Below are 72,089 nucleotides of genomic sequence, written 5' to 3' on the forward strand. Positions count from 1 at the left end.
AGCCACCGCCACCGTATGGCTACTGACAGACAAAATATATAAAGAATATATTCTGGTTCTACGTGGTTCTACACCTGGGAACTGAACCAGGCCACCGAAGCAAAGCACGCCAAACTTTAACCAGTAGGCCATCAGGGCCATCTCTGTAGAATTCTCAACAAAGTGAAACTTACATTTTCCTACCAATAACTAAAGTGAATTAGTATCTCTATTGTCTGCTTTTTAAAAGCCTGATGTATCACTTCAACGAGAACAGATTCATCGGCATCACAGAACACTCTTCTTGCTCCCATCTCTCATGTTAATATTTTTGGTAATTTAATTTCTAGTTTGTTATCACAAGTGTAAAAATTATAATTACTGTTACCTTTTTTGAGAGCTAATGTTTATTTATGTATACCAGCATTCTATGCCATTTTCTTTGCTCACTTTTGATCCTTGCATCCCACTACTTCCTTTATATTTCTGTCAGCTGGAGTACATCCTTGGGACATTTTTCACCTAGGGTCTGTAGGCATTGATCATTGACTCCTTAGTTGTCTGAACATAACTATATTCTGTCCTCACTCTTGACGGTTAACTGGGCAGTGACATAGATCTAAGTTTAAAGCTATTTTTAGTGCTACTACTCTAATCAGTCATAGAACAAGTATTGATTATCTACTATGTGCCAGGCACTGTTCCAGGACTTCCTACATCAGAGGAATAACAATGAGCACACAGCGCTTATCTTCACCCTCCAATAGAAAGAGAATTGAGATATCACTTTGATCCTTATTCTTATGAAGTTAATCTGTTATTTTTTTTCTCTTACCTTTTTGGGATTTTCTTTTGATTCTTGCACTTTTGAAGTTTCACTGCCATCTGTGAAGCTTGGAGAAAGCGTCATGCTAAGTGAACTAGAAATGTCGGGACTACCAGAGCAGATGGTGGAAGAAGGCTGAAAGACGTGGGCATGCCGGAGTGGGTACATGATGTGAAGACAGAAAAACCCACTGGATGATTTGTCCCCTGGGAGGACCCGGGGGATCCTCCATTTACCAAAGTGATAAAGGATGCTCTGGTGAGGGGGCCCCAGCATCACTAAGAGAATGGGTGCAGGCGCTCCTCTGTCAGCCATTGACAATGGGAGCCAGTTAGGGAAAGAGGGGGTGGGGAATGGTGGGGTGGGGATAGGGGAAGTGGGGTGGACAAGCAGAGCCTTGGGATCAGCCTGGGCTAGTCCACCCCAACATGAACGTCCATAAGGGGTTCAAGATCAGTAAAAATATCTACTCTTTTCCTTTCTGAAAACTAAAACTTTTATCACAAAATTTCAACAGACAATAAACGGAAGTAACTGGAAAAATATATGGAAATGAAAGCCAAAGGGTTAATATCTTTAATATATAAAGAGTTCCGGGCTGGCCCCGTGGCTTAGTGGTTAAGTGCATGCGCTCTGCTGCTGGCGGCCTGGGTTTGGATCCCGGGCACGCACCAACGCACTGCTTCTCCGGGCATGCTGAGGCCGCGTCCCACATACAGCAACTAGAAGGATGTGCAGCTATGACATACAACTATCTACTGGGGCTTTGGGGGAGAAAAATAAATAAATAAATAAAATAAAAAAAAAAAAAGAATTCCTACCCATACACAAAAAAAGACACTCAATTTTTTTAAATGGGCAAAGGATGACAAATTATGATTATTTTTGTTATATATGAAATACATATGTCATAATATTTTGGTTAATTTGGTAATATTTCACAAAATTCAAAAGGCACAAAAAAGTAAGTCTCCCTCCCCCTGCTATCTTTGGTCTTCCAGCACTGCACCCTGTGACGCTGTTCACTTTCTTATTTATATTTCCAGAGATAGTCTATACATATCAAATATTTACATTTTCTAGAATCACAGGCTTTGTATGCTATACTCACTGTTCTGCACTTGGCTTTTACACATAATAAATATTAATTAAGATCACTTAATTTAAGTACCTAGCTGCTCATTCTTTTTAGTTTTTTTTACTTTTTTCTTTTAATTAATTAGTTTATTTTTTCAATTGATGTAATAACAGTTTATAACATTGTGAACTTTTAGCTGTACATTATTGTTTGTCAGTCACCATATATACGCATTCCTTCACCCCTCGTGCCCACCTCCCAACCACCTTCTCCCTGGTAATCACCAAACTGTTCTCTCTGTCCGTGTGTTCGTTTATCTTCCACATATGAGTGAAATCATGCAGTGTTTGTCTTTCTCTGTCTGGCTTATTTTGCTTAACATAATACCCTCCAGGTCCATCCATGTTGTTGCAAATGGGACGAGTTTGTCTTTTTTTTAATGGCTGAGTAGTATTCGATTGTATATATGTAACACATTCATCCATTGTTGGGAACTTGGGTTGCTTCCATGTCTTGGCTATTGTGAATAATGCTGTGATGAACATAGGGGTGCATATATCTTTTTGAATTATTGATTTCATGTTCTTCGGATAAATACCCAGCAGTGGAATAGCTCGATCATATGGTACTTCTATTTTTAATTTTTTGAGAAATCTCCATACTGTTTTCCATAGTGGCTGCACCAGTTTGCATTCCCACCAGCAGGGTATGAGAGTTCCCTTTTCTCCACATCCTCTCCAACACTTGTTATTTCTTGTCTTGTTAATTAGAGACATTCTGATGGATATGAGGTGATATCTCATTGTAGTTTTGATTTGCATTTCCCTAATAATTAGTGATGTTGAACATCTTTTCATGTGTCTCTTGCCCATCTGTATATCTTCTTTGGAAAAATGTCTGTTCATATCTTCTGCCCATTTTTTGATTGGGTTGTTTGTTTTTTTGTTGTTGAGTTGTGTGAATTCTTTATATATTTTGGAAATTAACCCTTTGTCAGATATACGATTTGCAAATATTTTCTCCCAGTTGGTGGGTTGTCTTTTCGTTTTGTTCATGGTTTCCTTTGCCTTGCAGAAGCTTTTTAATCGGATGTAGTCCCATTTGTTTATTTTTCTTTTTTTCCCTTGCCTGAGTAGACATGGTATTCAAAAAGATACTGCTAAGACTGATGTCAAAGAGTGTATGCCTATATTTCCTTCTAGGAGTCAAAAGACAAGTGGTGTGTCGGTCCACGCCTGGGATCCGAACCTGCAAACCCCAGGCCGCAGTGGAGCACGAGCACTTAACCGCTGTGCCACCGGGCCAGCCTCACAGGTTGTGTCTTTTATTTTATTGTTTTAATTGTCATACCAAATTGGACGTTTTTCCTTTTACTGTACAGTTCTGTGAATTCTACCACATATAGATATTCGTGTGAGCACCACCACAATCAAGATACAGAACATTTCCATCACCCCAAAAAAATTCCTTGGTACTATCCCTTTTTTTTCCTTCATTTTTAAATTTATCCCCCCCACCCCAAGCCCCAGTAGATAGTTGTATGTCATAGTTGCACATCCTTCTAGTTGCTGTATGTGGGACACGGCCTCAGCATGGCCGGAGAAGCGGTGCATCGGTGTGCGCCCGGGATCCGAACCGGGGCCGCCAGCACTGGAGGCGCAAGCTTAACCGCTAAGCCACAGGGCCGGCCCCGTTGATCCATTTATATATTCATAGATATTTGGATTGTTTCCAGATTTGGGAAATTTTGATTAGAGCTGCTGTAAATACAGGTTTTTGTATGAACATAAGTGTTCATTTCTCTAGGATAAATACCCAGGAGTGAAATTACTGGGTCACGAGGTAAGTATATGTTTAACTTTACAAGAAACTGTAAACCACTTTCCAGGGTGCCTGTGCCATTTTGCTTTCCCACCACCAATGTACGAGTGATCCAGTTTTGGGCCAGCCCCGTGGTTTAGCAGTTAAGTGCGCGTGCTTTGCTGCTGGCGGCCCGGGTTCGGATCCTGGGCATGCACTAACGCACCACTTCTCTGGCCATGCTGAGGCCGCGTCCCACATACAGCAACTAGAAGGATGTGCAGCTATGACATACAACTATCTACTGGGGCTTTGGGGGAAAAAAAATGAGTGATCCAGTTTCTCTGTATCCTTGCCAGTATTTGATGTTGTCAGTATTATTTATTTTAGTCATTCTAGTATGTGTGTATCTCATCATGGTGATAATCTGCATTTCCCTAATGGTTAATGATGTTGAACATCTTTTTATGTGCTTATTTGCCGTGCTTATTTGCCATGCTTATATCCTCTTTGGTGAAATGTCTGTTCAAATCTTCTCCCCATTTTAAAAATTGGGCTTGATTTCTTATTGTTGAGTTTCGAGAGTCCTTTACATATTCTGGATACAAGTTCTTCATCTGATATGTGATTTGCAAATATTTTCTTCCTAGTCTGTAGCTTGTCTTTTCATTCTTTTACCAGTATCTTTCACAGGGCAAAAGTTTTTAGTTATGATGAAGTCAAATTTAATCATTTTTTTCTGTTATGGATTGTGTGTTCAGTGTCGTGTCTAAGAACTCTTCACCTGATTCCTGGTTATGAAGATTTTCTCCCGTTTTCTTTTAAAAGTTTGATAGTTTTATGTTTGATATATAGATCTATGATCTGCTTTAGTTAATTTTTGTATAAAGTATGAGGTTTATGTTGAGGTTCATTTTTTGCATATGGATGACCAATTGTTCCAACACCATTTGTTGAAAAGACTATCCTGCCTCCATTGAATTTCTTTGGCAACTTTGTCAAAAATCAAACGTTGATGGGCCAGCTCGGTGGCATAGTGGTTAAGTTCGAGTGCTCCACTTCGGCGGCCCCAGGTTCGCAGGCTCGGATCCTGGGGGCAGACCGACATACTGCTTGTCAAGCCATGCTGTGGCAGTGTCCCATATAAAGTAGAAGAAGATGGGCATGGTTGTTAGCCCAGGGCCAATCTTCCTCAGCAAAAAAGAGGAGGATTGGCAACAGATGTTAGCTCAGGGCTAATCTTCCTCAAAAAAAAAATGGAAAAAATCTCAAATGTTGGTATTTGTGTAAGTCTATTTCTGAATGCTCTATTCTGCTCCATTGATCTGTGTGTCTGTACGTTTGCCAATACCACATTGTCTTGAGTACTATAGCTTTACTGTAATTCTTTTTTTCCCCTTTTTCTCCCCAAAGCCCCAGTAGATAGTTGTATGTCATAGTTGCACATCCTTCCAGCTGCTGCATGTGGGACACTGCCCCAACATGGCCGGACAAGCGGTGCGTCGGTGTGCGCCCGGGATCCAAACCCAGGCCGCCAGCAGCAGAGCGCACGCACCCAATCCCTATGCCACAGGGCTGGCCCCTTTACTGTAATTCTTAAAATTGAGTAGTGTGATTCCTCCAACTTTATTCTTCCTTTTCAAAATTATTTTAGCTACTTTAGTTCCTTTGTCTTTTCTTATAAATTTTCCAATCAGCTTGTCTCTATCTACACAAACTCCTGCTGGGATTTTGATTCATATTGCATTAAATATTTAGATCAATGTGGGGAGACCTGACATCTTTCCTGTGCTGAGTCTTCCAGTCGCTGAAAGAACACAGCTTGCCTATCCATTTATTGACCTCTTGTTGATTCCTCTCATCCACATTTTGTAGTTTACAGCATACAGTTCTTGTACATGTTTTGTTAGGTTTATAACTATTTCATTTTTTTTGGAGCTGTTCCTTTTTTTGGTTTCCAGTTGTACACTGCTAGTATATAGAAGTGTGGACAGATTTTTGGGACCTCTCTCCCTGGTCTAACAGGCGAATCTAGCAAGCAAACTGCATAGGCTTTAAGTCAGTGTAATAAAATCCACGCTGTACTGCGAAGCAGCCGTGCAGGCCATCTTAAGCCTGTGTCCAAATGACCTTACAATCCCACACTTTATGATAGAAGACGCCAGCTGGAGACATCAGCAACAGGGAGAGATAAAGGGTGCCTAGCTCCCACATCCCCAGCTGCGTTTCTTGGAGATTAAGGGAATAAACAATGACTCGGTCCTTGCCTCCCTCCACACATAGATAACATCAGCATCTCTGAACTTGTTTGATATATAACCAATGAATTCTTGTTTATGTTACTTTTAATGTATAATCCAGAGAAAAACCAGATGTGCCCTATCCCTTTTTTGACATGTATGAAATATAGTTGTAAGGTTTTTCCCCTCTTCTCTGCACGGACACTGCTGGTGAAAGAGATATAAGCTGCACCTAAACCCACACGCCTTGGAGCAGTTCCATCAGAGCGCTCTGTGGAACTGTTTCCCGGGGTTCCAACTCCTCACGCTGATTATTGAATAAACTCCTTCACTAATAGCACCTAGACCCTTTATTTCAGTCGACAGAAGTTTGATTGATTTTGTTTGTTGATCTTACATACTGTGACCATGCTAAGCTTACTTATTAGTTCTAGGATATTTTTTGTTTTGTTTTGTTTTTTAGATTCCTTGAGATTTTCTACATAGACAATCTTGTTTTCTGTGAATAGGAACCAGTTTAATTTCTTCCTTTTCAATCTGTATGCCTTTTACCTTTTTCTTGCCTAATTGCACTGATTAAGACTTCCAGTACTGGGCCGGCCCGTGGCTTAGCGGTTAAGTGCGCGTGCTCTGCTACTGGCGGCCGGGGCCGATCCCGGGCGCACACCAAGGCACCGCTTCTCCGGCCATGCTGAGGCCCCGCGTCCCACATACAGCAACTAGAAGGATGTGCAACTATGACATACAACTATCTACTGGGGCTTTGGGGAAGAAAAAAAGGAGGAGGATTGGCAATAGATGTTAGCTCAGAGCCGGTCTTCCTCAGCAAAAAGAGGAGGATTAGCATGGATGTTAGCTCAGGGCTGATCTTCCTCACAAAAAAAAAAAAAAAGACTTCCAGTACTACGTCCAATAGAAGTGGTGAGAGTAGACATCCTTGCCTTCTTCCCCATCTTAGGGTGAAAGCATCCAGTCTTTCACCATCATGATGTTAGCTGTAGATGTTTTGTAAATGCCCTTACCAGGCTGGGGAAGTTCACTTCTATTCCTAGTTTGTTGATTGTTTTTTATCATGAAAGTGTGTTGCATTTTGTCAAATGCCTTTTCTGCATCTATTGAGATGCTCGTGTGGTTTTCTTGTCCTTTATTCTCTCAGTATATGTTGTTACATGCTGGATGAAGCTCAGCCATTTCAATCATTTTGCTTGTGCAAAGAGGGTTCGTTCACACATGCCCAGATCAGGATGGAGGTGCTCATGGGAGGGCAAAACAGATGGGCTGGGTGGATCAGGCTACAGTTAGCTTCTTTGTTCTTTCCAACCCAACTTTCTTCCATCAAATCCAGCTCCCAAAAACCTATTGAAAAGCTAATACACAATTCTTAACATGATTTATATAATATCCCGCTGGGCCACAAAGGTAATTTCTTAACTTCATTGCTCCTGGCAAAATAGGAATATATCCTATTAACAGTGGAACCGAATGCAGTGTCCTATGAGAGTCCAGGCCAACACCCATGTGAGCCTTGGGGTGAAGTTACAGGAAGGTTCAGCTCCATCTGGATGCCCCAATCAGCCTAAGGGTTTGCCCCTGAAGTGAAGGTCTTTGTTTTCCTAAGAAGTTCCTGAATGGTCCATGGTTTCCTCTGCAATGAATGTGACTTTAGAAGGAGGTGAGGCAGCACCAAGCAATTTCTTTTCTATGTTCCAATTCAGCTGAAGACCAGATCATTTGAAGAAAAATAAATTTGTGCCAAGCATAATCAAGGAAGTTTTAGTTAAATTATAGGCTTTATTTCTACACTTTGTTGACAAACATAAAATTCATAATCCACATAAGTAACACCCAGAGGCCTCTAAGTATTTAATGGTTAGAAATCAAATCTATTTGTGGTAGGTTGTGGAAATGGCCCTAACTCTCAACTCTTCCCTGTATCCATTCCGCTGTGCAATGTGACTTTATAGCTCCTCCCATCTATAGGTGGAGTCTATTTCTTCACCCCTTGACTCTAAGCTGGTCTTAGGACTTGCTTTGGCCCAAAGGACAGTAGCAAGTGTGATGCAAGCAGAGGCTTGAGATGTGCTTACATATGCTGCTCTTGGGAAACCCCAAGCTTAGGCTAGCCTGCTGGAGCAGAGGTAAGCTATGCCAGTGGAGACCCATCTTAGATCTACCAGCCTGCCAACTGCCAGATACGTGAGAGAGGCCACCCTGTACCCTCCAGCCCCAAATTGGCTGGCCCACACCAGAAGAACCACTCAGTTGACCCACAGAATCATGAGAAATAATTTAATGTTTACTGTTTTAAGTCATTAACTTTGGGGTTTTTTTGTTATACAGCAAAAGACAGCTAATACACAATTCTTAAAATGATTTATATAATACCAACATAAAAACAGAAAAAGACATTTTTAAGTAACCCCTTGCTATTGTTTAAGCATCATCAAAAAATATCTTTGCATAGAGCTTCTTATTTGAAGTGAAGGAAAAGTTCATTAGTTTGGGGAACAAGGCAAGGATGTCTGCTCTTGCCATTCTATTCAACACTGTAGTGGAGGTTCTAGCTAGTGCAATCGGCCAAAAAAACGGGAGGGACTAAAGACATGCACATTGGAAAGGAAGAAGTAAAACTCTCTTTATTCATAAACAACAGATCCTATATGTAGAAAAATCCTATCCTAATGAATCCATTAAAAAGTAACTACAAGGGCCGGCCCGTAGCTTAGCGGTTAAGTGCGCGCGCTCCGCTGCTGGCGGCCCGGGTTTGGATCCCGGGCGTGCACCAACGCACCACTTCTCCGGCCATGCTGAGGCCGCATCCCACATACAGCAACTAGAAGGATGTGCAGCTATGACGTACAACTATTTACTGGGGCTTTGGGGAAAAAAATAAATAAAATTAAAAAAAAATAACTACAAGAACTAATAAGTGAGTTTAGCAAGGTTTCAGGATACAAGATCAATAAACAAAATCAATTACAGTTCTATATACTAGCAATGAACAATCCAAAAGTAAAATTAAGAAAACAAGTGCATTGACAATTGTATCCAAAAGAATAGAATACTTAGGAGGAAATTTAACAAAAGAAACTCAAGATATGTGCACTAAAACCTTAAAACATTGCTGAGAGAAATTAAAGAAGATCTACATAAATGGAGAAACAATTCATGGCCATGGGAAAGACTCAATATTGTTAGGATGACAATTCTCCCAAAATTGATCTATAGATCCAATGAAATCCCTAGGAAAATCCAAGGAGGCTTTGTTGTAGAAATTGACAAGCTAAACATAAAATTTATATGGAAGTGCAAAGGGAACTAGACTAGCCAAAACAATTTAGAAAAAGAACAAAGCTGGAGGACATCTACTATCCGATTTCAAAACTTACTATAAACCTACGGTAACCAAGACACTGTGGTATTTGCATAAAGATAGGCATATAGGGCTGGCCCCGTGGCTTAGCGGTTAAGTGCGTGCACTCTGCTGCTGGTGGCCTGGGTTCGGATCCCCGGCATGCACCAACGCACTGCTTCTCCGGCCATGCTGAGGCCGTGTCCCACATACAGCAACTAGAAGGATGTGCAGCTATGACATACAACTATCTACTGGGGCTTTGTGGGAAAAAATAAATAAATAAATAAAATTTAAAGATAGGCACATAGATTGATGGAATAGAATTGAGTATCTAGGAAAAAAACCCTACATTTATGGTCATTTGATTTTGTGTGTGTGTGTGTGAGGAAGATCAGCCCTGTGTTAACATCTGCCAATCCTCCTCTTTTTTTTTTTCCTGCTGAGGAAGACTGGTCCTGGGCTAACATCCGTGCCCATCTTCCTCCATTTTATATGAGAGGCCGCCACAGCATGGCTTGCCAAGCGGTGCATCTGTGCGCGCCTAGGATCCAAACCGGCGAACCCTGGGCTGCCGCAGAGGAGCACGTGCACTTAACTGCTTGTGCCACCGGGCCAGCCCCGGTCATTTGATTTTGACAAAGGTACTATGATAATTCAATGGGGGAAAGACAGTTTTTTCAACAAATGGTGCTGGGAAAATTAAATATTCATATGCAAAAAGTAAACAGACTATTATCTCACATCATACACAAAAATTAAATCAAAATGGATCATAGACCTATATATAAAACTATAAAATGTTTAGAAGAAGGCATAGGTGAAAATCTTTGCAACCATGGATTAGGCAAAGAATTCTTCAAAAAGGCACCAAAGTGGGGCCAGCCCAGTGGTGTAGTGGTTAAGTTCACACGCTCTGCTTTGGCAGCCCAGGGTTCACAGGTTCGAATCCTGGGTGTGAACGACTCACAGCTCTTCAAGCATGCTGTGGTGGTGTCCCACATACAAAAGAGAGGAGGATGGGCATAGATGTTAGCTCAGGGCCAATCTTCCTCATGAAAAAAAAAAAAGGTACCAAAGAACCCATAAAAGAAAAAAGTTGATAAACTGGACTCCATTAAAGTTAAAAATGTTTGCACTTCAAAAGACACCACCAAGAAAATGAAAAGACAAACCATAGACTGGGAGAAAATATTTTCAAATCACATATCTGATAAAGGACTTGTATCCAGAAAATACAAAGAACTCTTAAAACTCAATAAGAAGGCAAACAACCCAATTAAAAAATGGGCAAGGGGGCCAGCCCAGTGGCGGTGTAGTGGTTAAGTTCACACGGTCCGCTTTGGCCTGGGGTTCTCGCATTCGGATCCCAGGCACAGACCTACACACCATGCATCAAGCTGTGTTGTGGAGGCATCCCACATACAAAACAGAGGAAGATGGGCGCAGATGTTAGCTCAGGGCTAATCTTCCTCAGCAAAAAGAGGAAGATTGGCAATGGATGTTAGCTCAGGGCCGATCTTCCTCACCAAAAGCAAAACAAAAACAAAACAAAAAAATGGGCAAAAGATTTGAATAGACATTTCACCAAAGAAGATATAAGAATGGCTAACAAGCACATGAAAAGATATTCAGCATCATTAGTCATTAGAGAAATGCTAATTAAAACCACAATAAGATGCTACTACATACCATTTAGAATGGCTATAACCAAAAAGACAGATAATACCAAGTGTTGGTGAGGGTGTGGAGAAATTGGAACCCTCATACATTGCTGGTGGAACTTTAAAATGATACAGACATTTTGGAAAGGAGTTTGACAGGTTTCTTGAAAATTTATTCAGGGGCTGGCCAGGTGGTGCAAGCGGTTAACTGCGCGCACTCCACTGCGGTGGCCCGGCATTCGCCGGTTGGGATCCTGGGCGGGCACCCATGCACTGCTTGGCAAGCCATGCTGTGGCGGCGTCCCATATAAAGTGCAGGAAGATGGGCACGGATGTTAGCCCAGGGCCAGTCTTCCTCAGCAAAAAAAGAGGAGGATTGGAAGATGTTAGCACAGGGCTGATCTCCTCACACACACACCAAAAATTTATTCATAAACTAACCATATAACCCATCAGTTTCACTCCTAGGAATCTAGTCAAGAGAATAAAAACATGTCCACACAAAGATTTGTATGCAATATTCCCAGCAGCATTATTCGTAATAACCCAAATCTAGAAACTATCCATACGTCCATTACTGGTGAATGGATAAACAAAATGTGGTATACCCATACAATGGATTACTATCAACAATAAAAAGGAACAAAATACCGATACATGCTACAACATGGATGAACCTCAAAAACATTATACTAAGTGAAAGAAGCCAAACACAAAGACCCACATAGTGTATAATTCTGCTTATATGAAATGTACAGAAAAGGCAAATCCATAGAGACAGAAAAGTCAGCGATTGCCTGAGGCTGGGGGGTTGGGAGTGGGGAGTGACTACAAATGGACTTGAGGGAAATTTTGGAGGTGATGGGAAATTTCTGAAACTAAATTGTGATGATGGTTGCATGAATCTATAACTCTACTAAAAAATCATTGAATTGTACACTTACAGTGGGTGAATTTTATGATATGTAAATTATACCTTGATAAAGCCGTAAAAAATGTGCCCAGAGCCAGGAGAGATGGAAAGGCTTTATCTTGCCCCAGCAGCCACAGCAACACCAGCCACAGTGTGTGCCTGGAGTATAAGCCCAGGGTTCCCCCTCACACCACAGATGAGAAAGGAGGGCTGGGGAATGCTGCCACCGCCATGGTTCTCCTGACCAAAGACTGTGGACTTCCTCAAAGACCTGCTATTAGAATTGTGAGGGCTGGCCCGTGGCTTAGTGGTTAAGAGCGCGCGCTCCACTACTGGCGGCCCCGGTTGGGATCACAGTAGGGATCTCTGACGCGCACCGACGCACCGCTTGTCCAGCCATGCTGAGGCCACGTCCCACATACAGCAACTAGAAGGATGTGTAACTATGACACACAACTATCTACTGGGGCTTTGGGGAAGAAAAAAAAAAAGGAGGAGGATTGGCAATAGATGTTAGCTCAGAGCCAGTCTTCCTCAGCAAAAAAAGAGGAGGATTAGCATGGATGTTAGCTCAGGACTGATCTTCCTCACAAAAAAACACAAAAATAATAATAATAATAGATAGAATTTTGAGAAGATTTTCTAGGGGTCTTCACAACAAAATATTTTATTTCCTTGACTTGAAACCAGACTTTTCCAGGCTTCCACACACAGACCATGGTTTCTGTGCTATCTCCTTGTTTCCCCTCTAATCATCACCAATAACAAGTGAAGTACAGCCACACCAATTTCTTTTTTTTTTTTTGAAGATTTTATTTATTTTATTTTTTCCCCCCAAAGCCCCAGTGGATAGTTGTGTGTCGTAGCTGCACATCCTTCTAGTTGCTGTATGTGGGACCCGGCCCCAGGATGAACGGAGAAGTGGTGCCTCGATGCGCACCCGGGATCCGAACCCGGGCCACCAGCATCGCAGCGCGCGCACTCAACCACCAAGCCACAGGGCCGGCCCAAGCCACACCAATTTCTTAAACCAGGAAGGAATCACAGGTGCTGCTGGGCCTCAACACCATCAACAAGTCCTTTTGTTTGCCTCTGGGAAGAAATTCCCATTTCCCTCAAACAGTCTTCCAAAGTTTTACCAGTATCCCCAAGCTCATTTTCTTATCCCTTCAGCAGATGTCCCATCCTACACCATCTGATAGAGTGGAAGTCTCCTCCCTACCTTTCTCCTCTCCTTCCTGCCCAGTCTTTGACATCTTCACACCCATCCTTGCTTCCTTCTCTGGAGCTCCAGTAGACGATGTGGCTATATTCCGAGATTATGTTCTTCCTACTTTTTTTTTAAATTTTATTTATTTATGTTTTTTCCCCAAAGCCCCAGTAGATAGTTGTATGTCACAGCTGCACATCCTTCTAGTTGCTGTATGTGGGATGCGCCCTCAGCATGGCCAGAGAAGCAGTGCGTCGGTGCACGCTCGGGATCCGAACCCGGGCCACCAGCAGCGGAGCGCGTACACTTAGCCGCTAAGCCACGGGGCCGGCCCGCTACTTTTTCTTTTTATGTGAAAAAATGTTCTTTCTTTCGTAAAATAATAGCAAGAATAGTTAGAGGTTGAGGCTATGTCAGTTTGTTAATGTCCTACCTTGGCAAAATTGAAAGTTGGCTACCTCTGCCCTCTCCCACACATAACCATACATGGCTACATCTGTTTTTTTGGGGGGGGAGATTCATTAGTTCATCAAAAATTTGACTAGTGTCTATATTGTTACCGGACACATACCCAGGTTCTTTACCCGCCACACAAGAGGGGTCAAATAAAACTGGAATGCCAGGCTTATGGCAAGGAAAAAGTTTTTATTTCGGGTGACGTCAGCCAGGAGACAAGAGCTCTCAAATTTGTCCCATCTCCCTAAAAGATGGGAGGCAAGGGGTTTTAAAGGTTGTGAGGAATGCAGCTGCTTGTAGGAGGAGGGGAGCCTGTGGCCTTGCTGGTCAGCGCTTTCCCACCAGCCTGCGTTTGGCCTTGTGAGGCCACTGGCAAGGAGGAGGATGGCGAGAGATAAGAGAATCGCAGGTGGGTGTTCTTCAACCCGCTCCGCCTCCCTGGTGGATGGTGGATTTCGGCGCCAGGAAGCCAAGGAGTTGAGGCCTGATAAGCTTTAGCTTCTTGATATCAGTTTCTCTGTAACAAACCTCAAGAACTGGTAATTAGCCAAAACTTTAGTGTGAGCCCAGCTTGAGGCCACCTGGGCTCTTAACAATTTGTAACTTCTATTTGCCTTGTGAAGTTCAGGGATACAAAGGTTTAAAAAAACCAATAGTTACATATGAATGTAACTTAGAAGCAGAGAAAGAGGATGAGTGCTTTTGGTTTTAACCCCATATATTCTGGGTTTAATGTAGGGGAACTGATATCAGGGCCGGTATCAATATTATGTATTTAAATTTTCTTACACTTTAAAAATTTATGTAATATATATCATAAATTAATAATTTATAATAAAGTCACCAATAATCTCCATAATGTCTCTAAAAAATGGCAACCTTTGCAGAAGGGTGGATCTTCTAAAGGAACAGTAGGAAAAAAGACAATAATAGCTAAAAATTGGGTCCTGTACCAGGCATTGCCTCAAGGAAATGACCAGAGGCAATCTTAGAGGAATGAAGTGAAGAAGAAATGAAAGCCGGGAGGTACCCAACACACCGGAGTGTTCTGGGGGCACCAGGAATCTCCAGGGCTGGGAGCTGAGGGGACTTCTAAGAGAGTGGATGTCCTGTGTTTGATTTTACGTTTTCTGCTGTGTGGCCCGGGGTTATCATCCTTCTCCCCTGGCCCCACAAACACATAGAAACAGAAAAGAACAAGAATTCTGGAGAGTGGAATTAGAACCAGAGGTGACCACAAGGACATATTATCTAGGTGGTAGCTGCCAAGAAGTAAATAATATTTAATGTAACAGTAAAAGAAAAAAATGATAATGATAGAAAGAATACAATGTAGGAAAATAGACTCTTGGCTAAGGGGGCCTTGCTTAATTAACTACAGGGGATTTAATCGCAACTGTTTCCATCAAAATTTTGCTTTCCAGAGGCCTGCTTCTTTGCTCTGTATCCTTTCTTAACTCTGTTTCCAAAATGTATGTGTCTCTGGTTGGAATATTAAAGGGAAATAGCTTTCCACGCCTGTATTGGTTCACCCGATTCTGCTCTTTATCTTGCATCGCTGTGCCCTTCCTCAATGATAAATTTCTGGAGAGGAGAGACCAGGCCTGTTTCATTATCCTTACACATTGCCTGGCAAACTGCCATGTGCAACAAAGTATTCAATAAATATTTTTTGAAAAACAATTTCTAATCTCTTTGGAACCACTGCAGCCAAGCAAAGGCAGTACAATTTGGCGGCTGATTAAGGCCTAAAACGGATGCTATTTCTGCTGTGAAGATTTCAACCATATGTCACCTTGTTAGTAAAAGAATTAATTAAAAGGATGAAACTTCAGCAAGATCCCAATCTGTTTGCTCCTTTGATTCCAATCAAACATTGACTTTAGTTATTCATTTTCCCAGAAGGTGGCAGCAGGAATCTCTTCTGAGCCCACGTGTTGCCAAGAGGAGCCCGTTAGGAGGTCACTCTGAGAGGAGGTAGCACACGTGGTTTCTGGTTAGAGAGCTTCAGCCTCGGCTCAGAGGCGCTCATGTCTTCTCTCTTACAGGAGTATGAAGGGCAGTGTCAGGCCTTGGGGAGCAGCAGGGAGCAGGGGGAGCAGCAGGGCTCCTCCCCAGCTGTGCCCAATTAGAAAGCCAGCGATTTAACAGAAGGCCCAGAAGACTCACAGGGCCAGGCCTGGGGTTCTCTTTGTTCCACCTCTTTTCCCATGCATAGAACTGAAAGAGAAAAAAACATTGCATGACAAGAATTAATGGTGTCAAATACCATCAGAGACAATTTAAAAATTGCTCTTCTCTGTTGGAAATGAATGTAGAAGACAAGAGTAGTGGCTTCCTTTTAACCCATTAACTACCCTACATTTTGAAAAATGGCAGACCACGTTTTTACTGTATAGTCATTCAGCTTGACTAATGCTCACAAGTTTACAGTTCAGTGATTGTCTGAGGGAACAGTTTGCTACAAAGCATATAGTTTTGACTGATCATAACCATAACCTCATTTATAATCATAACCTTTTTTATAATCTCAGAATGCCAATATGCCTAAAATGACTATAGAATTGTTGTTTCGAAATTAATCTTTTTTTTTAAACAGACATTGTTTTTTAGAGCAGTTTTAGGTTAAAAGCAAAATTGAGCAGAAAGTTCCCATATACTTCCTGTCCCCATACATGCACAGCCTCACCCACTATCAACACCCCCCACCAGAGTGGCACATTTATTACAATCGATGAACCTACATTGACACGTCATTATCACCCAGAGTCCACAGTTTACATTAGGGGTCACTCTTGGTGTTGTACATTCTATGCATTTGCACTAATGCATAATGACATGTATCCACCATTATAGTATCATACAGAGTAGCTTCGCTGCCCTAGAAATCCTCTGCGCTCTGCCTATTCATCCCTCCCTCCCACCTAACCCCTGGCAACCACTGATCTTTTACTGTCTCCATGGTTTTGCTTTTTCCAGAATGTCATATAGGTGGAATCATACAGTATGTAGCCTTTTCAGATTGGTTTCTTTCACTTAGTAACATGCAGTTAAGATTCCTCCGTGTCATTCCATTGCTTGATAGCTCATTTCCTTTTAGCACCGAACAATATTCCACTGTCTGGATGAACCACAGTTTATTCATCCATTCACCTACTGAAGGACATCTTGGTTGCTTCCAAGTTTTGGCAATTATGAACAAAGCTGCTGTAAATATCCACGTGCAGGTTTTTGTGTAGACATAGTTCTCAACTCCTTTGGGTAAACACCAAGGAGTGTGATTGCTGGATTGTATGGTAAGAGTATGTTTAGTTTTGTAAGAAACTGCCAAAATGTCTTCCACAGTGACTGTACCATTTTGCATCCCCACCAGCAATGAATGAGAGCTCCTATTGTTCCTATTGCATTCACCGCTGTCAGAGTTCTAGATTTTGGACATTCTAATAGGTGTATAGTGGTGTCTCCTTGTTGTTTTAATTTGCATTTCCCTGACAACATAGGATGTTGTCACCAGTACCAGTCAGATTGGTGCGGTGAGGTCCCAGGTTCTTGTTCCACAGACACAAAGGAATTTGAGAGCTGACACACAGCGGAAGTTTTAACAGAGGAGGATTTATTAGCAAAGCAAAAGTACACCCCCAAGGGGAGGGGCAGGCAGGCTGGAGGTGAACAGCTGCCCCAAAGTTGTGGTGGTCTGTGGCTATGGACAATGGGGTCCCAGGGGCGGGTGAGGGTCTTGGAACGTGGACCAGTCGGGTCATTGTCTCCACCCCCAAGTCAGGAAGGGGAGTTTTTTTCCTTACATAGGCATCTCCGGAACTGACATGGTGGTGATCCCCGCGCAAGTTGGGTCAAAACGGCAATGCAAGAGAGTATAATGATGCTTGGGGCTACTCCTGGTCGGGGCCGGGGTGGGGGTGGGGGTGGGGCGGGTGGGGGAGTGTTTCACGCCCGAAGAGCCGCTGCCTGGTAATTAGGCCATTGCACCTGGTGGAGTGACCTTGCTCCCAGCTCATATCTAGTTTCCTGCCTATCTCAGTGTGGAGCTTCTTTTCATGTGCTTATTTGCCATCTGTATATCGTCTTTGGTGAGGTGTCTGTTCAGGTCTTTGGCCCATTTTTTTTATCAGGTTGTTTCTTTTCTTAAAAAAAGTTTTTTTATTATAATTTTTTAAACTGAGATATAATTAACATATAACGCAGTTTTAGGTGTACAACATAATGATTTGATATATGTATACACTGCAAAATGATCACCACAGTAAGTCTAATTAACTCATTTTCTTCTTGTTGAGTTTTAAGAGTTCTTTGTAATTTTGGATAATAGCCCTTTATCAGATATGTCTTTTGCAAATATTTTCTCCCAGTCTGTGGTTTGTCTTCTCATTATTTTGATGATATTTTTTTAAAAGAAAACTAGCAACTTCTAAACTTTTCCTTGCAATCAGAAGACAATTCCTGCAGAGACAATGTGTGGTGGTGAAGAGAGGGCCTCTCTCTAGGGTCAGTCAGCTTGCGTTTGAATTCCGCTTTTGCCACTTACTAGCTGTGCAAGTTACTTAATGTCTCCGTGCCACAGTTTCCTCATCTTTAAAATGGGAATAATAATAGTGCTTACCTCATAGGGTTGCTGTAAAGATTAAATCAATTAATATCACAAATATAAGGGATTTAAAGCAGGTGCTGAAACATTTGTTTATTATTAAATTATTTAATAATTTAAATATTTAAATTATTTGATTAGAACAGAAGATATAGTTTGTAGAGTTTCAGAAACATGAATGAAAAGCAATGGTGGAAATTTCTAACTTGAAGGGCATGTTTGAGATCATTCTCCACCGAGCAGCATCAGTTCTGTTCTAGAAGATGCATCAAAGCTACTTTGGTTTTCGCAAAGCAACATCTGTCCATTTTGCACAGAATGCTGTAACACTTACGGAAAATTGGATCTATTAGCAATTAGTGAGATAGAGAGATATGGGCCATGCTAACTTGCTGTGGGAAAAGTGACAATGAAGTAAACTGAGTTAAGACATCTAGAGGTGTCTGCCACTAACTGGCTACTTCACTCCGCACAAATCATTTTCCCCTTCCCTGCTTCAGGTTTCCACTTCTGTCATTGAGGGGTTATGGTTATCAGGGCTTGTAGGGAATTATGTTTTAATCATGTTTTTTCTTTTATGTATTTTATGGTTTATGTATTTTATGGTTTATGTATTTTATGCGTTGACGTCTTGGGGCCTTGCTCATCCTGGAAATACTGCCCCTCTCAAGGCTAGCTAATTCCTCGAGATAGCAAACAACTTGACCTTGAGCATGCCTTTGATATGCAAACTAACCAACCCTAAATTCAGACCCTCAACCACCGCCTTCATCTAACTTTCCTGCATTTTAGAACAACTATGGACAGTAAATATATAGCAATCATTACCTCTATGTATCTTAAGAATTTTATAATAACCAATGAAAATGAGATTTCTCCCTTTCTCTTATAATCTGGTTCTCAAGTTGCATTGTTGAAGCAATGTGCCAAAGTTGCTTTTATTTTCCCTAACTAAAGACATGTTATTATCTATTCTTATTAGCAAAGAAAAAAAAACATACATTACAGAAGAGAAAGTAAAATTAAAAAATAGAATAGTCCTTTTCCTTTCAAGATTACAAAAAGAACATAAAAAATTAAGCTCCATACTTTTCCAAAATCCTGAAACAGAAACCTCTCATCAAAGTTCTAAATCTACTCCCTCTAAATGTTCCTCCGACTCATCTGCCCGCCCTCCGGCTGCCCAGTAAGTGATGAGAACCGTGTTGTTTGTCCTCAGGCTGAGGTTACCCTGTCCCTCGGGCAGGGGCAAGCTGTGGGTGCCTACAGGAATGAAATCCAAAACCATGAGTCCAGGAAACCCTGAATTAGGGTCTGAGAGACAGATTGCTGTACACATTTATAAAGAAGCAATAAATGATCTCCCACACATGTATTTTATACCTGTCGACTGAAATAAAGAGTCTAGGTGCTATTAGTGAAGGAGTTTATTCAATAATCAGCGTGAGGAGTTGGAACCCCGGGAAACAGTTCCACAGAGCGCTCTGATGGAACTGCTCCGAGGCGTGTGGGTTTAGGTGCAGCTTGTATCTCTTTCACCAACAGTGTCCGTGCAGGGAAGAGGGGAAAAAGCTTACAACTAGATTTCATGTATATCAAAAGGGATAGGGCACATCTATTTTTTCTCTAGATTATACATTGAAAGTAACATAAACAAGAATTCCTTGGTTATACGTCAAACAAGTTCTGGGATGCTGATGTTATCTATGTGTGGAGGAAGGCAAGGACCAGGGTTGTTAATTAGTCCCTCAATCTCTAAGAAATGCAGCTGGGGATATGGGAGCTAAGTCCCCTTTATCTTTTCCCATAGCTGACTTCTCCAGCTGGCGTCTTCAGTCCTGAGGTGTGGGGTTGCAAGGTCATTTGGACACAGGCTTAAGATGGCCTGCACGGCTGCTTCGCAGTACAGCGTGGATTTTATTACACTGACTTAAAGCCTATGCAGTTTGCTTGCTAGATTGTCTTGTTACACCAGGGAAAGGGGTCCCCAAAATCTGTCCACACATCTTTCTCCATCTTTTGGTCTTATCTGACCCAAGCACTGTGGAGGGAGCACAGAAATATGAGTCACTCACTATTGTCCTCAAACTGCTTCCAGCCTTCTCGAGGAGCTCAGCCCTGTCCTGTCCAAAGAGGGAACCAGCTGAGCAAGGACCAGAGCTAGGAGTCCAGAGGGAAGGAAATGTGTGACTGAGGAGGGCAGGCTCTGTGGAGGACCTGGGCTTGAGAAGGTGAGAGCAGGGAGAAGGGGACGAGTGGCGTACAAAATGGCCTGGAATTACTGGCAAATAATAAGTCACCTGTGATAATACCCAGTTGTAAGTAACAAATCACTCACAGGTAAAAGTATAAGTATTTAGCCTATTCATCAGCATCTGACTATAAAGGTATCAGGCTCGATTCTCCAGTTTATAATCTACACTCATGTGATTTTTCTTATACTTGAATTTGTAACTGCGGGCCCTCCAAGACCAGTTCACCTGAACCCACCTTATCAACAGAGTAATTGAGTTGTCTTTCAGGAATTGAGACCCCTTGTCCAGTTCGGGCCAGTTGAAACCACCAACCCATCAACTGTGCCTGCACGAATGCTCCATAAGTGACCTTTTTGATGTCACGGAGCTAAAAACTCCATACTCAGATCATGGTAATTCTGTCATTTAGTGAACATGCGTCCCATGAGGAGGCGTGAAGCTGGACTACCTTCCGCAGATCATCAATTACCTCACTGATCCTCTCCTCCAATCATCTATCTCCACACTTCAGACTGCCCTACCCTTTGATGGGGGAAGAGGGAGAATCCCCCTCTGCCCTTTTCCTTAAGGTTCTTATGGCTGGCCAAATAATTAACAAGACAGGTTAGCAGGAGAAAATAATACCAAGTTTAATAACATGTATACATGGGAGAAACTCAGAAATGAGCAACTCGTCCCTCTGTCTAAGCTGCTTGCTTAAGTATTGCCGCTAAAGGCGAGGAACGTGTTGGGGGTGGGTAGTGGTCTGCGACTTCAGAAGGCAGGAAGACAATTCTTTTCAGGGTCATCTATAGATAATGTGGTCAGGGAGAGACAGAGTTTTTGATAAAAGGGGCTTGGTGCCTTTCCTATTGTAACCTCTATCCTACATTATCTTTACAGCCATCATGATAGAAGATCTGTTCCAGGAAGGAGCCACCATGTCAAATTCTTTAGGCAGTTAGTGGGGGAGGTCAAATGTCCCTCAGAGAAAACAATCAAGGTAAAGAGATATATTTCAGGGTGGCCAAATCTTGATCTCCCACACCTTCATCCCATACATTGTGTGCCCCAAGCCCTGGATCAGGGAGACAGATCTGAGGGCACATACTCCCTGCCTCCTTGCAGATTGATCTTGCAAAATAAAGCTACATTTCTTTTCCCAAAAGCTGATGTGGTAATAATTGGCTTTTTGTTTCTGCCCATTGGGCAAGAGAACCCCAATTTTGGGCAGTAACAAGTTGAGAAACTAATTTGGACAAACCAAATTTTACTTGCCTCATCTGCAATGACATCAGTTGATTTTCCTCCCCTTGGCTGCCCTCCCTCCACCGTGCCCTCTCCTCCAACCCAGGGCACATTGTATTATCATCAGTTGTTTTCTGGGTTGTCTCCTCAACTAGCAGTGAACCCATAAAGCTGGACTCGTTCATTTCTATACCCTGTCCCCCACCTCAGGGGGCTCAGCACTGGGCCTAGCCCTATCATAAGGAGGCATACTGTGTGTTATGGGAGACTACAGGAGTTCGTGGAAACCTTTGGAGTGCATCATCCACTCGTTCATTTATTCACTCATCCAACAACTATTTCTTGAACGTCTCCTACACACCTGAAACTAGGAAATAAGGCTGGCAAGTCTCTTGCCACTTAGCGATTACACAGGAGGGATACATGAGTTTGTAATAAATGTGATAGGGTAAGTCCAGGGGGCCATGGGAGCACACAGAGAGGCACAGAACCTGAAATCAGGGTGTCGGGGAAGGAGTCCCGGGGGAAGTGAGGTCTCAGCTAAGATCTGAAGGATGGACAGGAGTTTATAGATGAATGGGGTGAGGGGATAGGGGAGTTGGGGTGGACACAGCTATTGACCTTAAGCAAATAGACAGTTATTTCTCCAGCAAAAACGGGCTTCTTGGGGATCATCAAAGAATTGCAATTCTGGACCTACAACCATGGTGAGCCAGGCGCCAAGTCCCCTGCAGCAAGGGGAGGAGAAACTCTTTGTATTACGGAGGGGAGAGGAAGTTGGGAGGGCTAGTGTAAACAAAGAGTTCCAGGTGTAGCGGCTTTTCATTGGCTGAGTTGTGACAGTCTCTCATTGGCTGGGCTCTTGCTGGGCAAGAAGAGAAAGTCTTTCTTCTTTCTGTTGGGCTCCGCCATCGTTGTAGGGCATGAGAGCTCCCCCTTCTGGCCTCCCGACTCCATTTTAAATGAGGTTTCTGTTTATTAATTTTCACACAGCTCAGCTTTATTTGTGCTGGCTGTGTGGCCTTGAACAAACAAGTCATGTAAATTCTCTGAATCTGTTTCCTCATCAGTAAAATGAAGACAAAAGTAACTACCTCGTGGGTTTGTTGTGAGGGTTAAAGGGGAGAATGGACACAGTATAAAGCATCTGGCAGAATGCCTGGCATGTGGTAGATGTTCAATAGATATCTGATGGGGTAGAGATGGCTCAGTAATTCATCAGGACAATCCCTCTGTAATAAAGCAGAGAGAGACCTCTTGTTTGGGGGCAAAGATCCAGTTTGGGATCCAATTCACTTCAGCTTTGCAAATTGAGTAGACTAAGATTACTTAGTAGACTTAGTAGACTTAGTTCAGCTGTCGATGACAGCTGACCAAACCAATAGGTTGTTACTACAGATGAAGGCCATCAGATGTCAAATAAGTTTGTTTTGCAAATTATATATTAAACCAAAAGAGTGTCGACATAAATAATCCATAATCAATCTATAAATCAAAATTGGGGTGAGTTTATTATGATCCAATTTTTGAGGACCATGGCCTGGGGCCTTCCTTCCTTAAGGAAGGAAGGGCACCAAAGAAGTGGGGTGTACAGAGCGGTCACATACCGGCAAAGAGCATGTATCACATCAGATTTCGATGTCCCTTGTACAATAGCCACAAGATCACCCTGCCAGATTGCCCTGCCAGAATAGCTATTGATGGACACAGCGGGGAGCAGGTCTGCTGTCTCAATGGGTGTGGCTGGTGTCAGGTCTGTTGTCTCGAGCTGGGTGGTCACAGGATGAGCCCAGCAATCAAATCCTAGCCTAGGGAGAAACGCTTATCCTCAAGGAAATGCTAATGTGGGGGAAGTTGCATCCTTATCTTAAGGGCATTTACTCTTCTCTTTGGGACATGGCAAAGCAGATACACAATACATGTTTGAAGGCATCAGGCTCTGTTGGAAAAACAAACTCAGGCCGAATTAGTTTTACCCCGAATGGCTTCCTCATATGCTCCAATATATCCTATTGCTTGACATTTATTTATCAAGGGAAACTGATCCTGAAAGTTCCAATTTGTGAATGGAGGGATGCACTAAAGAAATCTCTGCCCCGAGTCTGGGGAAGGGGTGGCTGATGGTGCTCTGGTCAGTTTAATTAGTTATCACCTCCCATCCCTGGCAGCAACTTGATGCTCTAATAGGAGGGCAGATTTGGTGTTTAGGGTCCTAAATTTCCCTGCGTGGAAGTGAGCAGATCAGATGTACTCAAGCAGGGAAATGCTCAATTCTGTGCCTAAAATAGAATCAAGTTTCTGAGACTGAGAAATTTCACACTTTTGCTGAGTTAACTGAGTTTGGGAAACATAGCTAACGTGTTTGAAAAGACACAATGCTGCAATGATGTCTTTAGAATGAGATAGTGGTTACCAGGGGCTGGGGGTGGGGAGTTGGGGTGGAAGAATGGGGGGATGTTGGTCAAAGGGAACAAACTTCCAGTTATAAGATGAATAAGTTCCAGGGATCTAATGTACAGTATGGTGACTATAGTTAACAATACTGTACTGTATACTTGAAATTTGCTAAGACAGTAGATCTTAAGTGTTCTCACCACCACCATCACCCCCACACACACGTACAAAGTAACTCTGTGAGGTGATGGATGTGTTAATTAACTTGATTGTCGTAATCATTCCACAGTGTATACGTATATCAAATCATCACGTTGTACACCCTAATTATTTGCAATTTTTGTTTGTCAATTATATCTTGATAAAGCTGGATAAAAAGGATGAGATGGGTTAACTTAATTGATCACAAATTCATCATTTTGGAACCAAGTAATCCATAATTGCCCGTGACCTGTCCATCTTCCCATCTAGATGGAGGCTGTGTGAGGACAGAAGCTCTGCCCGTGTTGTTTACCACTGGGCTGAACACAGTGCCTGGGACAGAGCTGGCACTCAAAAATATGTGTTGAACGAAAACACAAATGCATCAAGATACATGCACCCCTGTGTTCATTGCAGCATTATTCACAATAGCCAAGACTTGGAAACAACCTAAGTGCCTGTCAATGGACGAATGGATAAAGAAGATGTGGTATATATACACAATGGAATACTACTCAGATATAGATAAAGATGAAATCTTGTCATTTGCGACAACATGGATGGACCTTGAGGGTGTTATGCTAAGTGAAATAAGTCAGATGGAGAAAATCAAATACTGTATGATCTCACTCATAAGTAGAAGATAAAAACAACAACAGCAACAACAATAACAGCAAACAAACACATAGATACAGAAATTAAATTGGTGGTTACCAGAGAGGAAGGGGGGAGGGAGGAGGGTGAGAAGGGTAATAGGGTACATGTGTACGGTGATGGATGGTAATTAGACTTTGGGTGGTGAACACGATGTAATCTACACAGAAATCAAAATATAATGATGTACACCCGAGATTTATATAATGTTATAAACCAGGGCTGGCCCCGTGGCTTAGCGGTTAAGTGCGCGCACTCCACTGCTGGCGGCCCGGGTTTGGATCCCGGGCGTGCACCGACGCACCGCTTCTCCGGCCATGCTGAGGCCGCGTCCCACATACAGCAACTAGAAGGATGTGCAGCTATGACATACAACTGTCTACTGGGGCTTTGGGGGAAAAAATAAATAAAATTATAAAAAAAAAAACAAATCCACCAAGCTTTAAAAAAAAATAATGTTATAAACCAGTTACCTCAATAAAAAAAGAAAGAATCAGACAATAGATACATTTAACCAACTGTAAATATTATATACTGCTTATGAAGAGACTTTACTCTCTGAACTCAATGATAGTCAATAACCCTTAATAAACTACAAAGATTTTTGCTTTAAAAAAATCTTATTTATGAGATAAATTGTAAAGCGATAAAAATGGTATATCCCCACGACAAAATACTGTGTAGTCATTGAAAATTAAATTTTAAGAGAATAGTTAGTGATGTAGAAAATGTTCATGATACATTTGTAAAATGAAGAAAAGTAGATTTTAAGGTACGTGTGAGTATAGTCATATGTGATTATTAATGTGTGTGGGAATGATGGTGAGTGAAAGAAGCGAGACACGAAAGAGTACATACTGTATGATTTCATGCATATAAAACTCTAGAAACGACAAATCTAATCTACAGTGACATAAAGCAGATCAGTGGTTGCCTGAAACAGGGAGTAGAGATGGAGATGGGCTGGGAATGGACAGAGACACGAGGCAACCTTTCAAAGCCACAGAAATGCTTTTCATTTTGGCTGTGAAGCTTACACAAGAGTATAAATTTCAACACTGGAAATTGGTACATTTTATTGTATGGGAATAATACTTCAATTAAAAATACAGAGAGAAAAAATATTTGTTGAATGAATGAATTTTGATTAGGTGGATCTAACACAGTCTATAAATTTTACAGGTGTTCCTCTCCCGTCTAAGGTCGAATCCTGAAGTCTTGTGTGATGTCATTGAATTATTTTAGAAGAATAATTTGGTATTGAGGGTGGGAGTGTCATGTACTAAATCACTTTGATCACTCCACGGTATTAGGCTTTCCCCCTTGAGGCCCCTGACCAATACACGGCTCCATGATCCACACCAACACGCACACACCTGTCTGAGTGTGAGCGTGCACGTGAAGTCTAGATACACATTTGTTTGTCTGAAGAAAGGCCCTATAAAGGTTGTGTAACTGTCAGGAGCCTTTCAGCTCCTTTAGGTGAGTTTCTGGAGCTCTCTCAGCCTTGTGATTCAGCTTTCCCTCTGCAAAATGGGGATGTATTTCAGTTTCCTATGTCAGTGAAGGTTTAGAAGGATTTCTGTGACATCACTTTTCTGAAGGAAAAATGCCGTTTGCCCACAGGGAATAACTTTGAAGAAACTAAAGACTGGAAGTTGAGAGTTAATTTTGCAAGGCAGTATTGTTAACATGTAAGCCTTTATGTTTTTTTGTGTGTGTGTGTGAGGAAGATCAGCCCTGAGCTAACATCCATGCTAATCCTCCTCTTTTTGCTGAGGAAGACCGGCCCTGAGCTAACATCTACTGCCAATCCTCCTCCTTTTTGTCCCCAAAGCCCCAGTAGATAGTTGTACGTCATAGTTGCACAGCCTTCTAGTTGCTGTATGTAGGATGCCGCCTCAACATGGCTGGACAAGCGGTGAGTCGGTGCGCGCCTGGGATCTGAACCCGGGCCGCCAGTAGTGGAGCGCGCACCCTTAACCGCTAAGCCACGGGGCTGGCCCCTAAGCCTTTATGTTGATCAAAAACCAACCTACTCACTGCTTAATCAAAATATGAAATGGGAAGTCCTAGCCTGAAATTCAATGCCCATTTGGGCAGGGAAATAAAAGATCTTTGTAATAACATTGCCTTAGAGAATGTTTTTGAAAGTCTTCAGCAGAAGTCATACGTGTTTGTACGAGGAGGGATTTCCCTCGCCCAGTGCCAACAAGTTGCTGATGGAGATTATAATGTATTTTAACACTATGGATTTGGTTTGAAATCAAGGGAAGATTCCAACTACTCTTTGGCAGTGGAAAAAATTCTGTAATAGACTGAGCAAACATATTAAAATAGTCAAGCGATTTTAACTGTCTTTTCTCTCCAGATCTTGAAGGGTGCTGTTTCTCCATTTGAAATTATACAGCACCTTCAACTTGGTTATTCAGACTAATAACTAGGTATTCAAATTATATACCATCACTTGCCCATAATACACCTTGCAGTGACACTTCTTTGGTGAAGGCTCGTAACTGCTTTAAAAAAAAACTTTTTTATTTTTGGAATTTCCAGCAGTTATTACTACAATTTCAAAGAAAGCAAAGGCTACTGACTCTGAGTCTGAGGAAGGAGAATTGAAGTAGACAAGTGTTGAATGTCACAACGGGGCTCCCGGCCCTGGGGCTGGAGTGTTTTCTCCACCTCCTTGTAAGAGTTCCCTGGCCTACCAACAAGGATTGGTCCTTTGCCTGCCAAAACAGGCAAGATCATCCTCTTTTTTTGCTGAGGAAGACTGGCCCTGGGCTAACATCTGTGCCCATCTTCCTCCACTTTATATGGGACCCCACCACAGCATGGCCTGACAAGCGGTGCATCAGTGCCTCGATGCGCACCCGGTATCCGAACCTGGGCCACCAGCAGCAGAGCGCGTGCACTTAACCGCTACGCCACGGGGGCTGGCCCCTATACTTATATTTTAATTTACATATATATAATGTAAAAGTTGTAAACTTTATAGTAGATAACTGGCTATATCACCTACGATGTATATTAAATATCACATGTCAATGTCCTGTCCCGTCTGACCAGGCCTAATGCTCCAAAACCATCACTTCGCATGTCAAAAACTGGGGAAAGTAGTCTCTTAAACACACTTTGTCAAAGGCCTCTCCTTTAGGGCTTTTAACTGCTGTAAATGTTGTACCCGTTTTGTCAGAATGAGTACAATTAATAATTTTAGTACATTGAATCCAAAGACCACAAGATGTTCAGTCTGCGATTTATGGTACTGGGAGAGCCAGACAGCCCACTGTGTCCATCCTACTGCGGCAGAATTTAACTTTATTAAAGCCACTTCTGAGAGTTTTCCTACAACCAAACTCAAAGAAAGCCTTTTGTTTCGAGCTAACTAGAGAACAAATGAATGCAAGAACCAATGGGCACAGGCACGAACCCCGCCCCCCGCCCCCCCACCCCCGTTTGTTTCCGAGTTTACGTCTGGATCGCCCAGTGCAGCAGGTGCCACACCCTGGTGTGTGATCTCACCAACCCCCAGCAGTAAGCACCACCTTCTGCACTTTCCACAGGAGAACAATCTGACCCTCTGAAGCGGTATCTGAAACCACCACCCGAAAGCCACAAAGCCCCGCTTCAGCGGCCTGGCACACTGGCCTGGCATTCACTGCGCATGCTCCGAACCTATGCCCAGTGGGAGCTCGGCGCACGGGAGCGGAGGCGGGGCTATGTGATTCAGGTAGCTTCAAAGAAGAGCAAGGACGAGAATTCAGCCATTGACCAATCAGAGCCCATGGCAGTCCCCGAGCCTGCTCTCCCCACCCCTGAGCCAATTGCCGGCTCCGGTGCATTGAGAGCTGCTTTGAAATTAAGGAACTGAGAGGGGGGTGAGAGTGGCTAAGATGGCGGATGTGAGAGAGGCCAAGGGCGCGACCAGTGAGGCCCGCCCGAGGCGGGTGGGAGTCGGGAGGACGGGATGGGGGTCTTGGGACAAGCAGGATTGCGACATTCTCCTCTCCATTAAGGGATGAGGCTGCCGTCGTATTCCTCCCCACAAAAAAATGATATGTTGCAAGATGGCCGCCCCTCCCAAGTGGTCCGATCCTGGGCAGACTGTTCTATTTTGTCCCTCCCCACACACGGCCGCTGTGGTCCATTCCAGGCTGCAGCATTAACACTCCTGGGCTCATACAGTGGGCAGCCGTTGGGGCAAACAGACCGGAAAGTGGACGATCTTAGAGTGACACAGGGGTTTGGACACACATGGGGTCACACACATTGGGGAGTGGACACCCCCAGGGTCACACATTTGTGTGTGGACACTTTTGGTGTCACAGACTGGGGAATGGACAATTGGGGTTACATCGATTGCAGTGGAGGGAGATAGGGAGCACCCATCTAAGGAGAGTTGGTGGTGACTTTGAGGGTGTGGGCAGTATAGGGACTAGGAAGGGACCTTTGGCTCCCCGGCTGGTCCGAGGTTAGCAGCCAGAAACCCAGGAGGAGAGAGGGCTGGCTGGCACAGTGTTTTCTTGTACAGGTCGGGGGAGTAGGGCGGGAAACGTGGGGGGTGGGACCTCCGAGGTTGGCAGCCAGGGCTCCAGGAACATGTTAACGACTCTGGAGGAGTCTGGCTGGGCCACAGAATGGATCTCTGAGATGGGCTTTGCAGCAGGAGAAAGTAGAGAAAGGGCAATGGGAAGGGGATCATGTGTTCTGGGTCTCTGACCATCCACCAATGGTGGTGGGACCTAAAAGTCTGAGGGAGGTGGGTGAGGAGAGGATTGGGGCGGGGTAGGGAGAATGCTAGGCTGAAGGGATGATAATTCATTTATTCAAGTTACTCAGCTATTTCATAAAAACAATAACAACAATAATGCATAATTATAATGTGTTAAGCTCTGTCCTAATCACTTTACATGAATTATCTTATTTAGTCTTCACAACAACCTTAACTGCTATTATTACCTCTATGGATGAGAGAACAGAGGCACTGAGAGGTTATGAGACCCTAAACAGCTAGTAAGTGCCAGAGCCAGAAACCAGAGCCAGGCTGTAGGGCTTCAGAATCTGTGGTTCTAACCACTGAGCCATTCTTATCTCTCCAGGTGTCTCTGCTTTTCTGTGCACACCCTGTCCTCACTCCACCTCTGCCAGGACTAGAAATCAGCCCCTCTCCTGAGATCCCCTAAAGCATCCATTTGCCCGGAGCATCAGTGAACAGTGTAGACACCTCTGTGGGAGGAGCTGGGCCCTGCACACTCTGAGTTGTTTTTCCTCCCCCTTTTCCCCAGGCAGGAGGATGAAGAGAGGAAAGGGGAGCCTTGTGGGAAGAGGACAGTAAATCACAGCAGAGATATCTAGACTGTACAAGGATTGTTCAACAAATACTGATTGAGCTTCTGCCTGCAGGGTCCTGGTAGGGTGGTGGAGACACGGCAATGAACAAGACAGACAAAGGTCCTGTTCCTGTCTGCCCTGGGGGAGTGTTTTGGGAATTCCTGGTAGGTAGACTTTGGTTGTCACAATGATGGGGGGCATTGAGTGGGTAGGACCTGAGATGCTGGGGAACAGCCCCACACTACCGAGACTTCTAAAGTACACAAATGTCATTTCAGGATGGTGAAAGGAGCCCTCCCAAAATGTTTCTTATTAAAAGGGAGCATTGGGTCAGAGGGTTGGGATTTGTTGTTTCCTTAAGTCGGGCCTGTCCCCAGGAAGTGCCCCTCAGTCAGGGGTATGGAGGACCGTGAGGGGCAGGAAGGTAAGGGGAGGAGAAGGATGGTGTGGTGATGGAAATAGGTTGCCATATTGGCCTCAGTTTGGTCTTAGAGGACAGAAGTAGGACCCTACCCATGCCTATGTCCCCTCCGTGGACTCAGTCACGTGGTGGTGACAGGAATGTGGAAGACACCCTCGTGTCTTATTACCTACTCAGGGCTCTAGGCATGGCGACCGAGATTTGTAGGCAATATCCTCTAGAAATAAAGCAAATAAGCACAAGATATAAACAAGAAATGGTTCTCCATCTGGTGACCCCTGGGGAGTTGGCAGGGGGAAGTGATGGAGGAGCATGAGGTGGGTGTAAGTTATTGGGCATATCCTGGTTCTTGGGGGTTCTGTGGATTACTGAGAAGTAAGTCAGAACTTCTGCTCCCAGCCATGATGGACTGATGGCTCTCTTGCTGAGAACAATCAGAAAAGCTGGATTAAGATTTTTGGTCTTGTTTGTAAATCTATTTGAAGGCCCAGGAGAGCAAATTACCTTTGAGGTCATCACCTCACCAAATACTGTCTTCCAGTGCAGAAGAGCAAGAGTTGATGGGAACACATAGAAGTAAAGTAAATGAGCTCCAAATTATTAATGCAGATCAACACAGTGATTCAATAATCTGAATAATGTGAAACATGATATTAAAATGATTAATAAGGGCCGGCTCCGTGGCTTAGTGGTTAAGTGCACACGCTCCGCTACTGGCGGCCCGGGGTTCGGGTCCCAGGCACGCACTGACGCACTGCTTCTCCGGCCATGCTGAGGCCGCGTCCCACATACAGCAACTAGAAGGATGTGCAACTATGACATACAACTATCTACTGGGGCTTTGGGGAAAAAAGAAAAGGGAGGAGGATTGGCAATAGATGTTAGCTCAGAGCTGGTCTTCCTCAGCAAAAAGAGGAGGATTAGCACGGATGTTGGCTCAGGGCTGATCTTCCTCACAAAAAAACAAAAAAAAGATTAATAAATCACTATATTCCGGGGTGAGGAAACTCATTCTATTACAGACTAAAATCACGAAAATCTACTTCAGGTTTTTTATTTAGAGAAAAATAGAAATTTTAAACGTACCTGCTACTTGGAAGTAAGAACAGGAAATATACAACTTTTAAATGTTAATTTAAAAAACAACCAGCCAATGTAGCAGAGTTTTAAGGTCCCTGATGTAGACTTAAAGAGGACAGATCTAGGGGCAGAGGAAGAAGGAATAGGAAGGTGGAGGACAAAAGACATAGAGAGGGAGCAGAAGAATTGTATCTCGGCCCCCATGGGGCACTTAACAGTTTAGGAACGATTTCTCATGGAATTGGCCTCAGCTCTACCACTCACAAACTGTGTGATCTCGGGCAAGTTAGCTAAGCTTCTTTGGGCCTCAGCTTCCCGATCAGTAAAATGGGGATAACAGTAGTGCTTATCTCATTGGGTCGTTTGTGAATGTGAAATGAGTTCATAGATGTAAGGCACTTAGAAAAAGCTCAGAAAACACTGCATCAAATTAGATGTGAATCCCTCATTCATTCCTTCGATAAACATTTATTGAGCATCTAGTTTGTGCCACATACTGGAGATGTGCTTGGCCCACAGCGAGAGCTCAGTGAGCAGTGTTACATGAATGAAGGCAGTGGCCTTTTAAGGAGAAGTAGGGGCTTGCCCTAATGACCAGGCTGGAAGGCGCTCCAGGCCTGGAGGTATGAAATTGCCTGGTGAGTTAGGGCGCCATGAGCTGAGTTGTGAGGGGAGAGAGGAGGGAGGGAGGTTGGAATTGCCACATCAGAAGGGGCTTTGAGCCCAGGCCTAGGAGAGAAGCTTTGAACCTGCGGGTGTAGGAGCCATGCAGGTTTCCAGGCAGGACTGTGGGTCCCACCTTGAGATGTCCTGTTTCTTGTCAGGTACCCAGGAATGTGAGTCACACCCCAGACTGCTCAGTTCCCCTGAACTGCTGTATGTATGCCTGAAAGCTTCACGTCCCCAAACGGGAAACTGAGGCCAGGAAGGAGTGAGGACTGAGCTAGCATTCACTTGGGGAAACAGTCTGGCATTAACTAGTGAAGTTGGAGATGTGCAAACCCCACAACTCCGGATTACCCTCCTGAGAGTATGCATGCCCCTGCGGACCAGGAGATGTGCACAGGAGCCGACAGAGCAGCCAGACACAGCTCAAGTATCTGTTAACAGGAAAATATGAATAAACAAATTGTACAGCCACACAATAGAATACTATGTAGCAGTGACAATGAACAGCTAATGCTACAGGCAAATACGAATCTTAGTAACAGACAGAGAGACGGCATGGAGCATAGTCATGAAAAGCGTGCTCTCTGGCTGGACCCAGCCTGCCTGGTGTGCAATCCAAGCTCTACCACTTGCTAGCTGGGAGCTACTGGGAAAATTATTTAACCGATCTGTGCCTTGGTTCCCTCATTTCCCTCTGTCAAATGGACCCAGCAATAGTGCGCGTGCCATGGGCTGTGACGAGGATTGAAATGTCAGTATTATACAAAGAGGTCAGAACAGTGCCTGCACCACACAGTCAGTGGTACATGAATGTTTGGTAGATAAAAATAGAACGTTGAGTGGGGAAAAAGCAAGTCTCCGAAGATTACATACTTTTAGAAGTTCAAAAGCCATGAAAAGTAAACAAAATGTTATTTAGGCATTCATATATGCTATAAAATTCCTTTCTCAAAAAGGGATGATAAGCAGAAAGTAATTTGGGAGTTGCAGGAGGCAGAGGTAAGGGATGGGAAGTGAGCCGAGAGCTTGCACGTTGTCTGTTGTCTGGGTCTCAGGAGAGGGGTGGGACCCCAGGTACTCGCTATGTCATTAAAGGAAAAGCTTTAACGAAGTAACCTTTCAGCACTAGGGACCCTGAACCTCGGGACAGACTAACTGGATGCTTTGGGGAAGAAGGAGGCCGCCCAGTTCCATGCCTGCTCCCATGTAGAAGTGCTGCAGTGGCCTAGATCTTGCTGTCAGCCAATCAGAGGGAGGAGAGTCTGAGCCAGTCAGAGGGAGATGGGCCTCAGAGAGTAAGAAAGAAGCAGGAGGACGTGAGCGGGTCCAAAAGATGGGTCTAACCAGTCAAATGGAGGAGGGCCCCAGTCTGAGGGAGGAGGGTCTGAGCCTGTCCTAGGGAGGAGGAGACCAGGCCCACCGAGGGGCCCCTGGAGGACTTGTTTCCCTTGTGGCTTTTTTTGCACTTCCTGTTCCCCTGCTCACTGCGGAAGTTCCTCTTCTTACCCTGCACCCAGTGGCTGGCCGGAGAGGACAAGGGCAGGAGGCACCATGAGTGGGGGCCCTGTAGGAGGCAGGCCTGGGGGCCGCGGAGGAGCTGGGGTTCAGCAGAACAAACCCTCCACCCTCCTCCAGGACCATGAGAACCAGCGACTCTTCGAGATGCTCGGACGGAAATGCTGGGTGAGCTGGGGATCTCCTGGCCTTCCCTGTCTCCCTTCCTTTCCTCCTTTTCCTCTCCTCCTCTTCCACCTCCTTATCTTCCCCATCCTCTCCCTCTCTCCTTTCCTCCCCTTCCTCTCTGCTCATCTTCCCCATCCTTCTCCTCTCCATCATCTCTCCTAGAATTCACTTACCCCCGTTCACCAGTCCCAGGAAGATCTCAATGTCTACTCACTTTCCCTCTGGCTGCGGCTCTTCCTTCAGGGCCATGACAGCCACGGGCAAGGAAGAACCAGGTCTGGCTCCCAGACCCTCTCGCTGCCCCTGACCAGACTCCTCTGAGCCCTGCTCTCCTCTCCCAGACACTGGCCACCGCGGTTGTTCAGCTGTACCTGGCGCTGCCCCCTGGAGCCAAGCACTGGACCAAGAAGCATTGTGGGGCTGTGTGCTTCGTGAAAGATAACCCCCAGAAGTCCTACTTCATCCGCCTTTATGGCCTTCAGGTGACCCCTGCTCTCCACTGGACATGCAAACCAGCTTTGAACCCACAAACCCAGATCTCTGTCCATAGCCCTGAACCCTCGGACAGATAAGTGAACTCCTGAGCCCCAGAACCAAAGACTTCATTCAGATGTCAAACTCTGGCTTGCCTTTCTAAGTCTGTGATGACTGACCCCAGAGTCTCCATGTCAAGATCTATAAACCCCCAGATATTAGTATACCTCCTAAATTGAATCTGTTCCACAAACTCCAAAAACATGAGCACTATATTTTTACCTGAACCTCAAATTTGTTCTAAACTCAACATTTTGGTTCCCAGAAATCTTCCATCAAAACTCCTGACCCCTAGATGTTTGCGTAGCTCCTAAGTCATAAATCATAAACCCTAAACCTAAATATGCCATTGTCTTGAACTCCAAATCTGTCCTTTTAAACCCACAGCATGGACCCCAGAATTCCCGTATTAAAACTCCTGAACACTCAAATACTGAAGCAGCTCCTAAGCCAAAAATCTGTTCTACAAACCCCCAACCTGAACTCGCCAGGCCTAACGCCCAAATTCATCCTTGTAAACCCGTAAAGATGGACCCAGCATAACCACATCAAGATCCCAGGGCCATCAAATATTGACCAAACTCCTAAGCTGTAACTCTGCTCCACAAACCTCAATTGTACATAACTTGGCTGAACCCTGCCCCCCCAACACCCAAATCTACATGTCTGAACCCCCAAATCTCAACTCCAACTCCCAATACTGGAGCCCTACCTGCCCAAATGAAGGGAGTCTATGAATGGGCTCAGTTTCCTAGGACTGGAGTCCAAAATCCTCAAATTCAAGCTCCAAAGTCCCACATCTAGGGCCCTGAACCGCAAATACAAATCTCTTACTGCAGTATCTGACTCCCATATTGTACCCCAACCCTCCACATCTGACACCTAGACCCCCAACTCTCTGATGCTGAGATGGAAATCTCCGAATCAGATCCTGGGGCCCTAAATCTGGACACTATGCTCCCTGCCCAGATAACTGAGGCCTGCCACCCAGGGCACACCTCAGTGCCACTGTGTTCCCCACCCTGTACCTCTCCAGGCTGGCCGGCTGCTCTGGGAACAGGAGCTGTACTCACAGCTAGTCTATTCTACTCCCACTCCCTTCTTCCACACCTTTGCTGGAGATGTAAGTGACCACCCAACCCCTGGGCCAGAGTTGGGGTGTGGGGAGGAGATGGGAAAGGTGTGGGGGGCCTGGAAGTCTGCTGACCCCAAGGCGTGTACAGGACTGCCAAGCAGGGCTGAACTTTGCAGACGAGGGCGAGGCCCAGGCCTTCCGGGCTCTGGTGCAGGAGAAGATACAAAAAAGGAATCAGAGGCAAAGTGGAGGTGAGGAGGCCTTGGGGGAGGAAAGGAGGTGGGCAGAGGTGAGTGCAAGAGTGGGGAGCTGGAAAAGCCCTTCTCATGGTTCTGGTTCCCAGTCCACCTGTCTCTCCACAGACAGGCGCCAGCTACCCCCACCACCAGCACCAGCCAATGAAGGTGAGTCCTCTAGTGCAAGTAGGGGTAACAAGAGGCTAGCCCAGGAACCTGTGGCAGGGTTGTGATAGCTCTCTACCCATTCCATCTTCCCAGAGAGGAGAGGAGGGCTCCCACCACTGCCCTCGCACCCAGGTGGAGACCAAGGGGGTGAGTGCTGATTCTTCTCTGTGTCTCTTGGTGGATGGGTGGGTGGGGGGTGGATGGGTGGAGTGGATGGATGGATAGGTGGGGAGTGGGTAGATGGATGAGTAGGTGGGTGGGTGCAGAGATAAGTGAGTGAATGGGTGGGTAGATGAGTGAGTGGGTGGATGAATGGGTAGATAGAAGGGTATGTGGGTGGATGAGCAGGTGCATGGATGTAGCTGTATGGGAGGATGGATGGATGAATGGGTGAATGGATGTGTGGGTGGATGGACTGGTGGTGGATCAGTGGTTGAATGGGAGGATGAATTGACGGGAGGATAAAAATATAGATGGATTGCTGGTGGATAGAGGGTCGAATCAGGGGATGACTTGATGGGAGGATGAAAATATAGATAGATGTATAAGTGGATGTATAGATGTATAAGTGAATGGGTGCGTGGATAAATGGATGGATGATTGAGTAAATTAGTGAATGAGTGAGTGAGTGATTGAATGAATTGAACAATGAATAAATGAATAAGTGACAAAATTTCAGTCAGTGAAAAAGCAGTGATTGAATGAATGATTGAGTGAATGATTGAGTAATTTACTAATTAGTCAATGAGTGAATGAATGAGTCAATACTTAAGTGATAAGCATGAGTAATGAATCAGTGAATATATGAATGGTTTGCAGGACTCACTCACTTCTCAATAAACCTTACTTGGACCCCTCACCCACTTCCTCCATGACCATCAAACACATCAGTTCCCCCAACAGTCTTCTTGTCTCTTGTCCATATGCTTTGGTTGATAGGTAAGTGGGTCAATGGTCCAGTCACTCTATTTTCCCCACAGGCCCACAAGCTGGCCCGCTGGCCCTGGGACTGGTGGCAGTGGACATCCAGAACCCAGACATCACGAGTTCACGATACCGTGGGCTCCCGGCACCTGGGCCTGGCCCAGCTGATAAGAAACGCTCAGGAAAGAAGAAGATCAGCAAGGCTGATATTGGTGCACCCAGTGGATTCAAGTGAGAACCTCTCCCTAGTGAGCCCACAGATCCCTGGGAGTGGGGAATAGATGAACATGTGGACAGGAGGAGAGCTGAGTGGAAGGATGGGCAGATGGATGGGTGGGTAGGTGCAGGGCTGGGACTAGGGGAGAGGCAAGTGAGGCACCAAGGTCGCAAACTTTATGGAGGTGGTCTCTCTCAGGCTCATTCAACTGTAATTCACAACTCCAAGAGTGAGTGCCTCCTTAAATTTTGCACCCTAGGCACCTCACTTGCCTCACCCTAGTCCCACCCTGAGTGGGCTGGTGGGTGAGTGGATGGGTGGGTAGAAGGATAGATGGATGAATGAATGAATGGGTGGTTGGAGAATGAATGGATAGGTGGTTGGATGGATGCATAGATGGGTAAATGGGAAGTGGGTGGGTAGATGGATGGGTGAGTGGATGAGTGTGTGGACAGATGGATATATAGATTGGTTCAGGTGGCCAGATATGTGGGTGAATGGACAGTTCAATGGATAAATGGTCGGAAGTGTACGGTTGAGTGGGTAGACAAATGAGTAGATGGATGGAAAGGTGGGCACATGAGTAGATGGGTGGGTGGCTGCACAAGTGTGTATGAGGATAGATTGGTGGACAAATGGGTAAACAGATGTGTGCAGGCAGATGAGTAGAGAGACAAACGTATGATAGATCACTGGTGGATGGACGGTAGATAAAGAGATGGGTGGATAGATGGGTACCAAAAACCATGGGCCCCTTCGAATGCCATAACTCCTGCTCTCACTCATTCGCTAATTTATTCACTTATGATTCATTCATTAATGGCCCCTCAGTGTCCCTCTGGGCAGGGAGGGCAAGAGCGCTTCACTAGGAAGGGAGGGAAGGAAGGACAGTGGGGCTTCACTGGAGTCTCCTCACCTCCCCCAGACATGTCAGCCACGTGGGGTGGGACCCCCAGAATGGATTTGACGTGAGTAATGGCAAAGTCCCCTGGACCCTACTCAACTCCCACTCACCCTTCCATAGTCCCCTGCTCAGACCTACCCCCAGACCCCACCCTTCCCACACCCCTCTCAGATCCCTCTCTGGGATGGACCCAATGATGATGTGTGCCCCTTCCCTCCCCACCTTATTCCCCCACCCCTGCCCTTGCCTTTTTCCTCTGGGCAGGTGAACAACCTGGACCCGGATCTGCGGAGCCTGTTCTCCAGGGCGGGAATCAGTGAGGCCCAGCTCACCGACGCTGAGACCTCCAAACTTATCTATGACTTCATTGAGGACCAAGGCGGGCTGGAGGCTGTGCGGCAGGAGATGAGGCGCCAGGGTGAGTCCCCCTGTCTGGACACCCCCTTCTTCTCCAGCCCTGGTAGCTGATTTCTAAGAGATACATCACAGTCAGTCAGTCCTCGTGGAAACCCCTCTGCTGCTTGAATTGGGAGTTGGTCAGCTGGGATACCCGTTTAACAAATGAGCAAAGCTGGGGCTCTGAAGAAAACTATAATAATAGCTATATGTTATTTTCCCCCCTCAGAGCCGCTTCCACCCCCCCCACCACCATCCCGAGGAGGGAACCAGCCCCCTCGGCCCCCTACTGTGGAGAGTAACAAGGGTCGTTCTGGTCCACTGCCCTCTGTACCTATGGGAGGTGCTCCACCTCCACCAACTCCCCGGGGACCCCCACCCCCGGGCCGAGGGGGCCCCCCGCCACCACCCCCTCCAGCCACTGGACGTGCTGGACCACCGCCCCCTCCACCCCCTGGAGCTGGGGGGCCACCCGTGCCGCCTCCACCACCGCCACCACCACCACCACCCATCTCTGGGGAGGGGCCAGTCCCTCCCCCACCCCCTCCTGCTCTGGGGCCTTCGGCAGGCCTGGCCACTGGTGGGGGTCGAGGGGCACTTTTGGATCAAATCCGGCAGGGAATTCAGCTGAACAAGGTAAGCAGGGGCAGGATGGAGGATTGGGGGTCTGGAACTCTGGTGTGTGCTGTGCAAGTCAGGATATTAGGGGGCCGGGGCCGAGACTGATGGGGGTCCCAAGCTTTTGGGGTTCAGTGATAGGGTTGGGAGGTTGGTGGGGAGAGGTGGGCTTGGAGCCTTGAAGGGGGACTGGAGTGTGTGGGAGGAGAAATAATGATAGAGGGTCGGGGAGAAGTGCTCCTCTCACAGGCCCTGAGCCCTCTGTACTGGACCCTGCTTGTTACAGACCCCTGGGGCTCCAGAGAGCTCGGCACTGCAGCCGCCACCTCAGAGCTCAGAAGGGCTGGTGGGGGCCCTGATGCATGTGATGCAGAAGAGAAGCAGAGCCATCCACTCCTCGGGTGAGAGCCCACTCTCTCCGGAGCCCATCCTGCCAGGACAGTGACCTTGGTTCCCAGGGCTAGTGTCGGCCTAAAAACAACCCCAACGGTCACCATCACTAGTAACATTAACCCCATCTGTTGTTGATAGTATTAACATGAATCTTGTATCCATCTCCTTTTTGACAATGGTAACATTGTCGTTATGTAACAATAATATAGTTAACTCTATCTTTGACAATAATATTAACTCTAACTCCATGTGTCATCAGATTAACAGTAACTCATTGTGTGATAACATTATAACTAACCCAATCTTTTTACAATAATGTGAACATGAATCCCCTAATGTGTCAACAATACTGTCATTATATGACAATTATATGAGGATAATATTAACCTCAACCTATTATGTGACAATAATAGAATTAACTCCAACTTTGACAGTAATATTAACATTAACCTCAGAGTGTGTCCACAGATTAACATGAATCCATTATATGACAATATTTTAACGAACCTCATCTTTTGACAATGATATTATCATTAACCCCATTATGTGTCAACAATATTAACATTAACCCACTATGAAACAATAATATGGTAATTTACTCCACCTTTGCTAATAATATTTAAATTTACCCCATTAAGTGACAAACCTGTTAACATTAACCCTTTGTGTGACAATCATATCCCAACTAACCACACATTTTTGACAATAATCTTAACTTCGACTCCAGCTAGAACCCAGACCCCAACTATAATCCCTGTCTTATCCCAAACAGAAGCCCTAACTCTCCCTCGTCTGAGGGGGCCCCTTCCTCATCCAACGCACAGGCCCCAGGTCTGATTTCCTAGCAGGAGACCTCAGCCCCCCAGGGTCCTGAGTCCCGACCTCTCCAGCCCTAATTAAACCTCCTCCCCAGGGCTTTTGACCCTGAGTTCCATTCATCCTGAGTTCCACTCTCTCTCTCCCACCAGACGAAGGGGAGGACCAGGCTGGCGATGAGGATGAGGACGATGAATGGGATGACTGAGTCACTACCCCCGACACCTGTTCTGCACTCACTCCTCTGGCAGCTGCCGCTCACCGCCCTGCACTCTCGGCTTCCAGGCCCCCAAACCCTGTTTCTTCCCCACCATTCCTTTCAGTGCTGTTATCTCTTACTGGCCCCCACATTTGCCCTGGCAATAGCCGGGGCCCTTTTTATACAAAATTGCTCAGTTCTCCTCACTCAAGGATTTTTAAACAAAAATAAAATAACTGTCTTTTTGTTTCTCTAAATTCAGTTCGTTTATTTTTCAAAGGTGGGAGTTTGGGGTGTTTTCCCCCAAAGTCCCTTTTATTCATCTATCCCATTTCATTTATTTAGTCTTACATGTATACATTCATTCATTCATTTGTGCCCTAGGTCATTTAGCCTATATTTCTTTGTTTCCTTCTGCCCTTCTTTATTTCCACAAACACTTATTGCCAGGTACTACTTTAGGGGCTGGGGATAAAGCAGTGGAAAAAAACCAAGAGAAATTCTTGCCCACGTGAGGCTGACATTCTAGGGGAGGAGACAGACAAGAAACAAGGAATCAAACAGAAACAAAAGATAGTTATAGATCATGATATATACTATGATGTGCTGAGGGGAAACAACATTCTGATGGAGCATTCAGGGAAAGCCACTTGGAAGAGGTGACAGTTATGCTGGACCTAAAGAGAAGGGAGTCAACTGGCTGAATATTTGGGGGAAGGGCATTCCAGGTGGAAGGAACAGCCAGTGCAAAGGCCAGTGAGGTGGGAAAAAGCTTCGTGTGAGGCCGGGTGTGGTGAATGAGTGGGAGAGTTATTTATTCATCCACTTATTTAATTATTTTTTTTAAACCGTTCAATCAACACAATACCAGATTAAGAGAGTACTTGATGGTCAGACTGCCCCACTCTCCATGCACACAACAGCTCACCCACTGGCATCCTGATGGGCAGGATCCCCCTCTGAATTTTAAAATTTGGTTCTGCCTAGTTCCCAGCGCAAACCAAGTCCTGGCCAATGGCAATAGAAGAGGCAATGACTTAATAATCAGATAGGTCTGCTCTAGAACCCGGGCAAGATGCCTCCCTCTGAGCCTCAGTTTCCTCATCTATACAATGGGTAGCAATATGTAACTTATTTCCAACTAGGATCCCACTGGGTCACCCCTCCTCCTGTAGGACTTGCTCTCCAGAGAAAAAGGAGCAACTTAAAACTGTCTCTGGTGTTTAAAGCTGTTTCCAAGGGAGTAATTAGAAACTCTTGCACATCAAAGCCTAGAATGGAGGTGCCTACCCCTTCCCATTTCTGAAAGCTGGTAGATTCAAGATCTCAGGGGTCTTACCTTTAGAGGAGGAGGAGAGCAAAGGGGAGGAAGGTAAAGGTGAGGGGGAATGCAGACAGAGCAGGCTTCTTCCACCTGTGAGACCAGTGGAAGAATTTCTGGACCATCAGAGGTGCAGGTTGGGGGGCTAGGGGTGGGATGAAATGAGCGAGGGCGGAGGTGTGGGGAGTAGGAGCTGGCTCTGCCCCTTAAGAATTCCCCCGCAACTGGAAGCTGGAGAAGGAGGGAATCAGGTTCCCTTTAATTCTTTCATTATTCTTCACCCGCCCCCACACCCCACCCCAGCCAGGCCAGGTCCCAGGCGAGCACTAAGTCTAGGAAGGGCCTGTCACATCACTCACCCTCCCCCCGCCCTGACGAAACCCTAGAAATCCAGTGATCCTTGCCCCCTTTGTCAGGACTTGTCCTGGAAAAGACCTTACATCACAGAACCTCTGGCTCCCCAGGAGTACCTGCTAGAGCAGGCACAGACCCAGGGTAAAAGAACTGACTATGGGCAAGTTGCTTGACCTCTCTGGGCCTCAGTTTCCTCAGTCTTTAAAATGAGAAGTTAAAAACGCTTCCTTCACTGGGTGATGGTGAGAATTAAAGTAGACGATGTCTGCAAAATTCCCGGCTCCTTGTAGGCATCTATAAACATTACCTGCCACTGCTGCTGTTGTTGTTATTGCTATTACTGGATGTCACTGATCCTGAATCACCACTGATTATAAAATGCACCAGTATTTTATGCATCACTAAGAAAGACACAAAAGGACGGCCGATTAAATTATGACCCACCAGTGCTTGTGAGATGCAGCCAGATTTCAGAGATGTTAAAAAATTAAATGCTTCTGGAACCCTGGCTGGTGATGTTGTTCCTTAATCCGCGTTCTGGTTCCACGCATGTGTTCGCTTGTGAAAACTCAGTATATTGGTCACCCATGGTCTGTGTACTCTTCTGTATGTGTGGCACACTCCAATATGAGTTTTATATTAAAAGCAGGTCAAACCTGTGTGGCTTGGAATGGATAAAACCTTGTATTGGCCCCAGCACTGGGCAAGGTAGTATACACAGTCGGCACTAAATTAATGCTGAACGAACAGACAAGTGGCTGGGAGTGGGAGACAGTAAGAACAGGGTGGCCTGTTACTTTTGAGGTCTCCTGAAAAGGTGCTAGTCCAGAAAGATTCATTTTCCAGATGAGTGAGAGATGCTCACCCCAAGGTCACTCATGGGAGGTTTTCAGATGAAGAAACTGCCTAACGGGTCACACAATTCAGTAAATGCTGGAGGTGGGATTTGAACCCGGGTAGTGGGGCTCCAGAATCCATGCCTTTACCCACTACTCTATACTGTTTGGGGAGGGCCAAGGGATGCTCCCCAACATCCACAGACCCCTATATCGCCCCTCCAGATTCAGGCAGGAAGAGGTCATGCCTTAAACCACACTTGTGGGTTGGAGAGGCCTCCAGGACTCCTGGGAGTGGGACCGCCCTGCCCGCCTGAGGAGACTGGGAGCACGTGAGGACCAGGATCTGACTCTGTTCTAGAAGGAATAAGGGAGGGAAGGGAATCCATGGTGGGACTTACGCTGTTGACTATTCCACTCACGGCAAGCAGGGGCTTATGGAACCTCGGACTGACCGGCCATTTCTCCATCCAGCTCACAGCTGGACTGGCAGGCAGACAGAACAACTGTTTAGTTAACTGTATAACCGTTTAGTTGACTACATAACTCATGGACTGACAGGGAGGGGGCAGTTTGAGGAACTGACAGTTTGGTTTCCTGATGCTGTGAGGTACTGAACATCTAACCGAATTACAGCCCACAGGGACTGGCTGGGGCTGGTGGTCTGACAGTGAAGAGACAGGCAGCCTCCTGAGGGACTGACAGGCTGGCTGACTGATGATGCTCCATTGTGTTGCTGCCTGCCTGGGCAGGCATTCGCGTTGTGAATGGCTGACTACTGTTAGGACTCACACCTGGCCCAAGGGAGTGTCTGGATGTTACACTGCCTGGCGATGTGTTAAGGAGGGCTACGCTGAGGGCATTTCAAGCTCACTGATGGACAGATGTGTGGCTGCCTGATAAGCAATTGTATGCGGTGACTGTCCGCCCTGATCGAATCACAGCATGCTTGACAGACCGTGTGGTCAGGCGGATGCTGAGAATGGCTACCCGGCTGACCGACGATATAAAGAGGGGCAGATTGAAAGAGTCACAGGCTGGCTGACCAACTGAAAGATCAGCATAGCTGCCTGACTCCGTGGCTGGACCTGGTTAGAATCACAGCTGCCCTGAGGGGGTTCAGTGGGTCAGAGGATACTGACCAACTGACCAATGGTGGGCATGCGTCGCCTGAGAAGTGACAGACTGCTGCCCCAGTGACAGCTGGCATTGAGGCTTAATCATACCTTTAATGACTGTGACTATTTGCTCTGAGGGAGTAACTGTCTGATCATGGTGTGAACAGAGTAACCTGCGCGAATTACAAAGTAACCAACTGACAGTGGATAGTGTGACTGCCTGGCAGGGCTACATTAGATGCTTACAATGACAGCCTGTCCTGACCTAATCACAGCCTGCCTGAGGGCATGGCTGGTTGCTGATGATTCCCCCCCCCGGGAATTCAGAGCTGGTCCCAGGGCAAGAGAGACGGAGAGACCGGCTGCTTGACTGACTGACAGTGTGAAGGAGGGACAGTCGAAAGGAATGACAGGCTGGCTGACTAGCAGTGTAGCTGTTAGTAAGCGCCACTTGTCTGCCTAGAGGGACTCGCAGCTGGCCCGAGGGCACGAATGGATGCTGCCATTGACTGACAGGCAGCGTGAATGGGGGGCGGGGGTCTGACTAGACAGTTGTCGTGGTGACTGATCCATTGTCTGATTTGAATCGAGTGACTGAGCAGCTGTATGTGGCGGCAGTCCACCTTGGGAGTCACGGCCTGCTTGGGGTTAAAACGTGGCGACGGACTGACTGACGGTGGTAATTGGGGGTCTGACCCCCCGTAACGCCAGCTGACAACGTGATTGGCTGACAGCGTGACAGACAGACGGGCGTCCCGGCAGGGCGTCCGGCAACCTCAGCTGCCGCCGCCGCCGCCCAGACGCACTCTGGGAAAGCGCTGGCGAGCACCCGTCTTCTGGACCGAGCGCGGAGGCGGGGAGGGGTCAGGTCACGGCTCGCCGGTTGGTCCGCGCGGGCGCTGCTCGCAGGGCGCTGTGGCCAATAGGCTGTGCGTTCTCGGCCACGCCCGCGCGAGCTCTCTTCTCGCGAGGCTGGTTAGGCCCGAATGTCGTTAGCCGTGGGGAAAGATGGCGGAAAATTTAAAAGGTGAAGCAGTGGTGGCAGCGGCGCGGGCTCGCTGGCCGGGCGGGGTGGGCTGGAAGGGTGGCGTCGCAGGCTCGGGGCCCCGGCGTCCGGGACCACGGAGCCGGGAGCCGGAAGCCCGGCGCCGAAAGGATGGGGCTCGGGGAGCGCGGGCCTGGCGCGCGGGGCTGGGCGGGGCGGAGGGGAGGGGGCGCGTGCCTCGGAACGCGGCGGGCGCGGGGCTAAGTGGGGACGCGGGCGGGGGGCGCGCGCCTCAGATCGCGACCGCACGGCGCGCGCACGCGCGGGGACTCGTCGGGGAGGCCGTGCCCGCGCGCGGGAAAATCGGCCGCTGGTGACCGTTACCAGCTTGGTGTCCACGCGAGACGCCGGAAGGGGAGGGAAGGGAAGGGGACGGACCTCCTTTTCAGAGTGGGGGGACAGGGGACTCTTCAGGGGGAGGGTATCTCTTCTCAGCGTGATGGGGGGAGAGTTTGCAGTAGAGAGGACTCCCCCGGGAAGAGGGGAAGGGGGCTTCCCCAATAGAGCTGGACTCCCCCGTGTGCAGGGAAAGAGGGGTGACTCCCAGCATGTTGGGGGGGGGGTGGGCTCCTCTGGGTGACGCAAGCTGCCGGGAGGATGGGTTCCCTAAGTGTGAGGGGGACTTCTGAGGGTAGGAGAGTCCACCTGTGGTCATTGCGGAGCCAGCAGCTGGAGATGGGAGTTGGGACCACTTTAGTGGGGTTTCAAATGCAAGTGAAGGGGTTTGAGAGGGAGAGGTGTCATAGGGAGAGGAAAGCATGGGCACCGGCCGGGTCTCCCCTAGGCCTGCCTAAGTGGAGGGGGGGAAGTGCATACGAAATAATTTTGCAAAGCTCTTGTACATTTTTAGGTTGACATCTAGAGTATTTTGTCATGAGTTTAAATGTTTGATTTTTGTAATGGGAGGTAGAAAATATTAAACATTTAAAAGAAGATGATTTGATAAAATGGTTTCTAAAGCATATTAATTAAGAATGGGCCTTGAATCAGAAAGAAGCCTTTTTTTAAAAAATAAAAATCTGTGTGTCTTGAAAAATTTTGGTAGCTCCAGAAACATTCCATGTATATTTAAAATAATTGTTGTCACTAATCTATACTGTTTTGCCTGTTCCTGAATTTAGAGCATTGCCCCTTAGGGCGGGCTTTACTCTTCACAGAAATGTGGGTGAGACAGAGAAAGTCAAAATGCAGCATGAAAAAATATACCTTGTGGCTTTAAGGCACCCAGACTAATCATTCAAGGAAGCTTTCTGTAATCTAATACCACTCCACAACCTCTTATCCATAATTCCAAAATCTAAAAAGCCCTGAAAACTTAAGTTTGGCTCCATTCAGTGGCAAGGCTAGACTATAAAGTGGGACTATTCAGTGCCGCTATCTTACATCTTTATCTCTCCTATTTAATGTGAAAATTCAGACTTTTGTTGCAGAACTATTCATGTGTTTGATTATGGCTTGATGCCCCTGACCACACTGTGTGTGTGTGGGGGGGGGTTGGGTAATGTATGGGATATACCTAGAGCTACACTTGTAAAATCCAAAAAAATTTGAATTCCAAAACACATCTGGCCCCAGGAGTTTCAGATAAGGGATTGTGAACCAGTCTTTCCAGTTACACCTTTGTTTGGTACCCTGGAGGTTTTATTCCCGTCTCTATCCACCCCCTTGGGGCAGAGCACCCTACTGAGACGGGGAGGGGGTTGTTCTCTTTCTTTCTTTTGCAAAGTGGGGAGAAGGATGATTAGGTCCTGAACCCAAGGCAGGTTTGCCGGCAGTTTTAGGAATAGTCCAGAGGGAGCTGGAAGCTCTGGGAATAGATTCCTTTAGCACAATCCATGCAGCAGATCCCATTTTGAGGTCTGCTGCTCCAGGGGTAGCCTTGGACAATGAGCATTGGGGTTGAAGAAAGTGGCACATTTTTGTTGTAGAAGGGTCTTAGCATTGGGAAGGCCTGTGGATTAAATTTCACTGACTCTGAGGCAGTCCTTTGAAAATCCCAGGGAGGATTTGGGGTCCCCTTTGACTCCCAGCCTCGCCAGGATGCCCAGCACTAGTTCTTTCTGGCCTCCTTGTTCTAGGCTGCAGTGTGTGTTGCAAGTCTTCTTGGAATCAGCTACAGGACCTGTGCCGCCTGGCCAAGCTCTCCTGTCCTGCCCTTGGCATCTCCAAGAGGAACCTCTATGACTTTGAAGTCGAGTACCTGTGCGATTACAAGAAAATCCGCGTGAGTCTAGGGTGTCTGGGGCCGGGGCCTGGGTGTGTCAGGAAGCTGGCTTCCTGCCCCCTTGCCCTCACTGCCCACACCTGTCTCCAAAGGGAATTTTCTCCTCTGATCTTAAAAAAAAAAAAAAAAGGATTAGTAGGCCATCTTATCATCCCCATTTTAGAGGTGGGGAAACTAAGTGGCTTTCTGAGGGAGGCAGGAGCCAGAATGAATCCCCAAATAGTCTCTCTTCCCACCTCCCTGGGAATACAAACCAATTGCAGAGGTTGAGATGCTGGGCCCAGGGTGGAGATGATGATAGCTGAGGGTTAGTGAGCACTTTCAGTGTGCCGGGCACTTCCTCTTAGAAACTCACTTAGTCCCTCTGTGAACACCGTGAAATGGGAACTCTTCTCATCGCCAGAAGAGGTAATGGCAGGATAGTTAAGAGAACAGACTGGAACTAGCATGCTTGGGTTCACATCCTGGCCGTGTAACCCTGGGATACTTAACTTAAATTCTTGGGACTTCATTTTCCTCATCTGTAAAATGGGGCTGATTAGTAGGCTCTATCTCATATAGAGTTGTGAGGATTAAATTAGTTAATAATACATGTAAGTTGCTTAGAACAGTACCTGCTACATAATGAATGCTAGAAAAATGGTAGCTTTTTTACTTATTTATAGATGAGGAAACTGGAGCCCAGCAAAGTTAAATAACTTGCCTAAGGGCACACAAGTAGGGAGTGGCAGATTCAGGATTTGAACCCAGGGTGTTGAACTAGAATCTGTGTAGTTAAACTCGATCTTATACCTGCCTCTCAGCAAGAAAAGAGCCCTCTGGCTGCTGTGTGAAGAGACTGTAGGGGCGAGGGCGGAAGCAGGGGCACCAGTGAGGAGGCTGCTGCCACAGCCCAGGCGAGCAGTGGCGGTGGTGGCGGTGACGATGGTTTGAAGTGGTTGGATTCTGGATGTACTCTGAAGGTGGGGCTGACAGGATTTGCTGAGGGGGGATGTAGGGAGTGTGAGAAAAAGGAGTCAAGGATGACTCTAAGAGTTGGGGCCCGAACAGCTAGAAGAAGTGAGCTGATGATGGGGAAGACAGAGGAGGGGGTGGGTTTGGGAGACTAAATTAAAGGTTGAAGTTTAGACAGATACAGTAAGGGGGAGAGTGGGATTTGAACCTAGTGATCCTCATCCTAGAGCCCATGGTTTTTAACCCCTGCGTGGAGTCATTCCAGAAAAGGGTTGGGGGAGTGGTCTGGATATTATCCATCAGCATTGGGATGGAAGTCCCACAGGACTAGTCCAAGGGTCTCGCCACTTATGGTGCCCCCCACCCCCCTGGCCCCCTCAACAGGAACAGGAGTATTACCTGGTAAAATGGCGTGGCTACCCAGACTCAGAGAGCACCTGGGAGCCACGGCAGAACCTCAAGTGTGTGCGCATCCTCAAGCAGTTCCACAAGGACTTAGAAAGGGAGCTGCTCCGGCGGCATCACCGGTCAAAGCCACCCCGGCACCTGGACCCAAGCTTGGCCAACTACCTGGTGCAGAAGGCCAAGCAGAGGCGGGCGCTCCGGCGCTGGGAGCAGGAGCTCAATGCCAAGCGCAGCCATCTGGGACGCATTACCGTGGAGAACGAGGTGGACCTGGACGGCCCTCCGCGGGCCTTCGTGTACATCAACGAGTACCGTGTTGGTGAGGGCATCACCCTCAACCAGGTGGCCGTGGGATGCGAGTGCCAGGACTGTCTGTGGGCACCCGCGGGCGGCTGCTGCCCCGGGGCATCCCTGCACAAGTTTGCCTACAACGACCAGGGCCAGGTGCGGCTGCGGGCCGGGCTGCCCATCTACGAGTGCAACTCCCGCTGCCGCTGCGGCTATGACTGCCCCAACCGCGTGGTCCAGAAGGGCATCCGCTATGACCTCTGCATCTTCCGCACGGACGATGGACGTGGCTGGGGTGTCCGCACGCTGGAGAAGATCCGCAAGAACAGCTTCGTCATGGAGTACGTGGGAGAGGTAGGGAGACGGGACCGGGCTGTGTGTGTGCAGCTCTTCCCACCGTGTGTTCCCACTGTGTGCGCCCAGCTCTCCTCACTGTGTGTCTGCAGCTTCCCTGCTTTCCCTGTGGGAAAGGTCGGGGGAGTTAACCCGAGTGTGACAGGGACATCCTGGCAGGGTTGAGTATTCCAAGCTGATAGTTAAAAGCACAGTGAAATACTTCCAGACTGGGTTGACTCCATAAGGCTACCTAGCAAAGTGGAAAGTGGGAACTGAAATCCGGGCAGCATTCCTTTTAACAGGCCGTGTGGTCTGCACAGGGTTGCGTCACCTGAAAGGGCACTTCCTCTTCTCATTTCACAAGGGTCCAGCTTATCGCCAGGCAGTGTCTGCCCAGAAGGAGCACCTTTTACTAGCCTGCACAAAAGGAACATGAACAGTCTGGAGTAGGACGTAGACATGCCTTGCGGAGGTTGGCTACCTCGTCCTCTGGACTTACAGAATGCTGGGGAAAGGCCGGCTGTATTAGGCAGGCTAGCTGCTGTACCAAACAACCCCCAAGTCTTAGTGGCTTTGCACATGAGAAGTCTGTGTGCTCCTGTAACAGTCCAGTGTGGGTGTCTGGGTGGTATCCTTCCACACAGCGGCGTGGCCACCTAGGCTCTTTCCCTCTTGTGCCTATGCCATGCCTCAAAGCCTTGGAGCGGCCTCTGATCCTTAGCATCGCCTGGCAGGTGGGCCAAGAGTGGGGGAGAAGGGGAGGTTTCTAATGGGCCAGGCCTGGACATGATGTACGTCACTTCTGCCCACCCTCACTGGCTGGAACTTAGTCACTGGCTTTACCTCAGTGCAAGGGAGGCTGGGAAGTGTGATGTAGCCGTGTGCCCAGGTAGAAAACAAAAGGGGTTTGGATAAATAACTAACAAGTGTCTGCAACAGCACGTGTCCTGTTCTAAGGTGGGACACAGTGGGCATTCGGGATAGGGCAGTTCTTTGTGGCATAGGACCAGCTCATGCATTGGAGGACATTTACCATCCCTGGACCTCGACCATTTAAATCCATGAGTGTGCCCTGTGCGTGGTGACAACCCCAAAGACCGACCTCCATATCTCCATAGGTCTCTGAGGGGTTGATATGGTTGGGAAGTGACAGACATTGGCCTAAGGGACACACCTGAGGATGTCCACACTGTAATAATGACACTCATGAAGAGGAGAGGCTCCTGCTCTGACGAATTATAAAGTAGACAGTGTCATAGCGCTGGGGGGCAGAGCAGTCCACACTGCAGAGGACCCTGACAGTCTGGACGAGGAGACATCCACACCCCAGATAATCCTGATGGTCTGGTAGAGGAAATGTCCACATGTCAAAGGACCTGACGGTCTGGAGGAAGGGGGAGGTGGTTACACCCCACAGGGTTCCTGACAGTCTAAGAGGAGGGGGCTCCTGACAATCTGCAGGAAGAGGTGTCCATATCCCAGAGTGACCTGGAGGAAGAGAGCAAGCTCTCCACACTCCAGAGGACCCTGGTGTTCTGACTTAGAAAGTGTCACCACACCCACACCCTCCTGACAGGAAAAAGAAGTGTCCTCACCCCAGAGGGATTGTGGTGTCTGAAGGAGATCAGGTCTACACCCAAGAGGACTCTGACAGCCTGTAGGAAGTGTCCACACCCTCAGGGTCAGTCCTGACACTATGGAGCAGGTGTCCAGACCTCAGAGGGACGCTAATAGTGTGAAGGAGCTGTTAAGACCCCAGAGGGACATCACCAGTCTGGAGGAGAATGTGTGCACACTCCAGAGCCCCTGACAGTCTGGAGGAGGAGGTGTCCAGACCCCACAGGAGCCCGACAATCCTAGAGGAGGCCCAGAGCAGGCAGTGTCTCGAGCCTCACTGTGCTGCCGGTCTTGAGGAAAAGCTGTCTACGACACAGCGGACCTGACAGGCGAGGAGGAGGGAGAGCCTGCAGCCCACAGGACTCCCGAGTCTCCTGGTCCCCGTACTGTTCTGGCGGCTCTTCCTCAGCGTCCTTACTCCTCCATGCTGTCAACATCAGCGTTTCCAGGGACCCTCGCACTCCCTGTCCTCTCTCTCCCCACTCTCCACACATTCTCTTCAAACTATTTATTGGCTACCCTTCTGTCACATTCAGTGACTTCCAGGCCCCCCTCCAACAGCCTCAGACCTGTGGGGCCTCCTGATGGCACTGTAGGCCCCCAAACACTGCCAGAGCCAAACTCATCTTCCTGCACCCCGCTTTGAGGAGGCAGCGTGGCAAGGCGGTCAGGAAGGTGGACCCCGGAGCCTGCCTGCCCGAGGTTGAGTCCCAGCTCCACTGCTCATCAGCAGCCACTCAACCTCTTTGTGTCTCAGTTTCCTAATCTGTAGCATGGGAACAATCATAGCACGCACCTCATACACTTGTTATGAGAACCAAATGAGTTCTCCTGTGTGAAACACTTGAACAGTGTTCAATACACAGTAAGTCTTCAATAATGTTAGCTATTACAGTCCGAAATTCAGAAAATCCAGACTGCTCAGAAAACCGACTTTTTTGTAACCCATCTGGCTATAAAACCCAACCGGACCTGATAGGGGCCTATTTGTAGTCTGTTTATGTCACTTGGTGTGCATATTCGTAAATCGCATTGCAGAAACATTAATGACTTGATTACGTGGTGCTGTCCCAGACCCTCCCTGGCGTTATGTAATCGAGGGCACACACTCCGTACCTGTCGGCCACGCTGTCCTCCTTCAGTCTGGACACAGCATTCACACTCCAACCTCTCCACCTCTGCACTGACAGTCCTCCACGTGAGCTTCCTTCCTCTCCTTTGCACCCCTCCATGTTTCAGCAGAACACCCCCCTCACCCAGTAGAGAACGAGAGCTGTTTAAGCCATTCTAAAACATGCACTGTCTTGATATTTTAATGACTCTGAAATGAAGGGGAGTCTCAGTTAATTTAATTCAATGATGGCGTGTCGTCATTTAGTTAGCAGTTTTTCCTTTCTTGGGAAAGGGCACATAAAATAAGGGAGCATCTTAGATTTCGACAAGAGACAGTACTCCTCACTGCTCCTAACATTGCTCGGTATCCTAATGAAAACAAAACCACAAACACCTTTCACATCCCTGATCTCGTTGGATCTTTACAACAGCCCCTGTCAGGTTGGGATTATTGTCATTGTCATCCCCATTCTACAGATGAGAAAACCTAGGCCCAGAGAGTGTGTTAACATGCTCAGAGTCACCAAGCTAGTCAAGTGGGTGGAAAAGACCCAAGTGTCTAAAGCTGGTGCACTGCCAGACCTGGTGGAGGGTTTTTTTGGCTGAGGAAACAGGCGCAGGGAGAGAACATTCAGGATCCCGTATCCGGAAAGGGGCAGAGCAGCAACCGGACTCCAAGTCTTCTGGTTCCCGTTCCTGTCAACACCCTTTCCAAGCTGCCAGCTCATAGCCCATCTGTCTTCCCAGCCATTCTGGAGAGCTGCTAGGGAGCAGGGATATGGACTGATTTGTTCCAGAGTTTTCAGGGTGGACCAACCCTTACAGAGTGGGACTGAAAAGAAGACAGAGAGAAGGAACCGTTTGTGCCCTGGAGGGCTTGCAGTGTGACTCACTCCTGGTGAGACTCAGGGAGCAGGTAGGGCCAGAACAGGCCGGAAGATGGAGACTGGGAAGGATGTGGGGCATTCCCTGTGGAATGGGGAGAGGCTAAAAGGAAAAAGCTGGCCCAGACACCAGCCAGTATGCTCAGGAGCCCAGGAGAGGCTGCCCTTTGATCTCAGGGCTTCATAGAGGCAGCAGCTTCTGCAGTGGGTGGGGATTGGAAGGTTCAGGAAGGCTGTACAGAGAAGTAACATCCGTTGGAGCTGATGCCACAAGGAAGAGTCAGTGTTCTCCGGGAGGTAGAGAGAGACTCACCTTTATGTACTCCTCAAAACGCTTCTGTGGCTCTTGTTTTGTCCATCAGAAGAGAGTCCCTACTCTTCAGCCAGGTGTCCAAGCCCTTTTATGATCTGCAGCTAGCTTTAGATGGTCTGCCTCTTTTCCATTGCCCCTCGAACCCTAAGCACTGTGTTTTCTGATTAGCATCTTGCACTGTGGGTGTCTGAGTCTATCTCTCTGTCACGAGACTGTGACCCCTGGCAATCGGGACCCGGCTTCGTCCCTTTGTCTCCGCCAGCAGACTGCGACCCCTGAGCACTGGAACGAGGCACAGGGTAGCCTCATAAAAATCCACTGAATGAATGAATGGACAAACAAACAAACATTGGGGGTGTGGCAGAGCCAGGTTCCTCAAGGAATGGAGCGGAGTATGGGGCAGTGAGCAGCGTGGCCTGGGGGATAGATCTTGGTCTCCTAAAGGCATGGTCCAGCAGCATGTGGTACGGAGCAAAGGCTGGAGGTGATGGTGCAAGAGGCAGGGAGAAGACAGTGAGGACACTAGTGTGGCCATGGTGGCTAGAGAGAACCAGGGTGGTCAGGACTGGAAGTGGGAAGAGCGTGGTCACTGGCCGGCATGAGGGTGAGCAAGGAAGGAGGCCGGGGCGGATCCTGGGTTTGCGTCCAGTGTGGGCAGGGCATGTGGTGGGCAGTGCTCCCTGATGAAGGGTGGGGGAAGCAGGGGTGTGAGGGGAAGAGAGTGTTTGAGTTGCCTGTAGGACCACTGCTGGATGGAGGACAGGTCTCTGGGCTGGAAAGCAGAATACAAACAAAGGGCATTTTTGGTGTGTGCGCTGTGCACTGTGCAGGCGCTTGTCTCTGAGGGCTGGGTGGAAACCCAGGAGTGGAGAACGAGACCTGCCCTGGTCTGGAGGGACCCTAGGCTGAGGAGCGGGCAGTCCTGGGTACTGTGGGACCCTCACCCAGAGACGGGCATGGTCGGCTACACTTAGGGACTACCAGAAGGCTGTGCTTGGCCCCAGGGGGAAGAAGGGACATGAGGGACAGAGAGGAGAGATCTGTCGGGGCAGGGGTCGCGTGGAGAATCCACGACCAGCATTTGGGAGGCAAGGACAGGTTGGGGCTGGGATGGTGGTGCAGCTTCCTGTTGACTAGGAAGGCGAGGAGGAGGAGATGCCTCCTGCTGTCTTAAGTACCAGTTGGCGCTGCGCAGCCTCAGAGCTGAGGGAGGGGTTCTCACCCGTGCTCAGCTCCTCTCTTTCATCTTCATCTTCCGTCTCTGAGCTTTTGGCCTCAGCCTCTTTCTTGCCATCTCAGACTCTTAAGGGTCTCGGTCTTCTCTCTGGACCTGGGTCTTTCGTATTAAGATTCTGTCTGTGTTTCTGACTCTGCCCCTGGCTCTCTTGTCTGAGTCTCCTTCCCATTGATTCAGTCTTTCCTTCCCCACCTTCCCAGGTCTCTTTCTTCTCCTCATTCTCCGTGTCCATCTCACTGTCTGCACGGCCTGCGTAGGCTCCCTTCTCTCATGCTGGGTCCCGGGATGCCTCAGGCTCTCTTGCCCCGGATCAGTCAGCCTTTCTCTTTTCCCCTCACTCTCCCTGCCCCTCTCTGTTGAGCCCTGGGTCTTTTTCTTTCTCGCCCTTGATCGGGCTCTCCTCCCTATGTCACTCTATGGGTCTCCCCCATTTGGGGTCTGTGTCTCTCTCTCTCACTATTGGGCCTTGTGGCCAGCTTCCACCCACCACTGACAGACTCCCCATGCCATCCAGAGGCCTGAGGAAGGATGGGTGGCAGGCAGCTGATGCCCACCCCCCTGAGAAGGGCTGACAGACCCTCTGCATTGCTGCCTCCCATGTGTCCCTGCCTGCCAGGACCCCTGAGCCACCCACATGGGGTGGGGGTACCTCCCTGCTCATTTGTTCTTCTCCTGGGAGGCCAGGCTGGAGGTCAGGAGGTACGCTGGCTTTTCTGAGCCTTGTTGGCCAATCCCCCCTCCCCCATGGCCCTCTCCCCAGATCATTACCTCAGAGGAGGCGGAGCGGCGGGGCCAGATCTACGACCGCCAGGGCGCCACCTACCTCTTCGACCTGGACTACGTGGAGGACGTGTACACCGTGGATGCCGCCTATTATGGCAACATCTCCCACTTTGTCAACCACAGTGTGGGTACCCCACAGACGGGTGGGGGGTCGGGAGGAGCAGACTGGGGCCCCTCCTCACCCTCCCGCTGTTCTTTTTCGCCCAGTGTGACCCCAACCTCCAGGTGTACAACGTCTTCATAGACAACCTTGATGAGCGACTGCCCCGCATCGCTTTCTTTGCCACAAGAACCATCCGGGCAGGCGAGGAGCTCACCTTTGATTACAACATGCAAGGTGGGGGTGGCAAGGGACTGGGGGCAGGGGCACACAGTGATGTGGGACACAAGGACCCCTCCCCAAGGAGCTTTAAGATGTTTTTCTTGACTCCCAGTCTCCCATCTGGACTCCTGGGCCCCTGCCCACCCCTTGGGGGTCCCTTTATTCCCAACCGCTGGACCCCAATCCTGAGACACTTGTACCAACTTCTCCCAAGACTCCTGGGGGAGGACATTTGGCTGGAGAGTTAAGACACTCCTCCTGACTCCAATCTTGTATGAATTTCCCTGGTCTCCCAACCCTCCCTGCTCCTAACCCGCTTTGGCCTTCCTCATTCCAAGCCTCTGGACACCTTTGTGACCTCCAACCAGTCCCCTTCTTGACAAACTAGCCACCTCTGAGACACTCGAGGGGGGATCTTTGGCAGGAGAGTTCAGATGTCCCTCTGGATGCCCAGGTGACCCTCCATTCCTGAGCCCTACCTGACATGACCCTCCTGGTTCCCCCTGACAGCCTCTTGCCTCTCCCTGGCCCTAGCTCCAAAGCACCAACCCTACGACTCCCTCCTGACCCAAATCCCAGACCAGCTCCCAGCCCCCAAGATCCCTGGGTCTCATGGTAAAAAGGGCAGTGGGACACTTCCTCTAGGCCTTCTAACAAATCCTCTCCCCCTCCTGCCCTCCCTGGCTGTGACTCCACAGTGGACCCCGTGGACATGGAGAGCACCCGCATGGACTCCAACTTTGGCCTGGCTGGGCTCCCTGGCTCCCCCAAGAAGCGGGTCCGTATTGAATGCAAGTGTGGGACTGAATCCTGCCGCAAATACCTCTTCTAGCCCTTGGAAGTCTGAGGCCAGACTGACCTTGGGGGCCTAAAGCCGCCTGCCCAACCCACCCATCGCTGCCCTGCTGTCAAGGAGTGACTGCCAGGGCCTCCTGCCTGCCTCCACATGCCCCCGCCTGCCCCGTGCTCAGGGCTGCGGGGCTGCGGTGAGGACCGACTCCAGGAGTTCCCTCTCCCTGTCCCAGCCCCATATGTGGGTTGCACTTACAAACCCCTGCCCACCTTCAGAAGTAATTGTTCAACACCAGGACTTTCTGCAGTTGGGATTCATGGCCTATCAAGGAAGTCCAAGGGGTGAGCCCCAGCCCAGCCCCAGAATAGAAAGATGTTTGTTTTTGTATCTGCTTCTGCCTGGAGCTTGAGGGGTCTGTTGCAGACCCTCTCCCTACTGCCCCAAGGGTGTGGGGAAGCAGCCCCAGGGCAGGCTGGCATCAGAGCCCGGAGTTGCCAGGCCACGTGCTTCCCTCCCACAGAAGCTCTGCTTAGTGAAAGAAAGGAGGGCTTCAGGGCTGGGGGCTGAGCCTGGTTTCTGCTCATGCTCACATGCCGGCTAGTGTTGGCCTAAGAGCCGTAGGGTCTCTTTTTCGGGGCCATGCATCTGAGAAGTAGACACCCACATGCCACTGGAAGGGGAGTGGATGCCCCTGGCCCCCTGACCAGTGAGAGGAAGGCAGTCCAGACCCTCCTGGCCCTTAAGGGGGACTGGCACTGAGCTCTGCCTTTGGGAGTGCAGAGAAGGCACCCAGGGCTCTCGGGAGCTCGGAAGGTGCTGGGAGCCCTGACCTAGGGTGTGATGACTGCTGGGACTGCCGGAACTGAGACCTAGCTAGGCTGTAGATAGCACTTAGGACAAAAATGTGCATTGAGGGGGTGCTGATGAGGTGCCAGGCACGGGGCAGAGCACCTGGTCCACATGGATTGTCTCAGGGAAGCCTTGAAAACTATGGAGGTGGACCCCAGGAAAGGGCCCATGTGGCAGAAGGCAAAGTACAGCCCAAGGATGGGGGGATGGGAATGGCTTACCCATGAGATGGTGAGGTGAGAGGGAAGCCTCTGCCGCCTGCCAGCCCCAGACCCCAGCCCTTTACGCTCACCTTGGGTCCTCTGGTCTCAAAAGTTACCTGCCCACAAATGTACAAAAGGCGACGGCTCTGATGGCTGCTTCACCCCTTGCTTCCCCCGTGAGGTCTTCTCTAGGAAACCTTCCCTGACTACCTTTGCCCAGAGTGTCCCTACGTGAGACTGTGTGCCCTGCCACCAGATGCCAGGTCTGTGTGTCTGTCTGTGTGTCTGTGCTCCCTGCCCCTAGACTGACCTTCAGGCATGGACCGAATCTGATTCTCCTCTTGTATATCCCTCGGCCCTACCCAGCCTGGGGTGAGCATCAATAAAAAGAATCATGGACTGAACAAACCAAGGTGTGGAGATTGAAGACCTTGTGTAGCTGGGGGTTGGTGGGCTGAGAGGCTGGGAGCTGGGGTGCTCAGGGACGTGTTCCTCAAACCTCAGCTGACTGTAACACTCCCCACACTGTACCACGTGCACCATCATGTATATAACATCTTAACCTAAAATAAGCTTGCTTTATACTTAAATTTTCAAATGCACTGAAAAAGCAAACAATCCATTGCTGACTAAATGGACAAACCATTATCACTTGCTAGAAACAAAAATAACCAGAGAAATAAATACAGTAGAAATACAGAAATATGACACAATTCTAGCTGGACCCTCCCTGCTCTTAGAGGCTTTGAACCCAAAGCCTGCCTACTGCATTCAAAGTTCTATAAAAGTCTGTGCATGCTGGGGGCAGCTTTTTCTGCAGATACTCATTGAGCACCTATAGGTGCCCGGGTATACAGCAGAGAACAAAGAGACAATGTTTCAAATATACTTACTTGTTTCCATCTTCCCTCAACCTGAATATGAGCCAGTGCCCTTTGTTTTTGCTCAGAGAGCTCACATGCTGTGACACAGATGCCCAAATATTGCAAAGATTTCACACACAGGTGACAGAATCCTAAACAGCTCAGAGCCCCCACACACAGGGGACTTAGGGCACAGACCTCCAAACAGCTCATAGACCTTATACCCTGGATATTGACCCCAGACCTCTGAGACTTCACACCCTGGAATACACATCTCCATACAGCTCAGAGATCTCATATGTGGACACAGACCCCAAATAACTCAGGCTGCACTGAAATATGGGCCACAGACTCCCAAAGAGCTCTGAGACCTCAAATGTTGCTTCATACTCTGGGATTCGGACCCCAAACACATCAGAGAACTTTCTGGATAGAGATGCGCAAACATCTCAAAGACCTCGCAACCTGGGGTACTGCTACCCAAGGTATTCGGGGCCTTCACACCCTGATCATCAATTTCCAAACTGCTCAGAGACCTCACATTCCTGGGACAGACCCCCCAAACAGCTGAGCTGTGACACCCTGACACAGACCGCCCAACACCCGAGAGACCTCACACTCTGAACACAGATTCCTAAATGATTCTGAAACCTTGTATCTGGGACACAGACCCCCAAACTGCTCAGAGACACCCTGGAAATAGAGCACTAACCATCCTAGGGACCTGACTCCCTAGAACATAGTGCCACAAACAACTCAAGTGTCCAGTCTTGGACACAGACCCCAAAGGCTTAGAGATCTCACAGCCCGGAACAGACTCTGTTCAGAGAATTCCAACTTGGGGAAACAGACTTATATACAGCTCAGAGACCTCACACCTTCTGACACAGACCCCTAACCAGCTCAGAGTCAGGACACCCTAGGAAAGACTACCAAACACCTCAGAGACCTCATGCTTTGTAACTCATGCACCCAAAGAGCTCAGAGACCTGAAAAGCTGATTACAGACCCCCACAAAGCTCAGAGAGTTCACAGCTGGGGATAAAGACCCACCAACTTTTCAGAGAACTCACAAACTGGGATAAAGATGGACAAACAGTTCAGAGACCTCACACCCTCTCCTCAGACCACCAGACAGCTCAGAGACCTCGTACCTGCAACACAGGTTCCTGTTCAGAGATGTCACATACCAGACACAGATCTCGCAAAAATAGCTCAGAGCCTTCATACACTGAGACAGATCCCCAGACAGCTCAGAGGCCTCGCACTCTGGTTCACAGAAGAACTCCTAAAAATCTGGACACAAATCCTCTACATAGCTTAGAGACCTCACACCCTGTGACACAGACCCCAAATAACTCTGAGATCACACACCCTGGACACAGACCCTAAACAGCTTAGAAACCTCGTATCCTAGGCTCACATCCCTAAACAGCTCAGAATCTTCACACTCTAAATACAGACCTCCAAATGATTCAGAAATCTCACACCCTGGACTCAGATCCCAAAACCATTCATGGAATTCATACTTTGTACTCACATCCAGAAAGATTTCAGACACCTGACTCTCATGGACACAGGTCACCAAACAGCCTAGAAACCTCACATTTTGTTCCAAGTCGGCCACAAACAGCAGAGACCTCCTAACTGGGACACAGACTCACAACAGCTTAGGGACCTCATGTCGTGGACGCAGGCTCTCAAACAGCTCAGAGAACTCTAACTTGGGAGACAGACACAAAACAGCTCAGAGACAGCACATCCTGGCTACATATTCCCACACGGTTCAAGCACCTCACATTATGGGACAGAAACCCTCAAAGAGTTCATTAACCTCGCAATCTGGAGAGCAGACCGGCAAACAGGCCTGAGACCTCGCACATCAGACATACAATGCCAGAATGCTCACAGTTAACAAAACTTACACCCTAGGACACAGACCCCCACACAGCTCAGAGACATAACAACCTGGACACAGACCCTCAAACACCCGAGAGACATCATCAACTGGTAGAACTCTAAACCACTCAGAGACCTCAAACCCTGGACTGAGACCCCCCCACAACAGGAACTACCTAGCCCTTGGAAACACACCCCAACAGTTAGGGACCTCAACACCAAGGGATACAGAGATCAGAGATCTGCCACTCTGGGACACAGAAGGTGAAGCACCTCAGAGGCCTGAAACAGTAGAAATACGGCAGTAGAAAGACCTCAAACTCTGGAAACAGATCCTGAAACTGCTCCGAAAGATCACACCCTAGGACAAAACCCACAACATCAAAGAGAACTCATTCCCTGGGACATGGGCTCAAAACAGTTCAGAGGGGTGACACCCTGACCACAGACACTCAAACACATCAGAGCCCTCATGTGAGGGTCACAGACCCCAAACAGCTCAGCCACCTCATACCTGAAAGGAGAGACTTCTAAGCAGTTCAGAGACACCATACTCTGCACAGAGACCACCACAGAGCTGAGAGATTTCACACACTGAAAAAAGACCTCCAAATAGCTCAGAAAACTCACTAACTGGCCCCCCCCACTCCCCCACCCCCCATTAAAAGCTCAGCAATCATGATCCTGGAACAAAACCCTAATGAGTCAGATATATCACTTCCTGGGACTGAGACCTCCCAAAAGGAAGAGACTTCACATCTGAAAATGTATCCCAAACAGGTCAAGGAACTCTCAGACCAAAAGAGCTCAGGAACCATGTATCCTAGGACACAGTCACCCAAACAGCTCAGCGAACTCACCCCTGGAATGTAGACAAGAAAGAGCTCAGAACCCTCGAATCCAAGATTCAGAAATCCTTCTGAGACTTAGGGTATAGACTCCCAAATATAATTTGGAGAATTAATATGCTGGGTAAAGAACATCAAATAATTCAGAGACCTCTCAAATCATGGGACATACACAGGCAAACAGATCAGAGACCTCGCATCCTGGACATACACCAACAAACCGATCAGAGACCTCACACCCTGGGAAATACACACCAAAACAGCTCAGAGAATTCAAATTCTAGGAAATACATACCCCAAAGGAACAGACCTCACATCCTGTGACATATTCACAAAAATATCAAAAACCACACCCACAATACACCCACAAATATTTCAGAGAAACAGCATCCAGGGACATATAGCCACAAACAGATCACAGACCTCAATCCCTGTGACACATGCACGTAAAAATGTCAGACACATCACACACTGGGACATACACCCACAAACAGATCCAGCAACATACATGGACAAACAGCTCAGAGACCTCACATCACGGAGCACAGAAAACAAACAGATCAGAGCCTTCAAATCCTGCAACATACATCCACAATCAAGTCAGACACTCCACGTGCTAAAAAATACACCCAGAAAATACACCAGATGGTAGACATGACATCTTGTGGCACAGCTCACAAAGAGATCAGAGAATTCAAGCACTTGAGCTTGAATTTTATCATTTCTCTCTCTCTGACCTCTGCTTCTGCCATCACATGACCCTTTGTGACTCTACTTCCATCATCACATAGCCCTCCCTGTCTCGACATACACAGTCACTTAGTCTTCTCTGATCCCAAAGGTTCTGTCTCCCTTATATAAAGACCCTCGTGATTACAGTGGACCCTCCTAGATAATCCAGGATAACAGCCCCATCTCAGGATGCTTACATAATACATATATGCAAAGTCCCTTTTTCCAAGTAAGAACATATTAACAAGTTCCAAGAATGGGGTGAGGACATATTTAGTGATCCATTATTTGACCAAACAGAACATACATGCACAAACAAAAAGAAACCTCACATCTTGGGACATACACACAAGTGCTCAAAGACTTCACACCTGAAGCCATACACCTCCAAAGGGATCAGAGACCTTCCACCCCAAAACATACATGCAAAAGATGAGAGAGCCACACATTCTGGGACATCCATCAAGTAATGCTTAGAGTCTTCAGACTCTGGAAATTAAACCCACAAAGACATAAGAGAACTCACTCTCTGGGACATACACACCCAAAGAGAACAGGGACCTGACAGGGTGGGATATATACCCACAAAGAGATCAGGGATCCACATTCTAGGACCCCCAAACAGACTAGATCTCTGACTCTGGGACATACACACACGAAGAGCAGAAAAAAGCCCACATTCTCTGACATACACACACAAACAGATCATGGACCTCACAAACTGGGACATAAAACCACAAATAGAACAGACCTCAGACCCTATAAAAACACACCCAAGGAGATGACACACTCACGTATGTGACACACACGCACAAACAGATCAAAGACCTGACCTGAGAAATACAACCAAAACCATACCAGAGACCTCCAATCCGGCAACAAAACCAAGAAACAGGTTACAGACCTCACGTGCTGGTAAATGCACTCAGACAAATACAGATACCTGAAATCTTGGGGCCTACAGACTGAAGGAGATCAGAGAGCTCAGATCCTGGGATACACGCTCACAAACAGAGATCCTCCCAGAAACAAGTGAGTCCTCACATGCACGGAAATACACCCAGAAACACATCAGAGAGCTGTCAACACAGGACACGCACCCACAAACAGATCAGAGGCCTCACATCCTGAAGCACACACCTGGAATGAGCTCAGAAATCCCACATCCCAGACATGTACACCTGAACAGATAAGAATTTCACTTAATGGCATATATGTCAGCAAACGAATAAAAAAGGCTTGCAAATATCCCCATAAGACAGCAGACACCCAACAACCTGGAACACACATCCACAAACAGCTCAGAGGCCTCACACTCTGAGATGCACATTCATAAAACATCAGGGACCTCATATCCTAGGACAGTGTGTTGAGAAACAGATCAGACAACTCACCTCCCAGGAAAACATCCTCAAACACGTCAGAGACCTCACACTCTTGTTCATTCACCAGGCAAAAGATCAGATGCTTCACACTGTGAGAAAAGTAGCCACACACAGATGAGGGAATTCCCATCCTGGGACATACACGCTGCTTTCCTCCTCCCTGCTTCATTCACCAGCAAGCGTACCACAGGCTTCACACCACGAGACAGAGACAAACCAACAGATCAGGAAGTCTCACATCCCGGGACATAAACCCAGAAACAGATCAGGAGTTTCAAGCAGAGGGAAATAAGCCCACAAACAGCTCAGAATCCTTACACCCTGAGCACACACACCTCAATAAGTCAGAGAACTCACATCCTGGGACCTGCACACAAAAGCAGATCAGAGACCTCCTCTCCTAGGACATACACTCCAAAACAGCTGGGCCCACAAATTCTGGGACACACACCATCAAATAGGTCAGAGACCTCACACTCTGGTTCATACACCCACACACAGATCAGAGACCTCCCACCATCAGACACACACTCACAAACAGATGTGGAGCTCACACCCTGGGATGTGCACCAGCAACCAGAGAGAGACATCACAGCCTGGGACACTGTATTAGTTTCTTTTTTTCTTTTCTTTTCTTTTGTCTCTTAGAAAAGAAGGCCATGTTTATTCCATTTCTTGAAGGTGCAGGCCTTTTATCTCCTCAGGGCTCTGGACTTGCTGCTGTAACAAATCACCACAATCTCACTGTCATAAAACAACACGAATTTACTATCTTACATTTCCACAGATCAGAAGACTGAGGAGTCTCACAGGGCAAAATTCCAGGTGTCAGCAGAGCTGACTTCTTTCTGGAGTTCCTAGGGGAGAATCCAGTTCCTACAGGATGCCTGCATTCCTGAGCTCGTGGCCCCTTGCTCCGTCTTCAAAGTCAGCAGTGTTTCATCTTCAAATCTCTCTCTCTGTCTTTGTATCCACCTATCTCTACCTCTACCTCTCTTTGATCTCTGCTTATGTCATCATGTCACCTTTTCTGACTCTGCTTCTGTCACTACATCGTGTTCTCTGACTCTTGCCTTCATGTCTCCCTCATATAAGGACATGTGATTACGTTAAGCAACTCAGATAATCTAGGATAATCTCCTCAGCTCAGGGTGCTTAACTTAATCATATCTGCAAAGCCCCCTTTTCCATGTAAATTAACATAATCATAGGTTTCAGTGGTTAGGTAGTGGACATCTTTAGGGTGCTGTTCTTCAGCCACCAGAGACATACATGCACAAACAGCTCACAGACCTCATATTCTGAGTCAGACCCTTCCAAATCGATGAGACAACTCCTACCCTCTAACATACATCCAAAAAGAACAGAGACACACACATTTTGGGACATATACCAAAGAACGCTCAGAGTCCTCAATCACTTGGAATTAAACTCACAAACACATAAGAGAACTCACCGTCTGGGACACAATGCAAATTGCAGAGAGAAACACATTCTTAGACATAAATGTCCAAACAGGTCATACCTCACAAACTTGGACATGTAACAGCAAACTAAATAGATCTCTTACCCTTGATAAACCCTCACAAAGAGATCAGGCACTCACATACTCTGATATACACTCACAAACAGATCAGAGACCTGACGTGAGAAATACAACCAAAAAGAAATCACAGCCCTCAAATCTTGCAACATGAAGCGACAAACAGGTTAAAGAGCTTACATGCAGGAAATACACAGGAATAAGCACAGAGACCTGACATCTTGAGACATACATCCACAAACAGACCAGAGACCTCACAACCTGGGATAGAGAGATACCCACAAACAAATCAGAGATCTCAAATCCCACAATATACACCCACAATCAAGTCAGAGACCTCAGGTGGTAGAAAAAAGAGCCAGAAACCAATCATAGACCTGAGATCTTACAACATACACCCATGAGAAGATCAGAGAGCTTGTATTCCGGGACATACTCCCAAACAGGTCAGAGGTTTCAAACCAAGGGAAATGAGCTCAATAACAATAACCTCACAGCCTAGATGTACTGATTGATCATATCGGATAAATATATAGATATAGACATATAGACGTAGACATATATATCAGCAAACAAACCAGAAATCTCATATGCTTGGAAAATGTACTCCCCAAACCTCAGAGATCTGCCAACCTGGAACATGCACGCCCCAACAGCTCAGAGAACTCCTATCCTGGGATGTACATCCATAGAGAGTTCAGAGAACAAACATTTCTAAGGGCATGCTGAAAGCAAATAGGTCCGAGAACTCGGATCCTGGGAGAACACCCTCAAACAGGTCAGGGATTTCACACTCTGGTTCACTGACCAGTAAACACATCAGACATTTCACACCATCAGACACTACCCACAAACAGATCAGGGAATTCATATCCTGCGCCATATACCAACAAAGAGATTACACACCTCACAACCTGGACATGTAGCCACAAACAGATCAGAGACTTAAATACCATAAATAGTTCAGAGCCCTCACCCAATGGGACGTACACCATCAAACAGATCAGGGAGCTGAAATCCTGGGATATGCACTCACGAACAGATTAGAGACCTCACAACCTGTAACCCTGAAGAAACCACATACTTTAAACTCTGCAACATGTACCCCCAAACAGACCAGAAAGTTCTCATCCTGGGATATACTCCACAAACAATGCAGAGACCATAGGCACCTGAGACACAGACCCACAAGTGGATCAGAGACCTCAAATCCTGCCACACACAACTACAATCAAGTCAGAGCCCTCACAGGCTAGGAAAACACGAAAAACAGATCACAGACCTGACATCTTGCAACACAGATCCATGAACAGATCAGAGAGCTCATGAGCTGGAACATTTACCAGCAAACAGATCAGAGGCCTCAAGTCAAGGGGCAGAGCTCAGAAATCTCACATGCTCTGGACATACAAAGCTAACAAATCAGAGATCTAACATCCCGGTATATATACAATCAAACCAATCAGAAACCTCATATTGTCGGAAATACCCTTAAAAGTCAGGTATGAACAGAGCTGTCTTCCTTCTGGAGACTCTAGGGGAGAATCCATTTCCTTGCCTTTTCCAGTTCCCAGAGCTGCCTGTATTCTTGGCCCCCGGCTCCTTCCTCTACCTGCAAAGACATCAGTGCTTCATCTTCAAATCTCTCTGATCTCTGCCTCTATTGTCACATCTCCTTCTCTGACTCTGATTGGGTCATCACATCTCCTTCTCGATTAGGGCTCCTTGGTCACATGTCCTTTGCTGGACATCTTTGGGGGCCTATTATTCAGCCGAATACAGACAGATATGCACAAACAGTCAGAAGTTTCACATCCTAGGACATACTCCCATGAACAGCTCAAGGACTTCACAAGCTGGGACACACACTCACAAACATCTCCGTCATCAGATCACCGTATCTGACTTCCTGTGTCGTTATTTTCTGTTCAGTGACAATAACCATCCCGTCCCCCTCATTTCAAGACCCTTGTGATTACACTGAACCCACCTAGAAAATCTAAGAAAATCTCCTCATTTCAAGATGCTTAATTGAATCACACCCACAAAGTACCTTTTAACATGTAAGGTTGCATCTTCACAGAGTTTCCAAGGATTTGGACACGGGCATCTTCAGGGGGCCTTAAGGTGGTAGAGCAGAGACCTACACACACAAACAATTAGAGACCTCACATCACAAAACACACACCTCCAAAAAGCTCAGAGACCTAAAATCCTAGGACCAACACCACAAACAGCTCACATCCCTCATTGGAGTCATACATCCCACAAACAAGTCGGGGATCTCACAAATTGGGACACATACCCCCAAACAGAACAGGCCTCACACCCTTGACAAACAAGCAAAAGAGACTCCTCCCCAAAAAAACCCTCACATACTGTGACATACATGCACAAACGGATCAGAGACCACATCTTAGAAATATAACCAAAAATGAATCAGAGACCTCAAACCCTGCAACAGGAACCCACAACATGTTAGAGACCTCACATCATGGGAAATACACCAAGAATAACTAAAATTACTTGACATCTTGGGGCACACACCCACAGGGAGATGAGCTCAAATCCTGGGGCATATGCCTGTAAATGGGCCTCAACTCTGAGACATACACTCACAAAGAGCTCAGAACCCTCATACCCTGGATATATACACTTTAACAAATAATAAACCTCGCATCCTGTTATATGGACACGCATACAAATCAGAAATCTCACATGCTTGCAAATAACACCAGAAGCATCAGATGCAACCTGGAATGTACATCCTCAAACAGCTCAGGGAACTCACGCCTGGGATGTACGTGCTCTGAGACCTCACATCCTAGGACATGTATTCAGAAACAGATCAGAGAACTCACATCCTGGGAAAACACCCTCAAACACGTCAGAGTCCTTTGAACCTGGTCCATTTACCAGAAAACAGATCAATCTTCACACCATTAGACATATACCCACACATACACAAGAAGATCAGAGAGTTCACATCCTGGGATATACCTCAACAAACAGATTAGAGACCTCACAACCTGGACATGTAACCACGAAGAGACCACAGAACTCAAACCCTGCAATGTATACCACGAAGAGATCGGAGACCTCATACTCTGAGGAATATACCAACAAACAGATCTAGGAGCTCACATCATGGGATACAACTCCAAAACACATCAGAGACTGTATACAACCAGAGACACCCACAAATAGATCCGAGATCTCAAATCCTGTAACATACACTCACAAGCACATTAGAGACCAGACATGCTAAGAAAAAGAGCCAGAAATAAAACACAGACCTAATATCTTGTGACATATACCCACAAAGAAATCAGAGAGCTCATATCCAGGGACATGTACTCACAAGAGATCAGAGGATTTGGGCCAAGGGACGTATACTCACAACAAGCTCTTTGAAACCTCACACCCTGGACATTCATAACTAAACGAATTAGAGACCTCACATCCTAGTATATATAGCACCAAAGAAAGCAGAAAGCTCATTATCATCAGAAATACCTTTGAAACACATCAGAGACCTGACAACCTGAAACACAACACACAAAAATCTTAAAGACCACACATACTGGACGTACACCCAAAATCAGCTCAGAGACCTCACATCCTAGGACGTGCACACACAAACAGATCAGAGACCTCATGTTCTGAGACACACACCAACAAACAGCTCAGGGACCACAAATTTGGGGACACACATCCTCAAATAGGCCAGACACCTCACACCCTGGTTCATACACCCGCACACAGATCAGAGACCTCCTATCATCAGACACACACTCACATACAGATCATGGAGCTCACATCCTGGGATGTGCACCGGCAACCAGAGAGAGACATCACAGCCTGGGACACTGTATTCATTTCCTATCACTCCTGTAACAAATCACTACAATCTTAGTGTTGTAAAACAACACAAACTTATTATCTAACATTTCTACAGGTCAGAAACCTGAAAATGAGTCTTACAGAGATAAAAGCAAGTTGTTGGCAGAGCTGCCTTCCTCCTGGAGGCTCCAAGAGAGAATCCACTTGCCCGCGTTTTCCAGTTTTAGAGGCTGCCTGCATTCCTTGGCTGGTGGCCCCTTCCTCCATCTTCAAAGCCAGCAGTTTCATCTTCAAATCTCTCTCTGGTCTCTCTTCTTTCTGTTTCAGTTGTCATTTTTGACTCTGCTTCCATCATTATATCATCTTCTCTGACAGCTTGCATTGTCACATCGTCATTTCTGACTCTTACCATCCTGCCTCCCACATGTAAGGACCTTAGTCATTACATTGGGTCCACCTGGATAATCCAGGATAGACTCCCAATCTCAAGGTACTTAACTTAACCACATCTGCAAAACCCCTTTTGCCAGAAAGTTAACATGGTCACCAAGTTCCAGGGATTGGAACATGGATATCATCGGGGGCCAGTATTCAGCTGAACAGAGACATACAAACACAGACCAGTACAGACAAGACATCCTGGGATATCCACCCACAAACCAATCAGGGAGCTCCTACCTCACATATACACCCACAAACAGATCAGGGACCTAACAGTCTGGGAAGAATAGCCATAAGGAAATCAGAGACTTCATGTCCTGGAATATACGACAAGCAGATCAGAGAACTTACATCCTTAACGAAACTCACGAACAGACATCACACACTGAAACATACAGGAATGAACAGAGAAGAGACCTCACACCATGAAACACAACCACAGAGAGGTCACAAACCTTACACTCTGGACATACACACCCTAAGAGACACAAGACCTCACATTCTATGCTATATACTGACAAGAAACCTCAAATCTGGGAAAATAACCCTCCTAGAAGATCACAGAACTCACAACCTGGTATGTACACCCACAAAAAGTAGATAAACACACATTCTGGGACATACACCCACAAATGATCAGAGACTTTACTTAAATTCTGGAAATTAGACTCACAATGAGATCAGAGACCCTACCTCCTGGGATATGTACCCTAAACAGATTAGAAATCTCACCCCTGAACAAACACACCCAAACAGATCAGAGACTTCACATCCTGGGACATACACCCACCAACAGCTCACACAACCTGGGACAAACACCCACAAACAGCTAGGGTCCGTACATCATGGGATGTATATGCACAGCCAGATCAGACCTCACACCCTTGACAAATACAATAAACAGAGCAGAGACTCCCATTCTGTGATATACACCCAGAAAGAGATTAGCAACCTCACAGCCTGAGACATGCACACACAATAGACCGGAGAACTCAAATCCTGCAGTATACACCACAAACAGCGCAGAGACTTCGCATACTGGGAAATACACTCAGAAACGAAGCTGAGCCCTCTCAAATTGGGACATACCACTCAAAAGATCAAACTGGGACATACCACTCAAAAGAGAAGAGAGGGCTCATATCCTGGGAATACACCTGCAAATAAAGAAGAGGCCTCACATCATAGGACATATACCCTCACACAGTGAGAGACCTCATGTCTGGAAATACACTGAGGAGTAGATGAGATACCTCACATTGTGGGACACACACCCTCGAAAAGATCAGAGACATCACATCATGGGACACATACTTGCAAACAGATCAGCAATGTCCAACTCTAGGAATTAAATCATAAACAGATAACCACAAACAGATCAAAGACCTTATGTTTTTTACATACACCCATGTAAGAGTCCTCACATACTGGGATATACAATTACAGTCACAGACCTCACATCCTGCAACACACGACAACTAAAAGGTCATAAACCTCACATCACAGTAAATAAACCCCAAACAGATCAGAGACCTCACACCATGGGACACAGACCGAAAAAGACCTCATGGAGCTCACATGCTAAGACATATACCCCAAAACAAGAGACCACACACCCAGGTTCCTACAACCACAAACATAGCAGAGAACTTACATTCTTGGCATATACCCATGAAAGACACCTCACACACAGATAATCACAGTGACACGCAGATCACAGACCTAATCATGGGGCTTACATGCACAAACAGACCTGTGTCATCACACTCTGGGACATACACTCATAAACATATCAGAGGTCTCCCATTCTGGTGAATATACCCACAAACAGATTGGAGACCTCACAACTGGGACATTCACGCACAAAGAGATCAGAGACCTTACATCCTGGGACATACTTGCAGAAACAACCCAGACACCTAAAATGCTAAGACATACAGCCACAGACACAACACACACATCACACCTGGGAATTATAACCATAAAGAGATGAAAGACCTCTTGATACAGCTGTGAAAAGATCAGAGACCTTACACACCGAGACTTATGTGGACAAACAGATCAGGGACTTCTTACTCTGGAATGTATGCTCAGAAACAGACCAGATACCTCATACCGTGGGAAATACACCCACAAACAGACCTTGACATACACAAGTGAAGACAGACTCAGACACTAGTATACAGTAACAAACGGGTCAGAGACCTCACATCCTGAGAAATATACCACCCAACAGATCAGAGACCTCACACCTTGGGATATATACCAACAAAGAGCTCAGAGACTTCACACCATGGGACATACACACTCAAAGAGATCAGAGACCTACATCCTAGGTCATATAGTCACAAACATACTTCACATACATTATGTGAAATCCTCCCTGAGACATACAAACACAAAAGTATCAGAGAGCTCATACCCTTGACGTACACCCACGAACAGAGACCTCACATCCTGGGACAAATACAGGGATAGGCAGATCTGAGATCTCACATTCTGGGATATATACCCACAAATAGTTTTGGGAACTTATATCCTGGGAACTATACCCACAAACATTTTAGGGACCTCCCAGCCAGAGACATACACCCACAAATATAGCAGAGATCTCACACTCTGGGACATACACCCTCAGACAGAATAGTCCTCATATCCTGCAAAAACACACACTCAACAAATGGATCAGAGTATAATGCCCCCAGAAAACACAAGCAAAAAAGCTCAGAAATATAACAAACATGGAAACACACCCACAAAGAGCTCAGAGACCTCATACCTTAGGACATATACCCACAAACAGATCAGAGAGCTCACACATTTGCACATATACCCACAAACAGATCAGAGATCTAACATCTAGGGACACAGAGCCAAAAACAGATCAGAGACCTCATACCCTTGACATATACTCAGGAAGAGAGACCTCACATCCTGGGACACACAACGACAAACAGATCAGAGACCTCATACCCTGGGACATATGCTCACGAGCAGATCAGAAACCCTACACCATAC

General features: G+C 47.1%; 2 protein-coding genes across 2 annotated transcripts; both read left to right on the top strand.

Annotated features, from left to right (window-relative positions):
- Positions 1–33,685: 33,685 nt before the first annotated feature.
- Positions 33,686–40,750, top strand: WAS (WASP actin nucleation promoting factor). Its single transcript, XM_058535810.1, has 12 exons — positions 33,686–34,042; positions 34,384–34,524; positions 35,613–35,699; positions 35,800–35,902; positions 36,014–36,055; positions 36,149–36,202; positions 37,036–37,210; positions 38,122–38,164; positions 38,365–38,518; positions 38,726–39,132; positions 39,401–39,515; positions 40,476–40,750. The coding sequence occupies exons 1-12, from the start codon at positions 33,911–33,913 to the stop codon at positions 40,529–40,531; spliced, it is 1,509 nt and encodes a 502-aa protein (XP_058391793.1). The 5' UTR covers positions 33,686–33,910; the 3' UTR covers positions 40,532–40,750.
- Positions 40,751–45,040: 4,290 nt separating this feature from the next.
- On the top strand, positions 45,041–57,925 carry SUV39H1 (SUV39H1 histone lysine methyltransferase). Its single transcript, XM_058535809.1, has 6 exons — positions 45,041–45,178; positions 47,275–47,420; positions 48,759–49,421; positions 55,328–55,474; positions 55,558–55,687; positions 56,371–57,925. The coding sequence occupies exons 1-6, from the start codon at positions 45,160–45,162 to the stop codon at positions 56,502–56,504; spliced, it is 1,239 nt and encodes a 412-aa protein (XP_058391792.1). The 5' UTR covers positions 45,041–45,159; the 3' UTR covers positions 56,505–57,925.
- The last annotated feature ends 14,164 nt before the right edge of the window (positions 57,926–72,089 follow it).

Source organism: Diceros bicornis, chromosome X, assembly GCF_020826845.1.
Source record: "Diceros bicornis minor isolate mBicDic1 chromosome X, mDicBic1.mat.cur, whole genome shotgun sequence".
In the NCBI taxonomy this organism is placed as follows: Eukaryota; Metazoa; Chordata; class Mammalia; order Perissodactyla; family Rhinocerotidae; genus Diceros; species Diceros bicornis.

Excerpts from the sequence above, each read along its gene's own strand:
- SUV39H1 (XM_058535809.1), top strand. Across the intron at positions 55,475-55,557 it reads CCCACTTTGTCAACCACAGT|TGTGACCCCAACCTCCAGGT; the intron begins GTGGGTACCCCA and ends TTTTTCGCCCAG. Across the intron at positions 55,688-56,370 it reads CTTTGATTACAACATGCAAG|TGGACCCCGTGGACATGGAG; the intron begins GTGGGGGTGGCA and ends GTGACTCCACAG.
- WAS (XM_058535810.1), top strand. The coding sequence starts at position 33,911 with ATGAGTGGGGGCCCTGTAGGAGGCAGGCCTGGGGGCCGCGGAGGAGCT. Across the intron at positions 34,043-34,383 it reads TGCTCGGACGGAAATGCTGG|ACACTGGCCACCGCGGTTGT; the intron begins GTGAGCTGGGGA and ends CTCCTCTCCCAG. Across the intron at positions 38,519-38,725 it reads GCAGGAGATGAGGCGCCAGG|AGCCGCTTCCACCCCCCCCA; the intron begins GTGAGTCCCCCT and ends TTCCCCCCTCAG.